The sequence below is a fragment of the Kryptolebias marmoratus genome, linkage group LG20 (genome assembly GCF_001649575.2).
Source record: "Kryptolebias marmoratus isolate JLee-2015 linkage group LG20, ASM164957v2, whole genome shotgun sequence".
In the NCBI taxonomy this organism is placed as follows: domain Eukaryota; kingdom Metazoa; phylum Chordata; class Actinopteri; order Cyprinodontiformes; family Rivulidae; genus Kryptolebias; species Kryptolebias marmoratus.
In genome coordinates this window covers 21,363,206-21,425,367 of record NC_051449.1, presented here as the reverse complement: position 1 = coordinate 21,425,367, position 62,162 = coordinate 21,363,206, and the positions used below count along the sequence as shown (strand labels likewise).

The 62,162-nt window shown below is 42.3% G+C and overlaps 3 protein-coding genes across 7 annotated transcripts in view; 2 read left to right on the top strand and 1 right to left on the bottom strand.

Annotated features, from left to right (window-relative positions):
* Nucleotides 1-2,495: 2,495 nt before the first annotated feature.
* On the bottom strand, nucleotides 2,496-32,192 carry tbl1xr1b (tbl1x receptor 1b). Of its 3 annotated transcripts, none has more exons than XM_017420305.3 (16): nucleotides 31,948-32,192; nucleotides 28,396-28,449; nucleotides 16,680-16,783; nucleotides 16,375-16,520; nucleotides 15,976-16,192; nucleotides 13,051-13,183; nucleotides 11,727-11,868; nucleotides 11,283-11,346; nucleotides 11,104-11,201; nucleotides 9,510-9,570; nucleotides 9,087-9,208; nucleotides 8,619-8,693; nucleotides 8,396-8,523; nucleotides 6,851-7,016; nucleotides 6,633-6,734; nucleotides 2,496-5,348 (listed from the first exon to the last, which is right to left on the bottom strand). In XM_017420305.3, the coding sequence occupies exons 3-16, from the start codon at nucleotides 16,735-16,737 to the stop codon at nucleotides 5,322-5,324; spliced, it is 1,539 nt and encodes a 512-aa protein (XP_017275794.1). In that variant the 5' UTR covers nucleotides 16,738-16,783; nucleotides 28,396-28,449; nucleotides 31,948-32,192; the 3' UTR covers nucleotides 2,496-5,321. The 3 variants fall into 3 exon arrangements, with proteins under 3 accessions (XP_017275794.1, XP_017275795.1, XP_017275793.1); XM_017420306.3 differs by lacking the exon at nucleotides 31,948-32,192 and adding an exon at nucleotides 31,535-31,736; XM_017420304.3 differs by lacking the exon at nucleotides 31,948-32,192 and adding an exon at nucleotides 31,539-31,736.
* Nucleotides 32,193-39,540: 7,348 nt separating this feature from the next.
* kcnmb2 (potassium large conductance calcium-activated channel, subfamily M, beta member 2) lies at nucleotides 39,541-50,544 on the top strand. 2 transcript variants are annotated; one of them, XM_017420179.3, is made up of 5 exons: nucleotides 39,541-39,666; nucleotides 43,812-43,934; nucleotides 44,978-45,148; nucleotides 47,196-47,382; nucleotides 47,606-50,544. In XM_017420179.3, the coding sequence occupies exons 2-5, from the start codon at nucleotides 43,876-43,878 to the stop codon at nucleotides 47,888-47,890; spliced, it is 702 nt and encodes a 233-aa protein (XP_017275668.1). In that variant the 5' UTR covers nucleotides 39,541-39,666; nucleotides 43,812-43,875; the 3' UTR covers nucleotides 47,891-50,544. The 2 variants fall into 2 exon arrangements, with proteins under 2 accessions (XP_017275668.1, XP_017275667.1); XM_017420178.3 differs by lacking the exon at nucleotides 39,541-39,666 and adding an exon at nucleotides 41,591-43,696.
* Nucleotides 50,545-51,238: 694 nt separating this feature from the next.
* Nucleotides 51,239-62,162, top strand: part of LOC108238323 (phosphatidylinositol 4,5-bisphosphate 3-kinase catalytic subunit alpha isoform) — a 21,833-nt gene continuing 10,909 nt past the window's right edge. Inside the window, exons 1-14 of one of the 2 annotated variants that reach the window (XM_017420326.3) lie at nucleotides 51,239-51,579; nucleotides 53,253-53,654; nucleotides 53,854-54,063; nucleotides 55,868-56,118; nucleotides 56,211-56,456; nucleotides 56,692-56,777; nucleotides 56,861-56,966; nucleotides 58,804-58,956; nucleotides 60,897-61,031; nucleotides 61,173-61,297; nucleotides 61,384-61,465; nucleotides 61,571-61,735; nucleotides 61,844-61,947; nucleotides 62,153-62,162. The exon at nucleotides 62,153-62,162 is cut by the window's right edge and continues 162 nt beyond it. In XM_017420326.3, coding sequence (XP_017275815.1) covers nucleotides 53,303-53,654; nucleotides 53,854-54,063; nucleotides 55,868-56,118; nucleotides 56,211-56,456; nucleotides 56,692-56,777; nucleotides 56,861-56,966; nucleotides 58,804-58,956; nucleotides 60,897-61,031; nucleotides 61,173-61,297; nucleotides 61,384-61,465; nucleotides 61,571-61,735; nucleotides 61,844-61,947; nucleotides 62,153-62,162 — 2,025 coding nt within the window. In that variant the 5' untranslated portion in view covers nucleotides 51,239-51,579; nucleotides 53,253-53,302. Of the gene's footprint in view, nucleotides 51,580-53,252; nucleotides 53,655-53,853; nucleotides 54,064-55,867; nucleotides 56,119-56,210; nucleotides 56,457-56,691; nucleotides 56,778-56,860; nucleotides 56,967-58,803; nucleotides 58,957-60,896; nucleotides 61,032-61,172; nucleotides 61,298-61,383; nucleotides 61,466-61,570; nucleotides 61,736-61,843; nucleotides 61,948-62,152 lie in introns of those variants that run through there. The other variant, XM_025006844.1, reaches the window with a different exon arrangement.

Sequence of the window (62,162 nt, the reverse complement as noted above, 5' to 3'; positions counted from 1 at the left end):
CTCGGCTGGCCTGGGAACGCCTTGGGATTCCCCCGGAGGAGCTGGCCCAAGTGGCTGGGGAGAGGGAAGTCTGGGTCTCCCTGCTTAGGCTGCTGCCCCCGCGACCCGACCCCGGATAAGAGGAAGAGAATGGATGGATGGATGGTAGACGTCTTAAATGAAGACAGGCGGTGTGGTTTTTAGTCAGAGCTCCTGCGAAGGTGTCAAAACACAGCGCTGGTGTTCTTGAGACACCCACAGTGTTTGTGACAGTTTCAGGAGAAAAGCTGCTGCACAGGTTCTTTGAACGTGTTCAAACCTCAAGCGAAGGAAGTTAAGAACCCTGCAGATGTTGCAAGACATTCAGGAGACCAAGCGGTGGTAGCCAGCTCAGATAGCACCTTTCTTCCATGTCAGAATGATGGCACCACTGAGCTCCTGGGAGCCTTCTGTGCAGCAGAAATGTTTTGTAGTCTTCCTCAGATCTGAGTCTCTGAGCTCTGAGGCAGTTCCTCTGACCTCAGGGTTTGGTTTCTGCTCTGACTGTCAGCTGGAGGCCTTCTACAGAGAGATGTTCACCTTTCCAAATCAGGTCCAATTGATTTATTTCACCACAGGTGGACTCCAGTCATGGTGTAGAAACTACTGATGGCAGAAATGAAAAAAAAAGAGCGATCGAGTCATTTGGAGCAATTGTTCTAGAAAAAGACTTGATCCTGTGGAACGTCCTGAACACGTCACTACAGCGACACCTGTCGCCAAATATTACTGCACTTTAAAAAAAAAAAAATAGACTTTAATGATTGTTTTTTATCATCCTTGTTTATTTTTGTCTCACCCCTGTGAGAGAGGTCTTGATCTCAGTGGGTTTTTATCTGGTTAAATAAAGGTTTAATAACAAATAATACTAATGAAAAGAAATAATAATGTCAGGATTCAAGGAGTTTATATGGAAGTAGAAAATTCTTTTTGATTTCCCCTCACATAACTAAACTAAATAAGGAAAATACTTAAATCTAAGCATCAAAAAGAAGTAAAACAAAAATAAAATAAGATCAAACATGTACTTGTTACAGACAAATAATCTCAGTTTAGTGAACATTTTATCTTCTGCGTTGGTTGATATTATTTGAACAGAAGGATATTTTATTTGAATCAGTCTGTATTTGTAGGAGGTGCTGCTGTACTTTAAAGTATTTATACTCAGAAAAACTATCTGTTCAACAAAGATAGGACTGAGACACTTTCCACCCTCCTCTACATCAGTAACAGTCCAGATTCTCAGGGTGCATTCACACCAGCCCTCTTTAATCCGCTTTAATTAAACTGGTTCCTTTGGGGAGGTGTGAACACTCAATCCAACTGCTCCGCCTAAAATCCTCGGTCTCAGTTCGGTTGAAGTGAACTCTGATGCGGTTTGAATGCATATGTGAACTCAAGCGGACAGGAGACCACTCCAAAAGCAGGAAGCAGACTTTAGCACAGGGCCTTCGGGGTAAATACAACCAAAACAAACTAGCAGGAGAAACGACTCGAAGTCAGACGTGGAGTGAGGAGGAGGTTAAATGTTTGTTTGGCACATGTACCACAGACAGAATAGAAATCCTAAAACCACTCAAATTTGACGCCGCTCCATTTGTTTCCTTTTCCAGAAGAAGGAAGTTGCGCTCAGTGTCTTCTTCAGAGGTTTTTGTGTCGTTTCCTTCAGTAGTTCTTGGTGCAGCGCCACCACAGGCGAGGGGGGGAACAGGTCGCTGACAGGGTTTGTCTCATTGACTCAGTGCAGCGTGAATGAGAACCACAGCAGCTGAAAATGGAACAAAGGTTGACATTTTGGTCCCCAATCGAGCCAAGTCTATCGGACTATCAGGTGTGAACTCAGCCTTTTAAAACCACGCTCGGGGAAATGTGGCGAGACTTTCCAAAACACTCTGCAGGTCAGAAGAGCTTTGAAATATTTTTTTAAATCTCGGGAGGAGAAATAATATGAAATAATCCTTCACATATATAAAGTACACACGTATTTTCATGTGTGATTGTAGTATTCCATTTGTATGAATAAGATGCATTGTTCTCGTTTGGGTTTCACTGAGTTCAGAACAGCTGGTGAGGCGATGCTCTACGCTCGGCTCTGAACAGTGGAGCGGCGTTTCAGGATGTCCCGAACCACCGCCTAGTTTTACCATCAGCAGCAGAAACATCTGAGCAGAGGTCAGGAGAAATAGGAGGAAGTGTTGTTGCAAAAGGTCTGAATATTTATGGAAATGTGATATTTTAGTTCTTCTTTGTCATTCTGAGGCGCTGAGCAAACAAGATTGTAGAAACTGAACCTTTCTCCCTCAGCCTTCACTGTAAATACACATCTGCTGCTGTTTTTCTTATCGAAATGACAGAAATTATTGCCGTTTTTCACAGAAACAGAACATTCGGACTGAACGACACATTTATTTGAGATTTATCGTAGTAGAAAGAGAAAGCTGGTGTGTAAATGAAGAGCGAAGCAGCAAACACGCTGGTATTATCAAAATAGATTTTATTTAGACCTTGAGATCTGAGTGATAATCCAACAGTCTGGTCTGGAGGCTGCAGACCGCAACCACGAGTGTGAGAGTACAACACAGGTCAGGCGGGGGGAGAAACACCAAAAAAAAAATCTGAAAATTGGTATTTACACGTTTTTGTATAATAATACACCAACAATTCAATTCATCCGATCATTTTTGTTCATTTAGAGTACGTGGCTACAAATGAGTCAAAATTACAAAAGTTTTGATAAGTACAAAACCTTCGAGGGCTTTCCAACGTAGCAAAGACAGAAGTGACGTTCGTTAGTACTTTTGGTTGGAACGAACCACCCCGCCCCGACCCCTCCCCCCTCAAAAAGAAGAAGAAGAAGAAGAAGAAGAAGAAGAAGAAGAAGAAGAAGAAGAAGAAAAAAGCTCATTTTCTAAAAACAAACTGATATAAAATACCATTCCACTGTCATAGACTTGTTTTTTTTTTTTTTGTTTTCTTTGTGGAGATCCAGTTGAAAGACGGCTGACGGAATTAATGCAAACTTTAAGCCGGTCCTCTTGGCTTCGGTACAAAAAAAAAAAAACGAGCGGCGTTTTTGAACAGAACGTGAAACGTGTCAGCCGGCGAGTGTGTCGCCGTGACATACCAAAGGAGTCGAGCGCTCTTCACCCCGTGTCCCCGCTGAAAACCTGCACACCTTCTGCTTCATCTTCATCCTCATCGTCAGACAGCTCGAGTCAACTCCAGGCTAAAAGGCCCAAATCCAAAACCTTTCACAAAGCTGTTCTTTTTTATTTGGCTATGACTGTTTAATGGTATTTTATAAAACCATTTCACACACCTCATATGTGAAACAGTGTAAAATATATATATATGTATGAATATATATAATAATACTGTATGCTTCTTATGTGGTGTTACATCGAATCCTATGTCTGACTCCTGAACACCTGCGCCTGCATGCAGCCCGCCTTCTCGTGTGTTTGTGTTAACGACGGCCCGATGACAGCCAACCTGAGCAGACTGTAGTGTGAAAAGTAGGTCAGCGGTGAAGAGGAAAGCTGCACACATTTACAGGAACTCCAGCCGCCGTTTCAGTCGAGCTGTGACGCAAAAAAAAGAAAAAGGTGGCAGAAGAGCGTTTGTCTGCAGGTCGACAGAATTTAGTCCGATTATCTCGGGGCTTTGCCTGTCAGCTCGCTGCACCGAGCCGATGCAAACAGTCTCGAGAGCCGCCTTCCATCTCGGCAAGCGGCAGCGCGTTACGGTACGTCTGAAACAAAAGCGCGGCCGCCTGGTTTATTCAGTTCGACACAGATGCACGGCGAAGTTCAGCACGTCAACAGCCTTAGAGCAGCTGCTCCATCAGAGTCCAGACTTCTGGAGAAGGATCGACCCTCAGACACACTTCCTCCCCACACATCAGCGTGTCTCATTACTCCTGGAGTTTTGGGCGCTCTCTCCGCTGAGCTCTGGTCTGTGACAGCAGTGGCTCCAGAAACACCAGCGGCTGATATCCAAAGAGCTAAAAATGTTTAGAAACGGCGCCGAAGCTAGCTGTGTTTAGGAATTCGGTTGAAGATGGAGCCCTGACCCGCCTTGTGTACCTGACCGGTGATTAAAAACACACAAACTGCAGGAAGATTAGAACAAACTCGTTATTTCGTATCATTTGACTCCCTATTCGGATCGAAGCTACGTCTTTTGTCTTGAATTATACAGAGAAGCTAAGTCTGAGGTTTTCAGAGATGATCGGCCTCCAGCTCCTTTTCTCTCTGGCACAGCTGTGGAGACAGAGAGCTGCCGAAAAGCAAGACCCGACTCCGGTTTAGCGCTGGAACCGCATTCGGTGGCAAAAAACCCTCCAGGTGGTCTCTCGCTGGGCTGCGACTGTTGGCAACTACTTGGCACTCGTGAGGGAGTCTCCAATCTGTCTCCAAACCTTCACCGAGGTTGTTGAACATGTCCAGAACAGCGTCCAGGTATCCTTTCACCTGTTTCCTTTCTGTGATCTGTGCTTAGACACCTCCTCTGACAGGTTCAAACCTGAAGGTTCAGGTGTAAAAACACCCAGAATTCAGTGAGACTGCTCCTGAAAGTTTTGAGTCTCCAACTAGTCTGTAAGCGTCGCGGCCCGGTCAGATACTGGTTTTAATGTTTCACCGTTCGCTCTGGTGCAGACGTCGGTCGCTGTGGGCACCTCCATTAATCGTTACTTAGAAAACAGTCACAATGGAACAAATTTATTAGATAAAAATAGAGCTGACAAAACTAAAATCACCTCATCTTCTAAGCTCTAAATCTGTCGTTTTGGCCTTGAAGAGAGCAGACAAGTATTTGAATAGATTGAACAAACAAGTTTGAATATCTGTTTTAAAAGAAAGAAAAAAAACAACCCTCTCTGTTCCCTCCCGTCCCACATGTAATAAAAATCCAACAGAGATTATTAAAATGTCCACAGGACACCGAACGCCGACATGTGCAATATGCACACGGCGGCTGAGAACAAAAAGAATCTTTACAAATCCGATGCGATGGCTGAGAAGAGGACAGCAAAGGGAATCCTGGAGTTTTGGTTTGCGTCTGACGGCGGTGGGAACGTGGGTTTCAGACGTCCACGCAGGCCCGTTGGGCGGCTGCTGCACATGAGTGTGTCGTGTGAACCGTGTGTGGTCTGGTGTTTACGTGAGGAAGCGAGCGTTCCAGTCGGCAGCGATGGCGGGCCCTGGACTCTGATAGGACGACAGCAGTGTGGCGGACAGGCAGCGACAGTCGTTTGGCTATGTACACATTCGCGGTCGGTCCATGGCTCCCCCACACAAGTGTCATTTCCTCAGGTCGAGTACGCAAACCTGCGGAAGAGGAAACCGCACGGGGTTATATGCTGACGCCAGCTACAACGAGACGCTTCATCTTCCTGCGTGTAGTTTGAACCGAAAACATTTGTGAAACTGATCTACCGGTTTGAAAGAAACAGGAAGTGCAAACAAGGAAAAAGATGGCATTTTATAGGTTTTATCTTTCTCTCTGAAGCACTTTTTACATGAATCCAAAATAAATAACACCTGCTGAAGCCCACGAGTCGTTGTTTTAGAAATGCTTCAATTCTTGCTATCATTTACCTGAATTTCCCCTAGCGGGAAACTAAAAGCTGTTTCTGTTTTTAAAACAAACAAACTAATATTTAAAAAAAAAAAAAAAGTGCACATAAACAGCTCCTTTTTGTTTCTGCTCAGACCGGAGCAACACATTTACTGACATTTGGCTGCAAACACATCCCCCACTTTGACTGGCGGTGAACACAACTCCTGTCGGATCCAAAATAAATAAAACAGCTTTAAATAAGACTGCAGTTCTGTTCTGAGGCTTGGAAGTGTCCAAATAAAATGACCAGTCAGGCAAACAGTTGTATAATATCACTGCTGCTCAATAATTAACAACGTTGGATAAGAAACTTTCATTAATATAGACTGAAGTTCATCAGATCGGACAAACAACGCCCCCCGGTGGCCTGACGCGTCATACGCTCACAGATAGTGAATACCCGGGGACAGTGGGTCTGATATCTGTCCCCTTCTCCTCCAATAATCTTTGTGTATTGACAGGTTCAGACTTTTATTGCCCAGTTACAATGTTTACTGCTAGCAGCAAAGGAAAATGATATTCAGGGTTTGTCCTGAGGGGTGGGTAGGGAGGAGTCAACGACACAAGGAGTTTGAGTTTGTTTTGCTTTTATTATCAGCAATTTGGAATTGCAGCTGCTACCTGTTTTACCTGCGTGTGTGTGTGTGTGTGTGTGTAACGTGTGGTCAGGAGGAGAGGCCCAGCTGCGATGCTTCTCCACTGATCTCGGGCTCAAGTTTAGAACTCATTTGGTGGAAAACAAAACCTTTCCTGGGTCTTTTTCAGATTTTCTACAGGCATTATTTTAGTATCAACCATTCTTGGCAAACAGTCTTAAATTCATAAAGTTAACAGGAAGTTCTTACTGTCCAGAAACTGCTGAATAACTTGCTGTATTTTCTGTCTGGTGTCACTTAGCAGCATCAGCATCAGCGTCAGGGCTACATTTAGTTGTTCATGCTGTGTTTACATAATAACACACGCAGAGCACAAACACTGGACTCTAAACTCACCGATCCATCCGACGCGCTGGCTCCTACTTTGTCTCCTGTGGCGTTCCAGCACACCTCAAAGATCCCTCCTGTCCCTCTGTAGCTGTGGACTAAAGCCCCCGTCTGAGAACACACACACACGAACACACACACACACACACTTAGGCTTGGCTGCTGGAAGAAACACCTTTATCCGAACTGTTCTCCACGTTTGACGTGTCCGGCCTCGTATCTCAGACCTGAGTGTTCCAGATGTGGACACACTTGTCAAAGGAGCCGCTGGCGAGGTGCTTGCCGTCGGGACTGAAGGCCACGCTGTAGACGGGCTCCTGGTGCCGGGTCAGAGTGTGAATACACACCCCGCGCTCCACGTCCCACAGACGCACAGTCGAGTCAAAGGATGCGCTGCGCAGAGGAGCACAGGCGTGTGAGTCAGGAGGCCGTGTGCGAGCTGAACATGTGACAACAAACTGCAGAACCTGCTGGCCGACAGGGACCGGGACCGGGGTCCTGGTCTTGTCACAAGGTTTTGAGCTGTGGAGTCACATTAGGCTCTGAATGTTTTCTTTGTTTTTAAACAGACATTTCTGTCTGCGAGTGAAGACTACTTACTGACAGGATACAACAGAAAACAGCACAAATGGTTGACTTTGCTTTGTTTGTTTCAGTGAGGAGCGGCCCCTCAGGTCTCTCCTCTAATGGACTCATATTTACACACCTTAAGACTTCAGACCTCTTTTTGCAGTCTGAGAATCGGAGCATTGGTTAGCTCTAGTTTTCTAGTTTATGTTTCTACATTTTGAGGAATGTCACTTCTTTAGTTGAAAAATGGTTCATTTAAGTCTTGAAACCAGACGGTTAAAAATGAAAAACCTAGAAAGGCAAGACGAGTTCAAGCATTCAGACCTTTTTTGATTAATAACTCTGTTAATTATGCCGATGTCCCCCGTCGCTGAGGGTCTTTAAGAGTGAACGCTTGTAGATTTTGAGATGAATGTTTCTGTAGACTGGAACTGAACAGGGAGTGCAGGTGTACTTTAAATGGTAAAATACAAACACGTGAAACTGACACTTGGGAGTAATGTGAGTTTTTTGGGGTCAAAGAAAAAAAGAGTAACCAGAGACATACTACTGCTACAATCTTGGGCACACAAATAAACATCCTTTAGCGTTTTTATCTACGGTTCGAGAACTAAAACATCAGGAGACACTCAAACGGGCTGCGACCTCCTGTGGCGCCTGACGGTGTTCACGGGAATCAACCACTGAAACTAAGTTTAGAGAAAGTTTTTCACAAGGGGTGGCCAATCACAGTTTCCTCAAATAAATACGGGTGGCCGGTTTACATATATATGGCGGTGGCCATCTTGGATTTTGACGTGGCAGCCCATTTTTCAAAAGCGACCTTACTTATGCCCGGACACATCCACACATCGAAACGGGAGTCGATACATTGCTTTTTTTTCAAGTTATCCAGCTCACAAGATGAACCGACTGGACGCACAGACGGAGGGTAATTTCAGGTCCCCTCTTCGTGTTGTAACAGCGGCTGCAGATGCCTGGTGGGGCAAATGTTTAATATAATGTAAAGCGCATTGCCCCACTTCACTTGAAAAAAGAAACGTTCACTGAAACAGAATACTTTTCATACTCTGTTCTCTTATTTCATACTCCTTCAGACCTGGGAAGGAGTATGGAACAGATTCCATACTTTTCCGTACATCGATCCTCCTGTTCTGACAGACGTCATGTCAAACCCTCGATGCGGGGGAACCAACTTTTACCTGGCCAGCATGAGGTTCGCACTGGGGTTGTTGGTCCCGGGGCCTGTTGGACTCCACTTGATGGTGTAGATTTCTTTACTGTGGGCCTGGAGGTCGTGGACACACGAGTCCTGCTTCATACTCCAGATCTACACCAGGAAGCACAGAGATAAGCATTTCATAAATGCTGCGAGTCTATTCGAAAACGTAAAAACGGACGGAAGAGCTCGTCGTGTGAACTGACCTTCAGCGTCATGTCATCAGAGCAGGAGGCCAACAAGCTGCCAGTTGGATCCCACTTTATGGCGTTCACCTCATTCTGGGATCAAAAACAAGACAGGAAGTTGGACAAATACATTTACAAACGTTTAAGGAATCTCAGAGAAGCAGACTTGTGTCTGACATGGATTGTAGGAGGGGAGCAGCTCACACTGTGAAAATACTGGAGACACTGAGCTGAATGAGTCTTTTAAAAAAGAAAGCCCAGGGACACTGGGACGTCCTGGTGCTGTTGCTGGAAAAACATCAAACATCTCAAAGCAGCCTAACAACCTGATTTAAAAAACTATTTTAAGCGGCGATGAAGCAGATGTTCAACAGATCAAAGAGGTTGGAGCCGTGACTGAGAGCAATTTAAGAGCACTAAAAGCGATGAGAGTTATTTATTGCCTCAGTTTATCTGGCAAACGGAGCACCTGATGAGCCGTCTTACCGTGTGTCCCTGGAAGGTCTTGACAGGTCTGTCCTGACCCAGCTTACACACGTGGATGCACATGTCTGTGCTGCAGGAGGCAAACGTGTTATTGCTCTGCCAGTCTACATCCAGAGCAGGTGCTGTGGGGAGGCAGGACAATGGTTATCTGAAGCTGGCGGATTTCATTATTCTGCATTCAATGCTACAAGTAGAAGTAGTTGTTTCTGATGTAAGAGCCGTGTTCCAACCCTCCAAACATGCTGAGCTGCCTGAGTAAGACGTGTGAACGTAAGCTTGGCTGTGTAACATCAAACACTGACAGTCACAGCAGCTCGATGACAGACAGAAACTGTATTTCTTATCAGTCGAGTGTTCTTGGCTAAAAACAGACCGCTGTGTGAAAAGTCAAATGCAACGAAGCAGCTGACTCCCGTCACTCACCTGAGTGGAAAGGAAACTGCTGCTTTGCTTCTCCTGTGTGTGCATCCCAAATAATCGTTGTCTGTGTGGGAAAAGAGGAATTATACTGTTTCATTTCATCAAACTTCAGAAAAAGGAATCTAATAAAAGGTTTTGTGTTATTTTTAAATATTTTTATTTTTAAAATATGCTGTGCAGAACTACAGGGCAGCTAACATTACCACACATAAAACAATGAACCTTGTGGTATCTGTACTCTGGTATTACTATGTACAGTATGTAGAGATGACACACCCCATGCTATTACACTTCAGTACACTAGATGGCAGTGTGGCTCTGTGTTAGAATTCTGACAGAACACGATCATGAATTCATGATTCTCAACAAGCTGTCAGAAACATTTGTAACGTCCAAGAAGCCCATGTGTAATTCTGCTTTGAAGGAAAACTATAGATTTGACAGTGACCTATAGTAAATAAAGCAATAATTCAGACATTTTGAAGTGAGACTGTGGGTGGCACAGTGGAGCAGTGGTTAGAGTTGTTGCCTCCCAGAAAGAAGGGTCGCCCGGCCTGGGGCCTTTCTGAGTGGAGTTTACTTGTTCTCCCTGTGCTCTCGTGGTACTCCGGGTACTCCAGTTTCCTCCCACAGACCAAAAACATGCACATTAGGTTCACTAGTAACTCTAAATTGTCCCTAGGTGGGAGTGAGAGTGAGGCTTTTGACCTTTTTTTTGGTGGATGTGGGGTTGAAGTTTATTGCTGCCATGATCCCAGTGAGAGCATTTAAAACACATTTCTGTTGTTGTTTTGAATTGGTTGCTGTCTCTCTGGTTGCATGCGTGTCAGACGTGTTTGTATGCTAATGATGACGCGCCGGATGTGTTAGCACGTGCGTACGCATCATGGAGCGTACCATCAGTATTTAATACAACTTTGTTCCCTCCAGCAAGGAGGTTAGGTTTTCAGTAGTGCTGGTTTGTTTGTATGTCCTCAGTCTGCTGGCAAGATTACTTAAAAACTACTGAACACATTTAGATGGAATTTTCAGGAAACTTTGGGGTTGTCACAAAAAACAGGTGATCAAATTTTGGTGATCCAGAATCTACAATTGTTTAACGGTTCCTATGACCGTGGCAAAGGTTTGTACTCTCCAAGTGCTTCTATGTAAACTTTAGATAAAGAAGTGGTGAGGGGTGGGTGAATGATGATGTATCAGCTTTGGTGTCTCCCCCCAGCCGTAGTGAATAGGTGGTGTGTGAACACATACAGACATTTATTAGTTTATTTTATGCCATGACCTACGTAGAGGGTCAGGGTTGTCACCCCCTGGATAATGCTAGGGGAAACCCTGTGAAGTGTAACAATTTTGGATTTTTCTAATATCTACATGTGGTGGCCGTCTTGAATTGGGTTGACTCCAAAAGTTAATTAGCAGTAGATGTAGATCTAATGATTAATTTCCTGAAAATTTCATTGAAATCCGTTCAGTGGATGATGAGATACTTTGCAAATTCGACAAAAGAACACACACACACACAAAAACATTATCACCCTTTCATCTTCAGGGACAGGTGACAACAAGACACGCAATGGGTGAAATCAACCTGCCTCACCTTGTCTACACCTGCACTGAGGATGAAGTTTCCTTTCTTATTCCACTTGAGTGCAAATATAGGTCCTTTATGTTGACCCAAAGTACTCGCCAGGTTACCTGAAAACACAATGTTACTTAAAACAGGCCAGAAGAGGGTTGTTTGGGCGACAAATATGGAGCAGAAGCGTTGAGTGTTACCATCTTTTGTCCATATTCTAGCAAAGCCATCATATGAGCCTGTTGCCAGCAGCGTGCCTTCACTCTGGAAGAAAGACAAGGGATTATAGTTTAGGTCAAATCTGCATTTACTGTAACTGCTAACGAATTCTCTTAATTGTGTCTTATTTCAGATGCAGAGGTCACTGCCACTGCATCAGAAGTGTAACAAATTAATAAAAGGCAGAAAAATTAGCAGAGGTCTGATGTTGTGCTACTCAGGGAAAAACAGTTTGTAGCCGAGCAACAGAGAAAGGTCATTTTCTTCGTAGGACAGAGAAAAATACTGAATCACAAGTAATGCCTTTAGCAGAAGAAGTGGTTTCAGGCATAAATACAAGCACGCATGGACACACACACACACACACACACAGTGGTAGATTAGATTTCCAAAAACTGGACTTATTGTAAGAACCACACGCTCACATTCCAGTCCAGTGAGGTGACGTCTTTGTTGCTGGGTACATCCTGGCCCCCCTCTCGTATGCAGTGCCTCAGAACCAGCTGGGTGGATCCTCCTGTGCTGTTTTCACTCAGGTTCCAGATCCGAGCCGTCGAGTCCCCGGACCTGGCGGAGTTACGACACGGCTAACGTTAAAAGCAGAGACGAAGCTTCTTGCTGAAATCTTTTTAAAAAACCCCACCATGTCAGATCCTGAGCCGGTTGGGACTGAAGGCATTTTATCGATACTGAACACTGTCTGTCAACCAAAATCTTTTCTTGTTATCTACTAAACAAAAGGGACATTTACCAAAACAGACGTGTTTGTCTCTTTAAGCAGACCCTCTTTACCTATAGGATTGTTCTAGATGGAATATTTTTCTCCATGTTTGTTTATTTTTGTGCCGTCTTTAAAGAACTCCAAAATTTCACCATGGATTAAACCTTTACAATGCTGTTAATTTAGCAAATCTAGTTTTTTTTCTGTGGTTATTTGTAAGCGCTTCCAGTGCAGCCATGAGGACTTTAAGCAGGATTTTCATATTTCTGCCAGAATAACCATGTATTATTGAAGTGAGAGCAGGGAAAAGCTTTTTAAAATAGTGGTTTTAATGACCTGTAGTTCAAATTTTTCCAATTAGCCGTTACAAAACGGCCAAAATATCCCATCCCAACATGAAACAAAGCTAATGAACATGCAGTCGAGACTATTGATGCTAAAACTGTTATTAAGTCCAAGGCTTGCCTTGTAGAATATTATACTGAACACCAGATTAAACATTTCTCCACTGATCTGTCACAGCATTAACCTATCCATCACTTTGCTGATGGTGAACAATCTGGTACATTTCCACAAACAGTAAACATTTTTAATATTTAACATTTAAAACAAAATCACTGTTAAGGTTCCTACGTTGAACTGAATTCACCTGGAGATGAATCAGGACACAGAAAATCTGTTTTAAAGTGATGACAACAACAGAACAAGACAAAAAAATGACTTTATAAACCTGAACCAGAAAGGTTTAATTACAGATAAAGTTAACTAGCTCATCAAAGATTTTGATTTAAAATCACCTGATCCAAACCACTTAGTTAATTTAAGATTTCATCATTTACTTTTCATCACAACTAAATGAAAAAAAGCAATTATGAGCTGCCAGTAAAAGAACATTTTCTATTACATATTACAAAACATATTTTTTATGGCAGTAATGATTAAGAAGTAATAAAGAAACTAATATGCTGGTACACGTAACCATTTCCTTGAAACACGAGCAAAGTCACAAATGTAAAAGAAATACTGACCCGGAGGCAAGGAGATCGTTCACTGGGTTCCAGGCACAGATAAACACTTCCGACTCGTGGCCCCTTAAGACCATCGCTTTACTCTGAGGGATCTCCACATCCCTGTCCACCTCCATCATCTCTGAGTGGTGATCTGAACAACAAACAGAGTCAATACCATTACTTCACTGTTTCTACAGCAATAATTCCTATTTTAAAACATCCTTCCTGTATTATCGTTGATTAAACGCCTAAAAATTCACCTTTGTTTGTATATTTCCTCAAAAAAAAAAAAAGCTTCATGTCTAATTTTTAGGAAAAAAAGATAACTCCCCCACATTTAAAACACAAGGTTTTCAGAGTAACCATCTGCCTCTCAAATAGCTGCAGATCTCAATTAGGGACGGGCAGGGATGTTTTGAAGAATGAAGGCCTAGTTAAAATGGGCGACTGTCATGGGCATTTTGTTTTGTTTTTATGTTTTCCACTGAATAGTTCAGGAAAAGTCAAATAATAACCAGACAAGTTTAAAAATGCACATCTGTACTCTGAATCTCACTGAATCAGATGTTCTTGGGTTTTAGCTTGGCTACTTTAATGAACAGCTAAAAACAAACTTTGTTTCAGTTCACCACTTCTGACAGACTGAAGGCATCAGTCGCTTCGTCTCATCACAGGTGTAATTCTGCCTCTTGTTGGTTCGCTCCTAATTAAACCTTTATTCTAGGACACATGTCAAACTCAAGGCCCCAAGCCAGATCCGGCCCTCTGTAACATTTCAAGATAACGTTTAGAATTCATTAGATCCGGCTCTGTAGTCTGGGACAGATCAAGTCTCTGATTCTTATTTTGCTTAAAAAAAAAAACTTGTCGAGTTTTCTCTCGACAGTGACTTAGAAGCCAACAATATATAGTTTTAGTTTCTGTATGATCAGGTTTTTCTGGATGGCTTTTTAAAAAAAAAAATCTGTTTTAATGTTAAAAAATCAATTTAAAAGCTGAGTGAGGCGTAAGAAATGACGGCTAATGATGAGCTTTTTGAAGTTTGATCTATTTGTCTGTGTTCATATAAGTCTGTTTGCTCTAAATTCTGTATAATCTGTAACTGGGAAAAGGTAATTGATATTTCTATATGAATGATTTGACATAATACATCTAAAACCAAGGTTAATTTATGTAATTTTTAATAAATATTGATTGTGATTGGCCCTTGGCTAAGACCAAATTTTTAATTTTGGCCCCCTTGTGTCACTGGGTTTGACACCCCTGCTCTAGGAGGTCTTTCAAATGTTCTACAAGTTGTCATTTTGAGGACAAAGAAAAACAATAAGGTTGAAATTGGTATTTCCAGGCAAAGAGAACCCCAGCAGACCTGACATGAATGACCAGTATTTACATCCATAACTATAGTAATTTACCAAACAGCCAAGAAACCTCCAGCTCTTTTAAAGGAATTACTGCCTTTCATCTATAACTACAAAGGATTATCTAAATGTCTAATAATGGATCAGATTTTACCATTTCAAAGACAAATCTCCCGGAAACGTTAAGAGATTTACAGATTATGATTTGAAAAAAAAAAGCTACATGTTTACACAGTGCTGCTGTGCTCGTTAAACCTGCTGTAGTCTCCATGCCCGGCCACTAGATGGCGCCAACATGAGCATGCGCGCAGACACCAGTCTCTGAGCATTGAAACAGTCTCATCTAAAATGGTGAATACACGAACATTTGTTTGGTTTTACAAAGGGGTTGGGTTGCTGCTTCATGTGGAAAAGAGTGAGAACATAAATGACACTGTTGTCGGCCATTACTGCTGTTGCTCCTGCGTGTGCAGAACAGCTACTGACTGCAGCCGTCCGTGGTGCACGTGTGCCATTCCACACGTTGGGGAATCCTTTGAAATGCAAATGGGAGAGGGTCTGAGAGCCGGGTTCAAAATGAATCTGATTGCTGTGGCCGTGTAAACAAACTGCAACAGAAATGTTCCAGTTTCACTGAAAAACAGCTTTGTGTAAACAGCCCTTTAATCCCAAACTGGATTGGTTCATGGCTGTTCTACCAATGTAGTCCCATTCCTGAACCAGTTAATATTCACATCCGTAGTTCATTAGTCTCCGCTGCTCTCGCTCATCAGCCCATCATACTATTTCTGGTCTTAAAATGGCCAGAATATCCCTTTAACCCTCCTGATGCCCTCGTAACTGAAGAGAGGAGGAGAAGCCCTTGTAACTTTGGGTTCATTTGACCAGAAGGTTAAGAACAGAGGCTCATATTAACAACCGGACATCATATAATTTGATGAAAACCACACGTCTTAAAGCAGCAAATTCAGCCTTTATTTGTAGATCCTAATTCAGGGAGCCAACACTTTACAAGGGTGTACGCCATGATGTACTGAGTGGTTCAGACTAACCAGCAGAGGAGGAGCAAGCTGTGCAGACAAATGTCTAACACCACTGGGTTCACACAGATGAGCTGCAGCTCTGTGTGGAGGCGTTCAACCACTGGACTGATTCCTGTTTTTAAAGCACTTGTAAGTCTTTAAAGCAATCACTTCAAAAACCTTCATTAATAAAACTGTGACAGGAAAACTAAACTATCGGTTTGCTCCATTTGCAGCAAACCAGATATTATCTGTAAGAAGGCACAGATACAAACACAGCTGTACGTCACAGACATGAAGCGGGAGCTGATGAGACGAAGAAAATCTCTGCCTCGGAAATTAAATAGTTTAAACACATGAACTCATTTGAAATGACTTGGCAGGTGTGTGTAAACTTTTAAACTTCTGTTATTGTATTCGTAAGCAAGTGTGAGCACATTATGGAGGTAGTGAAACAAAATCCTGCTGAAAATGGTTTTGTTTTCACCAGTAATCAACAATACACAGCTGTTTGTTAGAAGGCTGATTCAAAGCGTGTTTACAACCACAAGCTTGCTCACTGGCTAAGGCGTGTGATCCATTTTCCTCTCCGTTGGCAGCTCCCTCTCCATTCTTGGTGCCACCCTGGGGTCCTGTGCTGCTGCCGCTGCCTGCTGCCGCTTCCTGCTGAGCCAGCTTGTCTCTGTAGGCCTGCTGCCTGGTCTGGACTACATCTGGCATGACTGCATCGATCAGAGACAGCGACTCGATGGGCCGTCCGTCGAACAAGGTCCCGTCCTGCGCAGGGAAAAGACCAAACTGAGAAACCCAAACTTTGTTCTGGGCGAAGACAGAAATTTATAATTGGCGACCGTGAAAACAAAAGCTCGAAAGCAAAACACACAAAATGTAAGGGTGCAGCTTTTCTAACCAGCAGTTTCCCCTCATTAATTCCTGACAATGTAAATATGGGAGCTGACCTCATTGATGCTGACTTCAGCCTCCACATACTGCAGGCCCTTCTGGATGATGGAGATGAGAGCAGCAGGGGGCACCAGGGCACCGTTGATGTTGGATTGGCTGATGTGGCTCTCTATGCCAAAGGTGAAAGCCGAGTGAGAAAAACCTGGAGGAGGAACGGAATAATTGGAGAGCGGGATGGAGTCAGAGCTCATTTGCAAAGCGCCCAGAGCGACTGGGTATGAAAGTCCATTTGTAATCATTTTTAAGCAATGAAGACTCCTGAAAGTTACTGAAACTTACAGCTGCATTCTTTTAGCCTTACCTGACTCTTGCAGGTATCTGTAAACCAGAAAATTGACCTCATCGCTGCTTATGCTCATTTTTGGTCCTGCTGATTAAACCATTGGGTCAGCACAGGATAGGAGCCTGCAAAAGCAAAGCAAAAAAGAGGAAGAAGTGGTTTTTAGGTTCCTTTTGTTTCTTCAGCACATGTCAGAGCAACAAAACTAGTTTAAAAATAAGCGTTGTCGCACGGGTTTAGCATGGCTATTACAGACGAGCTGAGAACTGGCACGCAGTCAAATCTAAGAAAAGGAACAGGTTCAAGAGAAACTCAGCTTGCAGGGCCTAGATCTTGCAACTTCAAAAAAGAAAAAAAAGAGGAAATGGTAAATGTGAATGCCACTGTCTTAAATAATTACAGGTCTAGTTCTCTTGAAGAAGTGCACATCGCCCACAGTTTTAGAATATGATCATCTTATGTTGAGGATGACTATCAGCTACTACCACACAAACTCTGGCTCAAAATCTGACTTCAGCTCAATGACTGATATATAGCCTTTTCTGTCTCGGCTAAAGACAATTAGCTGTGGCGGCCATCTCCGTAGTTAAGCAGCTGCAGATGTACATTCGGTGATTACTTTCTGCGAACAGACAGATAAACGTGAACACGCACTCATTACATTATCCCCCGCCTTTTGCCTTTTGGCAGTGAGCAATAATAAGATTTGGTTCTGCTCTACTTTCACTACATGCAGAAACCTCCTCTCTGTCGGAGAGTCTCTCCAGTTTCCATTCATTAACCCACATCTGGAAATGATTCCTACAGTCCTTGATATTTGCTCATGCAGAACCCACAATGTTTAATTGAAAATGTGGAAATAAACAAGGGGCTGGGAAAAGAGACAGAACCTCTACTGTTTGCTCTCTGCCAGCCCGCTGAATGAGTCAACACTTCTTCCACTGCAGCCCAGGAGCTGAGATCCAAGACCAACAGAAGCGGGAGCGCCAGAGTCTAGTAAAAGTCCTCCAACGATCCCTGACAACACGGTCAGAAAGTAATGCTTACTTTTTCAAAGCACTGTTTTCCAGCAAAACCAGAGTATCCCATCCAAACTTTGTTAAACACAAAACCAGTCTTTTATAAATGTCTTTTCATCTAAGTAACATGACATAACTTTAACAACATAGATCAAGTGTCATCTTGCACCATTTATTGTTTTATTTTGATGGACATTCTTAAAACCTTTATAGAGTAGTTGTATTTGTTTTTTATTTCTTTGTCTGGTGATTTGACAATTCAGAAGCATATAGCCAGTTGCAGCAAATAGAAGAACAAGAAAACACCAATGAATAAAACGGAACAAATAAAATGGTGGAGAGGCTTACTTGACAACCAGATACCTTGGTACAAACCCACCGCAGCTTCAAAAAATCAGTGGTGGGTGGGAAGGTAGATGGGTAGATGGTAGGAAGATGACGTTTGACATGAAATCTGACTTTACAGGCTTTACATACATTATATGACGTAGTTTTAGTTAGAAAATCACTATTTATTTACTGCCAGTTCCCTTAAAATCAGTTAAATACGATATGTTCATAGTTCCCACCTACTCGTAGCAAGGGGGACCTTAATTAGTGATGCACAAAAGACCCATGAATAACTGAGCTGCTATTTGTTTGTGCTGGCCTCCCTCAGGGCTAAGCCGACAATATTAAAGGGAATGTCCAGTTAACTTTGGAGTGATTTTCTGTCAAATAGTTATCTTTTTGAGTCTGGAGGCAAACGTATGCATACAGCCCAAGACCAATGGCTGGCCAAACAACAGCTTGATTTAATTTTTTCACTTTCCAAGCTTATAAAAAAATTATTTTAAAAGTGTGTAAAAGTGTAAAAGAAAGCTACAACATCCATTTATCGTCTTTACCCACTTTTCTGTTCGGGGTTGTGGGGTTTGGGGGGGATCTGCTGCCCATCTCAGGTAGTCATTGGACTGACAACCTGTCCAGGACGTACACCAGCTCCTGCACAACCCTACATTCGCTAATATTAAACCTCTACACTTGTTGCATGACACCATTTTTTCAGTTTGTTGCCGTTTTCATAACCAAACAACATCGGTGTTGTATGTACTGGAAGCATAAATAAACTATATGTTGGTGGGGCTGAGGCTGCTAAATGTATCAGTCCGCTTGATCAGTACTTGCGTCTCGTTAGCCAAAGGTTTAGTCGACTCCTGTCAGACTGATGCATTCAGCAGCATTACCAGTTTATACGCGCAATGTATCTATGAGCCAACACAGATGTTGTTCAAGTTCAAAAACATTGATAAACTACACAAATAGTGTCTGTATAAATGTTTAATATTAGCTAATGTAGCGATCTTTCACACCAGTATGCTGTTTTTGAAAAACTGTTGTTTTGTAAGCCTGAAAAATGACATATATATAAATATTTTACCATTCTAACTACTTAAAGATGTGATTATAGGTTATTTTTATTTTGTTTGTGAGTGCTGTAATGGGTTTTGGTCGACAAAACTGAATGTTATTTTTGTTCAATCTGTGTACATGTGATTTACCTGTGCTCTGCTGCAGACACAGCCAGCATGGCACTGCTGTGAACTAACTGTGTCCTTTGCTACAGTTTTTAGAATAAAGGCGCAGAACCTGACTCCTGGTGGGATCATTCAAACTTGTCTTCGACCGCTCAGCAACACTTATGCTTGCAGAAGCACCAGTTTCAAACAACTCTGTTATTTTATTTCAGCTTCAACATTACTATATCATAACTGTAATCTCTGAAACAAATATCTAAAGATTATTGAACTAGGGCAGAGCATTTTAGTCCTACTTTATGGCTCCTGAGCAACACCAGTGACACTTTTTCCACAACTTGAGAACCATTCTAGAGAGACATTTTGATGATGTTTGCTGAGAGCTGAATACAGATCCCTACTGCTGCAGCAAAAGGAGAAACTTCTTTAACACCTCGAATCGCTCAGTTGTGGTGCAGTGTCCTTCTGGTCTACCGGAGGTTTCTGTCCTCCTTAGGTCACCTGTGTTACTGTTCCACAGGTGTACCGCCTCAGTCCAACTCCTCACCTGCCACTCCACCGGTGGCGGGTCTCACCCAGCACGAGACAGACGAGTAGTAGTATTACACCAGCAGCAGGTTGATCAATAACAGGTGTTTGATGTCCTTCATGTCTGAGGATACATGTTGACCCATACTGCTTGTGTTTTTAGGCAAACATTTAAAATTGTCATCGTTTTAGTGTATTCTAGTAAATGAAATCATCAATATTTGGGGCAGCTGTCACATTGGGTACGAAGCGACTATAGGTGGGGTACGAAGAGACCCATGGCAGACGGCTGCTTTTCATTCCCAAGAAGTATGGGTATAAAATAACCAAAGCGGCAAAAACACAATTTAAACTGACTTGAAGACGTGTACTTGTAAATAACCGACTCCGTACACGTGACAACGCACTAGAGAAGCACCAGACAACTGGATTGGGATTGGTACTGGCCAATTTTTAGCTGGACCGTCCTTGATCGGCCACTCAAACATCAGATGTTTTTCTGCTCAGTTACATACCGCTGCAGCGCTCTATGGGAAAGTTTCTACTAAACCTGAAGTTAGCTGTTTGTACTATATATAGGGTGGAGGAAGAACATGAGGTGGACGGACTGTTAAAGGAAAGGTATATCAGGTGTTCATCATGTAAACTGAGGGCTGACCTTCATATACTGGCTGAAGCTCAGCAGCAACAAAAGAATGAATTGCATTTCTGATTTATCCTTCTGAGTTTGAATTGTTACGAAGCGGGATGGGTTGTGTCCCCTTTGTGTTGGACCAAGCTGCAAATTATGTTTAACGAATCAAATCAGGGTTTCCCACAGTGTAATAGAAGCCTGGCGGGCCGCCAGGTAACCGCACGTTGATCACAGTGTGATGGTGTGCGCGCCAACAGTGACACAATCATGCTGTCCCTGCCCCTGCGTGTTGTGTGATCGTGCACGCCCTAATGTTTTTAAGCTCGCGCGCTCCATTCAAAATGGAGGATTTTGGTGCTCAAACGGAGCTGGTTCCTCTATGAGAGAACACAAAGATAATCAAACGGATCATAACTACTGCTGCAGCCGATAAAAAGGAGTGTTTATAGACCACAATGGTTAGTTGAGCTGAAATTCAGCGTGTGGCTTTACAAGACTGAATATGGTCAGCATGTTTTGTAGTGAAAATATTAATATGACTCATGCTAATTTATCCTTGTTTACCAGTAAAATGATGCTATAAAATTCAGCATTATATGCTTTGTTTTGTTGGTACATGTAGTGATCCAACATGCAGCCTGTGCCACAAAAAGCACAGTACAGAACAGCATCTGTCTGTTTTTCAGAGTTCTCTGTTGTTATTCATTGGCCTTCATGTGAGACGTGTGTTGGTAATTTGTTTGCACTTTTACATTTATGTTAATTTAATTTATTTGTAAATGTGACTTAAATTAGGATTCAAATTAGATGCAATCAATAAGTATTTATTTTATCTGTATTTTTGTTTAAAAAAGTATTTCGATAGTGCCATTTTGTAAAACTGTAGTTGTGTAAATATTTGACACAAATATCTTACAATATTACATAATAAATAGCCATATTTTCAACTTTCCCGTCAACTTTAATCGTTTTTTTTACTAAATCGTGATCGGCTGGCGAACAGCCGGTGAACGGCCACCTACCACCGGCCTTAGCCTCTTTTCTTGGGGAAACCCTGCAAATAAACTAATATTTTTCAGTTGGCTTTTATTTGTTTGTGATGTTTTTTACTATAAATATTATTTTTTATTCTGCTTCCATTTTCAGTTTAACCAGAAATGAGAAAACATATCAAGGATAAATCACAGAGGCTCCAAGTAATACCTTCAGATTATCCTCCGAAATTCTAACATGGATTGATTTTTCTACACAGCATTCATATCCATTTCACTAAACACCAGCTGCCAGCAGAGAGAACCCAACTGGATTTCATTACTCTGTCTGACTACATTCTGCTCTTGCTTTTTAACTTTAATGGCCACCACCTACTTTGCAGGTTCATTTTTCATGTTTCTGCAGTCAAAAGGTCGTTAGCGTTGTGTTGAGCCGCAGTGATGGCTGAAAGCTTTCTGTCAGTCCCGCTCTCAGCAATTTCATCCATCTTTAAAACTGGACACTTTAAGGCTCCTCCTCCACAATTTAACCCCAGGGATGAGACTGCACTGATTGATTAAACTAAGTAGCAGCTTCTCATTTAATCAGAAATTCAGGGACTAAATTTTGTATTCTGCTAAATATAGCTGTTAAAGAGAAATTGGTATTTGCAGGTCAGAGATGTACGAGGATCAGAGATTGGTGCATCTCTATGAGACTCATCAACATGTCTGTCTTTCATGACAGTTTAAGGTGTAAGTGTGCGGCTGAAGCCAGGACTTCACTGGGATGATGGAGACCAGTTTGTGAACAGCATCTGCAAAATGTCTCAAAATGTTTGATTCTCAATTTCCTTTCCTGAGTCGCAGAAATTTTGAATTTTGAAGCTGTTTCCACACCTGCACTGGAGCTTTACTTTGACAGGAAACATCCGAGGCACACAGGTCCAAAAACCTGACCAGAGATAAATAATATTTACTTTTAAAAGAACTGGTCCGTATCTGCCCACCTTCATTTCAAAAGTGTACTGCAGTAGATGAAATCATAAAGATGGGGGCGATTGCACAGGTGAAGGCAGGTATGATGTGGGCAACAAAATTAATGTGCATGGCCAAGGATTCAGTTTTCCCAAACTGGCAGCAGAAAACGTAGTTGCGTGGCTTACTGGTGTCAAACACTAAGAGTTCAGTGAGACTACAGCTTGGGTCAATTTGGGAGGCTTAAAGCACACTGAAAGCAAAAGGCAGGCAGATTCCCATCCTGGTCTGTATGATCAGACTGGTTTTTAAAAGATTTTGAGGAAACGTCATGGTCATAATGATGCAGAAGCTGCAAGCAGGGTCCAACCTCGGTTACACAGAGCTGCTTCATTATGGGAAAAAGTACGAGTCTTTTTGGTCAATGTTGTAATCAAAAATATTAAGAAAGTGGGTTTAAAGGTTTAAATATTGAGTTTGAAGCATTTTTTGGCATTTAAAGAACAAAGAATTGCCTCAAACATAAAATTTTCTTTGATTTAAAAAAATAAACACAAATACATAAAATCAGGAATATAGTGAACTTTGATTAGCTCGAGCAAACACTCAGCCCCAATTTTCATTTCTATTTTTCCAAAACTCCTGCTTTATGATTTGACCACATTTCTTCACTTAAAGCCACAGTAGGGAGTGGACTTACGCTGCGTTCAATTTACATCGGCTCTCAGAACTGGGAAATCGGAGTGATGTAATTTCCCAGTTCACCACGTTCCAGTTCTTCCGCTTGGTGAGAGTCGGAAACAAGATGGACGCCCGCAGCAAAGCCTTTATTTTCCTCACAGTTTCTGAATATGAAATCTTACTAAATAGATTCACGCTCCACTCGTGGAACAAGACTGGTTTAAAAAGTACCAGCTGTACAAGTGATTAAATGTGAAAAACAACTTAAAGAACAAATATTAACAGTAAAAGTAACAGAGTTTACTTTCTAAAGGGGGTAGTCGGAGTTGCTCCCACTTTCTGAGTGGGAAATTTACAACTAAGATGACAAAGAACTGAGAAATTCCCATTTCCCAGTAATACTGGAACGCACCATTATCCTCCCCCTTGCTGGCTGCTGCGCTACAGCCCTCCTTTCACAGCTCCGCCCACAGGCCAGTAAGCAGCGCCACTGATGACATCGCGGGTCTCCTTCTGTTTACCTGTCTCTGTTTTCAGAGCAGGTGTCAGTTTTCTTGTAACGTTGGGTTGTTTCTCCGCCGTTAGCACGGCTGCAGCACACCGGCTGTCTCGATCTTAAACAACAGCATGGGGAAGGGTGTGAGCGTGCACCAGCGTGATCGGCACTGCTAAGACCCGCCTCCTGGCTCCGATTGGTTGTTTCTGACCGGGAGCGGTGTATTTCTGCAAATGGCAGCAGGAACACTGGGAGGAGCCAGAGGAGTCTCATATTCTACTGTCAGAACATAGCGACCGTTTTAACATATGTAAAAATACATTTTTATAAAAGTTACCTACTTCAAATTTAAGAAGTGTGTAATTATTTGATGGATTATTATAACTTCATTAATAAAATAGGAAAATGTCTTAAACTTCATAAACGTTGACAAATTTAAACAAAAAGCCTGCAAAAAGTTTCAGTTCAACACAACCTCCTATGATCAGTGAAGGGACTTAACATTCCCTCTAAAGTTTAGAATGATTCCAGTAAATATAGAGTAATGCCACTGGATTTTAACCCTGTCCTATGGGACTTGATAATGATGCTTGATGCGTCAGTCTAGTGTTTGTTGTTTGGTTGACAACTTATTGTCCTGTAAAGTTCAGCTCCTTTCACTGAGGTATAACTGTGTTTTGGGAACCACACCTAAATGTGCAGTTTATTGTTTTCTTAGCAGAAGATCTGATTCCACACATTCTGCTGCAAGGCCGTTAATAAAACCACTTCTCCTTTGGTGTTTTCGTGAGGAAGAGTTTGCAGCGATTGCTTGTTTGAATCTGCCTTCTCAGTCATTACGTATCGACAGAACTTACAGGAAACGTGTCCTCCCAAAGCACACATATTGTTTGGACATTTATTGAACTGGTATTTTTATTTGTTTAACCGGGCAAATCCCACTGAGCTCACAGATCTGTTTTTCAAGGGCCTGAAGGCAGACGAAACATGCATGTTTTCGGACTGTGGGAGGAAACCAGCGTACCCGGGGAAAACCCACACAAACAGGAGGGGAACATAGAATATGTCAAAGTATTTTAATTAATAGTTTTTTTGTCAATTATAGTGTTTTATGATCATTTGGAGCAAAAGGAAACCCTACAAGTCTGAATAATTGCACAGCCCTAGCGACACTGAAGCTAAAAATTCTCCAATTCTGAGTCGCCAACTAGTGACAGAATGATGAAGACTCTGCTGTACGAGACACAAGACTGGTTTTGAAAAGGTGTTGACAAAATGTCAGCACCTTAATGATGCAGGAGCAGTGAGTAATGTCCAACCTCAGTTAGAAAATGATGACAACATTAATACAAAGAACGTATCTGGTTGGTCATGTTTTAAATCCAAACCAACACCTGCCACTGCGCAGCAACGACACATTGCTGTTTCCATTTTTACTGAATTTAAGTGCTTTGTTTCGTCGAGGAAGATGCCACTGAAAAGAAGACATCTTCACCTGGTTCAATTATATTGCAGTGCAAGATTTTCAAATTGAGAAATGCTCAGAAAGCATCAAACAGCCTAATTAGAACAAAGCTCGGTGGCTGTCAGACATCAACTGTAAGCAATAAATAACAATATTTGATAATGAGCAAAGCTAAAAAGGTCTTTGAGAAACAAATACTCTAAACTTCCTAACAAATCATCACTCCTAATCATTACAATAAAGTCTTATTAAATGTCAAAGTTTATAGATTAGAATAAATATGAATAATAATATGGTTGAAACCAGATGTTTCCATACGCCGTATAAAAAGACAGAATCATTTTTTTGTCATAGTCTGACATTAAACCAGACTAAACCTTTCCTGTTTTGGGTCACTAAGGTTTTTAAAAATTATTTGTATTGCCTAAATGCCCAAAACATGAAAACGAAATAGAAAAACTAAACTTATTACTTTCCTCAAGGTCACAATTCGGCCTGTCGCGATAAGCAATAAATCGATTAATCGCACGATAAATTAAAATTAGTTCGATAAGTTTCATTTATCAGCCTTATCGTTCCTTCGTGTCTCTCTCTCTCTTTCTACTGAAGACACTGGAGGACAAACGGCTCCCTTTCTCTTAGCGTTAGGGGGCGTGGCCTATCGCGTCAGGTAGCCAGCCGAGGCGCCTTGGCTTGTAGCTTGTTAGCATTAGCCCCCGCTAGTAGTTAGCAAGCTAAAGAAACAGTGTTTGATATTGGGGGAAAAAACAAAATGGAATTGGTTTGAAGCTGGAAGTAACAGCAGCGGTGTGGGAGCACTTCGGAGGAGAACCGCTGAACCTTTGAGAGCTGGTGTGTCGCATTTCTGCTTCTGTTAGTTTGCACTTTGTTTATAAAACTGTCGGTTTTGTCCGTCTTCTCTATATAAGACTCATGATTATTACTTTTTGAAGGGCAGTTTAGTTTACAGACTTAATAATTCGTACTGTTTTGGTTAAATGTAGGTTTTATTTCCGTTTTTTTTTGTTTTGTTTTGTTTTTTATTTAAGTGCATTCTTTGTTAACGGAGACTGAGAGTCCATTTTATTTTTATTTTTGGTTGTTTTGTTTGTTTTGTGTTCCAGTTCCAGTGTTAAGTGTTCTTTTGAAAGTAAAGTTTATTAATCTTTGAGAGGATGTACTTACACTATTATATTATTATCATTACATTAGTTCAAAACAGCCTCCAAACGATATTATTGTTTTTCGCAACAATTTCTGAGACAATTAATTGTCCAGCAACATTTGTTATCGTGACAGGCCTACTCACAAGTTTCCATCCACGTTCTAATAATTAGTAGTATTACCTTTAAATTGTATGACTTGGATCTTCTTCCACAATCTTCTCACAATAATTAGCTGTAATTTAGTCCCGTTCCTCCTGACAGAACTGGTGGAACTGAGTCAGGTTTGTTGTCTCTGTGGGACTGAGATCAGGACTTTGTGATGGTCGCTCTGAAACACTGACTTTGTTGTCCTGAAGCCTGTTTGTAACTAATTCAACAGTCTTCTGAGGGACATTGTCCATGTGTGGTGTATGCAAATATCTGGTCTCAACTGTAAGTACTGCAGTGTCTACACAACTCGCTGCTAAAAATGGATCTGGATCTGATCTGATAACTCACGTAACTCACCTACATCTGCTAAAAAGCAGGTTGTTTAAATCCCCCGTGTGTCTCTGTCCAGCTCGTCTCTGAGCAGAACGATTGGGAAATTCAATGCATCACTAAATACACCCACACTGTAGTGGCAAATGAATCTGCAACTGCCTAAAGCTGCCACTTGAAAACAGTACCCAATGTTTTGTAAGCATACTAATGTAGTTTTGTATGTTTTTACTAATTTACTTTTATAAATGCCCGGTATTATTCATCTTTTAAAGGCGAGCTTCACTGTCCCGCACAGCTTTCTGTCACAGCGTCTTTTTAATGACAACACCGCAACAATAAACACTTTGATTGTCCTCTATTGCAGAGGACAATCAGCTGTGTAAAAATAGCAATCACATGCAGTAGTACAGTATCAGCTGAAGGTAGATCATTTTACAAACAAAAGCTGAACATTATTGATAGGCTAGAATCGTACCAGGAGACAAAAAAGCAAATTTAGTTCAAATTTTGACTGTTTCCAGATCCCCCCCCCCCCCCCCCCCCNCCAATAACATCCACGTTAGGTTCATTAGTAACTCTAAAATTGTCTTTAGGTGTGAGTGAGAGCGTGAATGGTTGTTTGTCTCTATGTGTCCCTGTTACAGACCGGAGACCTGTCCAGGGTGTCCCCTGCCTCTCACACAGTGACTGCTGGAGATAGACACCAGCAACCCGGAAAGGAGAAGCAGGTAAAGAAAATGGATAAATTAAAAAAATGCTACAAAACAAGTTATGCAAATTCAAATTTGAAAATGTACGTTTATCTATAGCTTACACTGCAGCAGGCCACAGGCTACAACTGTTACACTGCAAATCAAGACCCCACTGTTGGCTATAAAACAACAAGAGGTCTTCAGATAATCTTTACACAGTTAAAATTAATTTACACATACAGCTAAGAGCATATATTTATTGTAACTGTTATGATTTCAAAACAATGTGGTTGGTCAGGCTGTTTTGTTGACATTACGCCCTTATTTAAGAGGGTTATTTGCAGTTCAGCGGTCAGCGCTGCGGTCTTATAGTCTGCTGTGGGTTCGAGACCAGGTTGCGTCAGGAAGGGCATCCGGTGTAAAACAGTTGCCAAATCGTTTTGTGTGCCGTTCGCTCGCTGTGGTGACCCCAGCAGAGGGGAGCAGCCAAGAGGACAACGTTTGGAAAGTTTGTATGCTTAGACAGGTGACAGTCAGGCTCTGTTACTACCACTGTGTGGGTCGGAAGCTGCTAAGTTTGTGACGTTTCTAAACATTATTTACTGTATGGAGCCATACATCACTGATCTGATGTCACAACACACAACTTTTTAAACCGATAATGCGAGCTAGCTTGTCTCCACCAAGAAATTGAACAATGCCAGAAACTAATCACAATATGAAGTCATTGAAACGTGTTGAATCACAAGGTTAGCTGTGACAACAATAAACATTACCTTCGTCTCGATAATTCCCGTTTTCTTGCCCTGGTTTCTGATAATGGCCGATAAATGATCAAAGCTCTTCTAATCTCTTTGTCCCCAATTTCCACAGCTTACAATAGCACAAAATTTAGCATTGTGCGACAATAAAAGAACTGAAGTGTTGTACGGGCAACATGTGGAGGACAAAGTAACAAATGGAATGAAAGGACTCTTTTACGAAACCTAAAACAGCCCTCCTTTTCCCGGCTGGTAACAGAAATGGGTCGTCTAAACAAAAAAATATGCTGGAGCTACTAGACAGACACAAAAACTAGCCAAAAAAAAAAGGAAGAAAAGGAATTACCCGTGTGATCAAGATGTCTTTAGCAGCACATGATGATCCTGTTGTCTTCGGCTCCTGGAAAACAAGGACAGAAACTGAATGCACCCCAACCAAATTCATTCATCAGCCAACATTTCAGACGACACACAAGATTAGGATAGCATTAGAAACTGATAAATAATCCAACTTGTAACACGATTGCTATTCCAAGGGGCTCCAATCCCACTGCTGTTAACAGAAGAGCAAGACGTGTCTTTAAAGAGCAGGCTGCGGTCAGAACGTCTCGAAACCCAAATAAGTGATTCGGCCATTAAAGGCTTCCTCTTGAAGCCTCATGACCACAGAGGACATCATTAAATGCACCTATAGGCTTTAATGCACAGTTTTCCCTCTGTGTGAGATCTTTCAGACGACGCAATCGCTAACCTGATCATAACTAAAACCCACCACATGTTAGGAGTTGGCTATTTACTCAGCGTTTTCGATGAATGTGTTGATATGAAAGCTTCCAGCGTGATCAGTGCCAACTACTGCTCCAGACCAAGCCGTCACTCATGTCTGGCACTTTATTACGTCCACAACACGAACGCTAACCATGCTGCAGACGTTTTCAAATTATCAGAGCAGAAGAATGACACAAAAATACCAAAAACCTGGTTAGATTATCCAGAAATACTGGCAATGTGTTTTTTTTTTTTTTTACAAGTGGTAAAACTCCAGTGATTTTAAAGTGGGTTTTTTTCATTGAAAAGCTGTAAACAACAAATATCTTACCTGTTGCAGATAGCTCTTTGAATAACCTCAATTTGGATAGTCAAGAGTTTAATCTGACCGGATTTACGGGCTAACAGCTGGTTGAAACCAACCTTAAGACCAAAGTGGATCGCTGCCGTCTTAAAGCAACTCCAGTCTCAAAAGATTCATGGGAACGCTAGTTCACCTATCTTCACACCGCCATCAGTTTCTCCTACACCAGGGGTGTCAAACTCCATTCCTCGGGGGCCGCTCTCCTGCACGTTTTAGATGTGTTCTTACTTTAAAACACCTGGTTTAAATGGATGACTTGTTGCCATATTTCTGGAGAACTTGATGATTTGGTGAGGAGGTGATTAAACTATTTGAATCAGCTGTGTCGGAGCAGAAAAACCTAAAACTCCCAGGAGAGCGGCCCTCGAGGCCTGGAGTCTGACACTCCTGTCTTACACTGTTATTTATTTTACACTGAAATTCTGTATTCACTCGCAAATGCAAACAGCGGCAGCAGCAGCTGGCTGTAGCACTTTCAGTGCAGCCTGAACAACTTTAGACTTCTGAAGACTGAAATAGTTTCAAAATGCCATTAGTCTGTTTTGAAAGTGGTTGTTGGGGCAGAAATGTTAAAAAGAAATCATGCCAGAAGCGACCCAGGCTATACCAGAAGTGCCACCACAAGCGTCTGCTGCCATTATTTGCTCTTGAAAATATCCACAGAAATCGATGTAAATAACTGCGTAACGTAAAAACGATGGCAATGAAAAAGTTTATAAAATAGAGTCTGCGTGAAACACAAGATTTTTTTTTTATATTGAAGCTATCCACTTCAATATCAAAATTGATATTGATGGCAGCAATCCACTTTAGACCTAGGTGCATTCAGACTAGGCATTATCCTGTTGGACTTTTAACTCTTTTCCACCAAACGAAGCTCGTTCAAAGATCTATGAGAGAATAATTGTTCATAGCTATTCTACAGAAGCCCATTTTAAAGTGCCCAAAACCTGGTGTGTTCATAAGATATTCAACCAAACAAACTAAGAAAATAAATACACTTCTTCTATTTGAGATTTTATAACTTTTAACTACTTATTTATCTCCTTGATTATAGCCATTGTAAACATCGGCAAATTAAACCAACGGCGACATTAAAGCGAGCTTAAAAAACAACGTGAACAAGCTGATTTTAGTGCATTTCCACCAGTTTCTGAAACTTTTTTGAGAGAGGTGAAATGACATTTACGATAAATGATTGATGTAAGTTCAAATCATTAACTTAATCACTTAGGCAGTTCCAGACCAGCTGAAGCTAACTCTGTAATAACATGTCCTCATCCTACAACAGAAAGGAGACCCATGATTATTAGGTTTTTGTTTTTTTTTAAGTAGTGCTGTGGAGAGTAGTTATAAGCAACTTCTCTGGATTCTCATATTTCAATAGCTGGTGACGCTGATACGAACCCAATCTTAGGTGAAAAAAGGGGGAAAATATTCATTTTAACCTGTTTGCTTCATCCAGCTGTTGTATTACAAACAAACTGGAATACTTACGTAAGAGCTGTGGCACATTTTGGCACGACTAACCCTGTAAGGATTGTAAATAACATGTGTATGCCCGTTATAGGTCTTAAGTACGTGTCGACATCTCGTTGCATAAAGTTCACCACAATAATTACATATTAGTGGTGATATAAGGGGACCTAAATGAGCACCAGCCTCCTCCCCACCCACATATTTACATCCACACGCCACAGTGTGCACATTAACTGGGCAAATACTTACCAGCCCATCTCGTGACTGGCTGATTAGATTAGTTTCACCATAAATACCCTATCTAACTATTAACCCTGAGAGTACTGCATCCAATATTCCCTCAGACGCATATAAATCCGTACTATTGTCATGGTGTGCGGACACCTGTCATAGGTCACAGCGTGGGTACCGGCCTCGGTTCTCCTCAGATTCATTACCAACACGTACAATGTGCGGCTCTGTTCTGTGTAGCTAGCTAGCTAATGAAATAGACGACCTGATGCATACAGTTTTTTGACTCTGAACGCCTGAGAAGCTTAGCTTAGCGGCTACCATGCGCGTTGAATTAGTTCGGCATGGCGGTGGTTGTATCCGTCACCACACATGCCACTTGGGCAAGGCGGGGTGCGATTTTTGGTGCAGCCGCTACCCAGCTCAACAACGATATTAGCAGCAATTGAAACTCCCCATAGTTGATTCCTGTAGGCGTTTATTACAGCAATGTAGGTTTGGCTTCTTCCCAAAGACATTTATATCGAGAACCGTAAGGTCGTCAGCCCGCTACCACTGTGGATTTACCGACAAGCTAACTTAGCTTGCTAGCTGGCTAAACCTAGCATGCTATGCTAATGGCAGTGTAGCTACAATGTCATACCTACTTGGATAAAACCATTCAATAGATGATATCTTCCGCACGCGCTCGCGTTCAAGTCAGACCATATTGTCGCTCTGCTCGATTGCAAGACTAGTCGTTTTCGCACACAGATTAACTATTTTAAGGTTAAAACATTAAAGCTAAAGCCCGGCGGTAAGAAGCCAGCAACGGCTTCAGACACACAGTGGCGTGACCAGGCAGGCGAAAATGAGCTGCTTGTAACTACTGTTATTTCAAAGCGCCACTCAGTAAACGTTAATGCAAAGATTATTAACCCGTGACGACTAGGACGCGATGTGTATTTGGGTCGGCTTAACACGACAGAGCGCGTCGGGTAACATGAGGAATGGTTAATTCTTACTAAACGCAAGACATAATGGCAATCAGGACACAATGCTATAATGGTAACTAACCTATTTTCAAAAAAGGCATCAAACACCCCCACGTGCTTAGCAGAAGCTGGCAAGTCGTTCTCCAGCGTTGATTAAATGTGAGCGCCTGTTCCCTTAGAATCGTTTACACCCCCCAAAAAAGGAAGCCGCGTTTGCCTGTTAAAACCAAGTGACGAGTTGGAGGAAAAGCATTAGGAAAAAATAGCGAGGCCTCGAGAAGTTTGTCCCGCAGCCATGAATCAGTCATAACAGCGTCCTCGCGCCCATCCCCCACTACGGCTCGTTTTTGCTTGGCGAGTCACCACTCTCTGTGGCTTAATGACACCCCGCCCCCCACCCTTTGCTCAGTCATTCAGACTGGGAAAGTCAACAACAAGCTTACATCATCATTGCAATCTGTAGTTTACACTGATTTTTTTTTTTTTTAATATCTGCACACACCATCCAGAATCAGATCCGTTTTCACAGTGTTGATTACGGACATCATACTCCAACCATTTTAAAGCTAAAATACATCAGGCAGTCCCTCTTGTGAAAAGAGAAAATGAAATGTTTCACTCAAAATTTAAACTCTTCATAGTGTATTTCAGTGTAAATTAAAGGCCGAGCGTGACTTGAAGAAATGCATATTTGCCGTCTTTCTGTTTGTATGTGTTGTGCATGACTATCAGCTACTACTACACCAAATTTTAGCTCAGCATCTGTAAAAATCATTGTGTTACAGCCATTTACACGTCGGCTAAAGTCAATTAGCTGTGCCATCTTGAATTAGGTTGACTCCAAAATATAATCAGATATAGATGTATGTCCAGTGATTACTTTGTGAAAGTTTTAATAAAATCTGCCCAGTGCTTCATGAGATATTTTGCTAACAGACGAACGGGGTAAACGGCAACAGGTAACGCCATGGTTTTGAGCAAAGATCCAGCACAATGTGTTGCGCTGGAAGTATGTGTTTGGGACAGTGCTCGGCTACTACCACATCAAAAGCTAGCTCAATATCTGTAAAACCGGCTATGGTGTAGTCATTTATGTCATTGGGTGCACATCTCAGACCGATTCACATTTGGATTCACGTTTGAGCCACAGCTAAATGACTTTAGCTAATAAAAAATGGCTATAGCTCAGTCATTTTCACGAATACTGCCTTTGCTACTTTCCTGCCGCCAACCTCTTTGGTCCTCACACTCAATAGTGTCAAAGATTTTCAGACATTTTGTTTGTAGTCCTTTCATACTGTATGTGCACGGCAGCACTAATGTTAGGGTGATTAAATGTCTGGAGGATTCCAGAGAATGTGTGGTTTCAGCATGGGGTGGTGTGTGTGTGTGTGTGTGTGTGTATGTGCAGTATCGTGCATAACCTGTTTAAATTTGTCTCCATTTGTACATTTCCGGGCCGTTTCCCACATTCTGCCTGCTTGTCTCGAAGCCAGCAGAAACAGGAATACGTGCTCCATCACTCCCACTGTGTGAGGGTGTTTTGGCTGCCAGAGAAGAAATCTGAAGCACATTCCTCCTGCCCAATGCCAGACTTTACGCAACATAATAACCACTCTTCAGACGAATGTAGTGAACTGACTCTCCTCTTCTCCGTGACGGTAAATCTCACTCATCCATCTTCAGCCGTACTGTAGAGCGGAACTATACGTCTCCAGAGACGGTAAAAAAAAAAAAAAAAAAAGACACGTGAGCATACTTTAGTGAAAAAAAAAAAGTTTAAATGAAAGACCTGGCATCCTTGAAGGAATACATATCACCCATCCTTTTCACAGAGCTTTAGTTTAAGATGGCTGCCGCAGCCATTCGAGCATTACCACATTCTGCAAGATGATCCAAGGACTTTTTGAGGGTTGTAGGAAATTGTGAACATCCCAAAAAAACAAAATACTTAAAAAGGGCTTTTTCCTCTCCTTATATTTTGCTCTATAAGAAAGCTGAGGTTCTGACTAAGGGCAACCTTGGTGTAGTTTAAACCCCACTGTAGACAAGTCTGACTTCTTACCAGAAACTAACCAATTAACCAGACTTTCAGTTTGGTTGTACAGAGGCAGAATAACCTTCGTCTGTTGTCATACTCCATGAGAAATCAAGAAGTCGGCTCTCAGTCACATGGTTTCGTGACAATAATTGTGTCGTTCTGTTCTCGTAGCAGCTTCGACCTCCTCTTCTGGACATGCTGGCTGAACTGTTTCTCACAGGGGTTTGTGCCAAGTATCGTGTGATTGGTCAGAAGTTGTCGTGGGCGTGTTTATGTGGAAAAGCCGGTGAGCTTTGATGGAGACATTTTGCTTCTGCTGCTCCTCTGAGAAGCAGCTGTCAGAAAATACAGCCGTCTTTACGACTGATCTAGCAAAACTTAGAAACTTAAAAAGATGGCGGAGACACAGGCGGCTGTGGTGGCCGGGAGGAAGTAAACCTCGGCCGGGTAGAGTCGGGACGCGTTCCCTTTGTTTGCTCATCAATGTGCACCGTCAAATTTGCACATGCCAAATGGCGTGTACTGTCTCAGTCGGTTTAATAAACACGTCTGGTCAGGGTGAGGGAAGCAAAAATCTGTACAAGGACAGGAGAGTTGAGAAGCCGGCGGGAAAAAACGCTTCCTGGGAGTTCTGATCAGAGTGTCTCGTGGACGATGAAAGGTGTGTGTGAAAGCAAACATCTTGCAACCACGTGACCACGAACCAACTTCTTGACCTCTTATGGAGTACGCTGGAGGTACTACTAACGAAGTACGTCACCACAGGACACAATGAGGGACACAACTATAAGCCTTTTGTAAGTCAACTAAACACATTAAAATAGGTTGCGTAAACTTCCACGCACCCTCAAATATCCTTGCAGTAGTGAAGAGCTGGTTGAGTGTTTCACAACCATTTCACCGCATTTTATGGACAGAATTTCAAGATATGGCCAAGGAGCGGAGGATCTCCAGATTCTATTGCTGCTGTTGGAGGATGATGAGGTCCTGCGGGGTCCATCAAGCCAGGACCTCCAGCAGACACTGGAGTGGTTTGCAGCAGGATAAAGATCAGCATTTCTAAGCCTGAGGCTATAGTCCTCAACTGGGAAAGGGTGGTTGCCAATCCTCGGTTGGGAATGAGAAACTGCCCCTAGTGAAGGAGTTTAAGTCTAAAATCTTAGGGTCTTAGGTCACAGGTGGAAGCAGAACAGAGCAGGAGATTGGCTGACAGGATGTGGTGATGCAGATATTGTCCTGAGTTGTTGTAAAGAGAGCGTCGAGTCGAAAGGCATAGCTGTCAGTTAATCAATCAAATAATGTTCCAACCCTTACCTATGATCCTGAGCTAATTATAGAAACTGGATGACTGAGATCACAGACACGTGGCTGAAATGAGCTTCCTCTGCAGTGGCTGGACTCACCCCCTCGGGACAGGGTGAAGAGTTCAGCTAGTTAGGAGGAGCTCAGAGTAAACTTACTGCTCCTCCATACTGAAAGAATCCAGTTGAGGTTGTTTGGACATCTAGTGAGGATGCCTTCTGGATGCCTTCCAGAGAAGATATTTCAGAACTGTCAGACTAGTAAGAGACCTCTGTGACTTTTGTCTCACAGCAAGCCTGGGAACAACAGAGGAGGGCTGAAGATCTCTTTGGAAGCTGTTGTCCTCACAGCCTGATCTTAGATAAGCAGCAGATGGATGGATGGATGGATGGATGGATGGATGGATGGATGGATGGATGGATGGATGGATGGATGGATGGACTGGTGAGCTAATGTCACAGCAATCAGGCATGTTGTAGATGTTTGAAAATGACATAATTTCTCTACTAAATACAGGTTTAGCCACAGCAGCTAACTAGTAAAGCCAAAAATATGCAGACTAATTGACTAGTTGACTAGTCAGCATTTTAATGTTGGACTAGTTATATTTGTAACATTGCACAAGTCAACTATTGCACACATTTGACAGTAACTGCAGAAGTTGTGTTTGCTAGTTAAAATGTAGGTTTTTAATGCTTACTAGCTAAGTTGTACGAAACAGTTGTCAACTAGTGCATCCAAAGGTCAACTAGTTGAGACTTCTGGGCTACTAGTCCAGCAAAATAGCTGACTAGTATGACTTTGGCTTCATTTAGCTAGGCAAAAGTGGGACTAGTTCACAATCAAGCGTTACTAGTAAGAGTGTTAAACTAGTGTGACCAAATGTGCAACTAGTGCAGCTGTATCAACTGTTTCTGCTCTGTCACTACCTCCCTTTGAGGCTCAGAGGCATAAAGGCAGCGGGTGCACTTTAATCCCCCCTCAGTACTTGCATGAATCCCATCTAGACGGAAAGTAAACATCATGGCTTGAAAAACTCTGTGAAAGGGAATGCAGATTGTTATAGGAACTAAAAGTTCCTCCGATCGAGACTGCAGGACAGCAACTTTGGATTCTATCTCTCTACAGTCACCTTTTGGTTTTTTACATCACCCCATGTCAAAGGCGACGAGCAGGCGGCCATCTTATTGCCTCTGCATGTGTGTTCATGTCCCTTTCTGTGAGCAGAATCGATCAGGAACCACCGGATGGATTTTGACACAATCTGTCAGGAAGGAATCAGTGGCCACACATCGACACACATCTAATGAAAGCCAACCGAATTCAAGATGGCTTGAACCTCAGAAACACTGAAACGGCTGTAACTCGGGTTCATTCGGCAGATGTTGAGGTGAAATTGGACATGCTGGCAGCTGGGAGACGTCCCCAACACGGAGTCCAATGTTAATCGAGATCCTGTGTTCAAGCTTTGACCAGATCAACTCCGAACTCTGCCGTTTCTCATCAGAAGATGGCGATCTTTGCTTCGAACTCTTGCATTCCTTTAAGGACTTTAAATCTAATCTGAATAATAAAACCTTCTGTTCAAACTCGTGTGCAGCAGCATTACACAGCCCTTCAGACGTGAGAAGGGCTACAACAGTTTGATATCTGCGTGGGGGCGGGCGGCTAATCTGCAGGACAATAAAAAAATAAATAAAATAAATAAAAAAATCCGGTCTTATCAACAGCCTTAGCAACAGCAGCGCTGCCTTTTCATCCGTGTGCTTTTGTGCCGGTGAGCGCCCAGAACAGATGCGGTCAGGTGACGCAGGCGCTCCAATCAGCAGCGGAGGACACATTCATCTGTTTCGACGCTTGACCCACGAGTCCAGTCTTGGACTTTGTGTGCGTGTGAGACAGAAAAGGAGGGAAACGAGAGGGAGAGAGGAGAAAAAAAAAAACAAAAACTGCAGCTCTGCCTGGCTGCCTGCTCAGCAAGAGCTATTTTTAGAGCCGGAGAAACAAAGACGCAGCATCCCCTTCTTTCAACCCCCCCCCCCAACGTAAGTGTGGGGTTTTACCGCCATGTGGGGTGCGCCAAGATGGCCTGCACCGTTCGGCTGGGTTTACGCTTCACCTCAAATGGTGACAAAAGGTCCAGGAGGGCTGTTTTTATTCTCTGAAGTGGAGTTAAATAGCAAAAAAATTAAATAACAATAATAATGATGAAAAAACTGCATTTTCTGAGTGCTGAATGACTTTGATGCAAATCTGCCGGAGAAGCTGACACTGAGCGATGAAAGCTAATAGCCAAAAGCTAAAAGCTTGCTGCTGAAAGTAGCTAAATAATAGCTAAAATATCCGCCGAATGGTAGCTGATTGCAGCTCGGGAAGAAGCAGAGAGAACAAGCTAGCTGGAGCAGATTTCGAAGAGGGCACAGCCCGTTTTCTGACAGAATCGGAGAGATCTGAGCGTGTTTTATTTATTTATTTTTTTTATTTTTTTTTTATGGGGAGAACGTCTGGAAATAAACTTGAATGTTCAGGAAAGTGTAAAAGTTCCAAAAACCCGATAAAAAGGCGCAGCACCCAGCTCCCGAACGAGCCGAACGCTTCGACGTAGCTAAAACAGCACAAGGTTCGCAGAAGCAGATTGGGAAAATACAAAAGGTGGGAAAACGAGGGTGAATGAGTTGATTTATTTATTTGTTTAGGGAAACCGTATTGTTTGGCGAGCAGGAACCCCGATGGGGTCGGATTTGCTGCTGCTGCTGCTGCTGCTCTGAAAGCATGGACGAACCAAACAGGATGTGGGAAGACTGCAGCCAAGACCGGCTCAGGTCAGCCAGGAATAACCCCCCCCATCTGGTCCGACTGCTGAGGAAGTGACTGAAGACAGGGAACATGTTGGAATGCAAATAGGGTTTAAACGTGGCAAAGAATAAAGAAACAAAAGCTTGTTTCTGTTCAGGGATGAAAACCATCTATGCTCTGCAGAAGAAGCCAAAATGTGTCACTTTTTCTTTTGTTTTACTTTTTACCAGTTTGTGGGCGGAACAAACAGAAAAGCAGCTGGAGTTACAAGCTTAGATTATTTTAGATTAAAAGTCAGATATTTTTAATCCCGTGGTTTGCTCCTGGATCATTTGCCGTTTTCCACACATAATATTAACAGTTTAATATTTTTTTCATTTTACCACAATTAAAGCAGCATCGGTCAAAGGAAGACTTATTTGCCAAAAGGCGGTGGATGATGTTTTTGCCCATGTCTGCGTGTGTGCATTTGTGTGTTCGTCTGTTAGCAAAATATCTCATGAACCACTGGATAGATTTTAAGGAAACCGTCAGTAAATAATCATTAGATGTACAACGACAAATGATTACCTTCTGGAGACAAGTTGATTTAAGATGGCCTCCACAGCCAGCTTACCTTAGAAATCACAAAAATGGCTATAATTCAGTTAGTTTTACAGATTGTGAGCTAAAATTTGGGGGTTTTGTAGCTGAGAGTCGTTCACAACACATACGCCAAGCACGACTCATCGCGCGAGAGCTTTGCTTAAAACTTTAGCGTTAACTGTTGCAATCAACCCTGCTTGTCTGTTAGCGAAATAGCTCACGAGCCAGTGGACGAATTTTAATAAAACTTTCAGAAAGTAATCACCGGATGTACGTCTACAGCTCAATAACTTTGAGAGTCAATTCAATTCAAGATGGCCACCGCACCTAATTGACATTAGCCAGCACACAAATGGCTATAACTCAGTCAGTTCCACAGATGTTAAGCTAAAACCTGATGTGGTAGTAGCTGATAGTCATCCCCAGCACATAGTCTGCTCCTCATCTTGCAATACTGTCGAGGTTTGACCAAAATGGCAACAACTTCATCATGGCTCAACGTAAGATGATCTTCATCTAAAACTCTGGCTTGAACGAATGATATACATTCCTTTAAGAAATACAAGCTATTTCATTTTTAAATTAATTATTGTTGGGAATAAAGAAGGTAACCCCCCTCCAACACACGCACACACAAATTGGCCTGTTTTTTTTTTCAGGCTGCAGTGACACCTGGTGGTCAGATGTCGCCACAGCAGGCGCCTCCTCTTGTCACAGTGACTGAAGTTGAAACATGTGGAGGCAGCAGAGACAGTTCAAACCTTGAATTCTAGCTGTGCGGCAGGGCCTCCAGCCGATGTGGCGGCGGGCTCGCAGCCAGGGCCACTTATTGGGAGGGCGCGGGTCATTGTGCGGGGCCCGCTCATTTTCAGCGTGCCTGCGTTGCACAGGGAACTCATGTTACCAAGCCAGGTATGGCAGGCATCCTGTTCACTGGGGCTGAGGGTTTAAACGAGGGGGGAAAGCCAGCTGCTGTCCCCCTGAGCTCAGACCTCGTTGGAAAGCCACCGCTGACTATTGTGGCCCGGATACCGGATTATCTCAGCAGCCCGGCGACGGGGGAGGCAGGAACAAACTGTAGGTATTACGACGGGCTCTTCCACTTCCAGGAGCTCTGAGTGAGCCTGTGATCAGAGATAACACGGGCCATGAGCTGCAGGCTCAACCAGGAGGGCTGGAGATTTCCAACTTCTCACTTCTCTCATGTGAGACTGATTAGGAGGTGCTTACGATGTTACCACATGCTTCTAAAGCATGATAGGGAAATATCAAAGCTGCTGCTGGTGGCTCAGGATCACCATGGTAACCACACACTTGTGTCTGTCACTCCCTGACAGCCCTAATGAAAAGGCGGGCAGACTGAAACGCAGACCAGAATAGCGGCTCCCAAACTTTTTCTGCTTTTGACCGACAGATTTGACGGGCGGTCGTCACACGTGTCAGTTTTTAACGTGTCTGCGGCGTTTTTATGTGGGAGATATGACAGGTTAAAAATAAACTCCCAGCTCTGAACAGAGACGTCTCAGCTCAGATACAGAGGAATGTGAGAGTTTGGATGTCAGCGACCTGAAAACTGTAGGTCCTACAGCAGAGGGACACAAAAATGACAGTGTTTATAAGTAGAAACTGCATCAGAGGTATGAAGTTTATTTAAACACAAAAGTAGGTATTTTATCAGCTTCCATTGTTCCAAAAGTTAGACCCAAACAAGAGAAGCTGCGTTTTCTGTGAAGATTCTGTGTGAATGCTGAGAGCTGAATGATTTGGCTGAAATTTGTTGAAAAATACATTTTTAACTGAATTGCCCAAGTTAAAACAAGCAGAACAGAAGCTAAAGTCGGCACAAACAACTAGAGCAAAAATGAGCAAAATTGTGGCTAAAAGCTAAAATTAACAAAACTTTAGCCAAAATCTAATTGTATCAAAATTGTAGCTAAAACCTAAAGTTAGCGAAACAGTAGCTATCATAATTTGTTTTTCACCTAAAAGCTAAATGTAGCAAAATACTTGCTAAAAACTACATTTTGCAATCTTGTCGCTAAAAGCTACAACTAGCAAATCTGTTGCCAAAAGCTAAATGTACCCAAACTGTAGCTAAAAGCTAAAATTGGCACCACATAAACTATAAGATAAAATCATTATAACTGTAGCTAAAAGATGCAATTAGCACAACAGCAACTATCATAGTCTTTTTAAATATAAAAGCTAAATGTAGCAAAATCGTAACTAAAAGTTACAATTAGCAAAACTGTAGTTAAAGCTAAATGTAGCAAAGCTATAACTAAAAGCTAAAATTGCCAGAACTGTAGCTAGTAGCTAAATGCAGCAAAACTGTAGCTAAAGCTAAATGTAGCAAAACTGTAGCTAAACGCTAAATGTAGTAAAACTGTAGCTAAAAGCTAAATCTAGCAAAGCCGTAACTAAAAGCTAAAATTGTCAGAACTGTATGTAGTTAGTAGCTAAATGCAGCAAAATTCTAGCTAAAAGATATGATTAGCAAAAGTGTAGCTAAAAGCTAAATGTAGCAAACAACATGATATCTGTAAAATGTACTGAGGTAAAAGCATTTCTGTCTTGGCTACAGTTGATTAGCTGTGGTGGCCATCTTGAGCGAAGTCCAAAAGCTAATAATTATTTGTAGATGAACATCCACTGATTAGACTTTCATTAAAATCCATCTAGTGGTTCATGAGATATTTTGCTAACAGGCAGACAAAAAAACATACACACACACACACAAGACAAGGGCAACAACATTATCACCCACCGTCTTTTATGGATAAACTGTGTTCTATGAGGAACGCTGGTGGCTGAGCTCTGTGATGTCAGCTCAAAGCAGGACTGAAGCTTTTAATACGGAACGTCTTCAAGAACAGTTCCATCTAATAACACACACACACGCCCACTCACACACACACACACACACTGTAGGTCCTCTCTACACAGATAATTAGATGGTAGCTCTCACTTGGTAAAAATCTTCAGCTGAAGTGGCTCCTCTTAGTGTGTGTGTGTGTGTGTGTCCATGTTTAGCTGAAATCAATCCAGTTATGTGTGGAACTCGAGGCCCTCCTCAGGCCATGGTCAGTGAGGATGAGCTTGTTAGCAGTAACACAGAGCAGAAAACTGATGTGAGCGGGACTCTTTGTTGTGAGATTTCATGCGAAGTGTGTTTTGGAGCAACCATTTCTGCCTTCCTTCCGTGTCACACGGCTGGGCTGGTCTCTCCCCGCAGCTTTTCCCTCCGGCAGCTAGAGTTGTGATCGAATGAGGAAATTACTCATCAAACAGGAACTCGTTGGCCTGTTTTCCAGCCATTGTTCTTGCAGCACTTCGTCAATGTTTTCCACCCAAAAAAGAAACAAGAGCAGTCTGCTTATTCTCTTCATGTAGGCTTGAATGTGTGAGTCAGCAGAAAATTTAAAGGAATGACTCAGCTATTTTAAAGTGGGTTTCGATGTAAAAGTTATATAAGAAAAGTTGTAGCTAACTCTGTAAACAGCCTTGCTTTAGATAAGAGTTTTATTCTGACGGGACTGACAAGCTAATGGCTAGTCTGACTGCAGCAGAACCAAGTGGATAGCTGCCATCTTGAAACAACTCCAAAATGTCATAGTGGTTCAAATAAATACTGTTATTTAAACCTTAACACTGCTGTTCATTTTGTATTACACAATTACTTACATACACACTAAATACTATGGGTTAAAAACAACCAAATTTATAACTGAGCTAGCACTAGCTCAGTTTTGGACCTAGCCAACCCCGGGTAGTTTTAACTCAGCAGGGTTGGTTTATCAGTTTAACCCGGCGTACTGGGTTAAGTTTTCTACTAACTTGTTGAGTTAGAGCCTAATAAAAGCTGAGATAAAAAAAAACCAACAACAAAACAACCCAAAATCTGCCTTACTTGATTGGAATTAGGTTGGTGCTAGCTAGCTGGCGCTAACCGTTATTAGTGTCAGATAGCTAGCACCTATTTTTGTTTTATATGAAGAAGCTAAACTCCCTGTCTAGTGCAAACTGAAAGCCAACCATCTTTTTACAAGTTGTCTCGACCGTCTTACATTTATTTATTACATCCTAAAGCAGCGTCCCAGTCAGTGGGTCAGTTTTTTAGCCTGAAAAGCCGGCTGACAGGAAACATGTCCCCAACAAAAGAGCTGTCAAGTGAAACAATGGAAAGGATTCCCAGAGAGAAAGAAGCTTCCAGTGGGCTGAAGAGAACCAGTCACACACCGAGGATGACTGAATAAAAGTGAAACTCAGTGAGGAATCACCAGTCCGCTTTGGACAAGGAGGCGATGCTGAAACTATAGTTCGATGCAGGTTCAACAAAAAAACATGGCTGTGTGAAGAGAAGCCATTTTGGTTCGACCTTGATAACCCCATGCGATACTGCAATATCTCACGTGATATAAGTTAGTGCTTGGAGCATGCGTTGTGAATGACTGTCAGCTTCTACCACATCAGGTTGGAGCTACAACTCCATAGGGTATAGCTCTGTTTGTGTAGGCTAGCATTGATAAGCTGTGGGAGCCATCTTGATTTGGGTTGGATTGACAATATCTGTAAAGGAGGCTGGGTCATAACCATGTTTGTGTTTTCTAAAGTCAGTCGGCTGTGGCAGCCATCTTAAATCAAATTGACTTCAACAAGAGCAGCCACTAAATTTCAGTTGTTCATTCATCTAATGTAAACTTATAAATGTTACTGACAATAATATTAATAAAATACCAGGCTTTCTGCTGTCAGGAGCTGCAGACTGAGACCAGGACCCGCACAAGGTGTCACTGGAGAGGACCCAATAACTTTGTGTTTACAGAACAAGTGTTCAGAACCTTCAGCAGGAAGGTTTTTCACACGGCGCAGTCAGCATTAACACCTCTCATCTGTAGCTGTTTGCCCTTCAGACCATTTATTTGTCTTCAAAATGAGATGTTTACTTGGAGCCCCCGGTGTGAGAGGCACTTCCTATTCCACTTCCTGTACCAGGCAGCGCACCATTCGGAAGAATGGTTTACAGGATCATCAGGAAAAGCTGCACTCTGAGCTTAACTGGAGATTTCTAGGAATAAATAGTGTTTGAAGCAAACATGCACCAAAGGTAAAGGGTTATATGCCATTCTCTTGGCTTGTTCGCTCCGTAACTGGCATCTAAGGGGTAAATGTGCAGTTCGTCGCAGCGGCTGAACATAAAACTGGGTGTATTCTTTTCACAGGACTTTTCAGCGGTCTTACCGTTCTGCTTCAGCGGCAAGAAGAGGACCTAGGTCATCAGGACATATGTTTTTTTTGGCAGGAGCCAAAAGTACTTCAGGATCAGGCAGAGAAAATGACAGGAGGTAACAGATTTTTGTTTATTTATTTATTTTGTATCTAAAAGTACAGACTGTAAATAGAAAAGGGTAAATGAATTATGGGTTGCTACTCTTAGAGGAATATTTTGTAGGGTTCTGTGAAAAGGTCACGGACAATTAATATCTTACCTGTTGTAGATAGCTCTTTGAATGGCCTCAGTTTATTTCTGACAGGACAGACAAGCTAATGGCTCGTCTGAACACAGCTAACTGTGCAGCCTGAGGTCACTTTGGGCAGGCAGGAATTTTAATTTCTGCCCAGAAAATTGTGTAATGCAAAACTGACGATGATGCAAAGGCTTACATAATAGTGTTTGCGTAAACCACTATTAAGTTTTTCAAGATTAAATCTGTTTTACGGTGGAAACATTTGCTTCAGAAGACCGTACTGATGACCTGATACAAGGTAGCAGGTAGATAGGAGCCACTTCTGGATTGGATTTTGATGTCCTAAAACAAGATCCATCTTCAAAACTTTCCTTTTGCTACTTTTAGCTTCTAGTTAGCATTTTGTTACTTTTAGCTAGAATTTTGCTACTTGTAGCTATTCAAAACCCTTTTGCAACCTTAGCTTTTCACTAGCCTTTTGCTAACCTCTTGCTGCCTTTAGCTAGTTTTTTTTTGACATTTTAACTAGTGTTTCACTGCTTCTAGCTAGCTTTTTGCTACTTTAAGTGTCTACCTAGTGACACTACTTTTACTGAAGGCAAACTTTTGCAACGTTTAACATTTATGCAGCCTTTTGTTATATTTAGCTTTCAGCTTGCCTTTTAACTGCATGTAGCACTCAGCATTCACACTCCAATTTGCAGAAAATTCAATTTGCATTCCAGAACTGTGAAGACTCCGACCAGAAATGACCCCAGGCTGCACCAGAATGGCTACAACTTGCCACTGCAACTCTTTGTGCTTGCAAATAATTGCATAATTCTATCTAAAAAAAATGTGGCTTTTAATCATGGACTTTTGTCTTTTTTGCTTCTGAAAACTAATGAACGTTCATACAATGTCTCATTTTCTGTCGTCAGTGCACTCTACCAGAAATTTCGGGAGGTGGATTTATTGGACAAGAAGAAGACGGTGACAGCTCTGAAGCCTGGGGAAGATCGGGCCATTCTTCTTGGACTCGGAATGATTCTGGCCTCATTTATGGTGTATTTTGTCCTGGGGATCACTATATTACGCTCCTACGCCGACAGGTACTGACCTGTTATTGCTTTTGTTTCTGTAGGAAGAGAAACTTCCTTTAGGGTATTAAAAGGTGCTTTTGGATCAAACCAACTTATGGGCTGTTTAAAGGTCATAGAACTGAAGATGATCTCTAAAGGACAGCATACTTTTAAAGTTTTTTTTCTCCCTGCTTTTACACCATTGTGGGAACACTGACGTAATGACAGATATAATGGTCTTTTTTTTCTTCATAAACTCTAGTTTTCACTGTTGCTGTATATCTCTGTATGTTGCTTAGCTTTTCAGAAGTTAATATTAAGAACTGTGGCCAACTTTTAAAGCTTTTTCGTGACAAAGATAGACTCTTTCTGTGAACCAATCACTGTTACGTAAGGTCAGTTGGACCAGTGGTTTTCCAGCTGTGTCCCAGATGTTTCCACTTACATCCCCTTCACACAGAATGACAAGCCTGCTGCGCTCTCCACGACCCAGTAGATCGCAGCAAGTTTGGAAAACCTCCTTTAGTGTGAATGCATTCACAACACCGCTCCACTTTTGGTTCTCACTAAAAAGGTCATTCCTGCTGTGTTTTGGGTCCCTGAGACGCTCTTTAAGACACCCTTGGCAGGACTCTTTAGGAGAAAGCAGCCACTCGTATCAATTCCACATTGTTTCCAGGACCTTGTCACGATCATAGTCGTAACCTAGACGTGATGCCAACGTGGCCAGTCCTGCTTCAAATTCTCAATAACCAGTGGTGCGTTCAGGGTGACGGGGAGTGTTAGTTTTAGCACACGTAGCATTTTATTTTTAGGCCATCAAGTTCGGTTTTGGTCTGAACTGGGCAGAGCAGCTTCCTTCACATGTTCCCACATGGCTTGTGGCGAACTGCAAACAAGGCTTCTCATGACTTTCCTTCAACAACAGCTTTCTTCTTCCGACTCTTCCATAAAGGACAGATTTGTGGAGCATGACTAATAGTTGTCCTGTGGACAGATTGTCCCCCCCCTTGAGCCGTGGATCTCTGCAGCTCCTCCAGAGTTACCGTGGACTTCTTGGCTGCTTCTCAGATTAATGCTCTCCTTGTCCCATTGGTGTTTTTTAGGCGGACGGCCATGTCCTGGTAGGTTTAATTGTACCGTACTCTTTTTATTTTCAGGTGATGGATTGAACAGAGCTCCGTGAGATGTTCAAAGCTCAGGATATTGTTTTGTATTCTGACCCCGCTTTAAACTTCTCACCAACTTTCTCCTTGACCTGTCTGGTGTGTTCCTTGATCTTCATGATGCTGTTTGGTCACTAATGTTGTGTAGCAAACCTCTGAGGCTCATAGAGCAGCTGGATTTAGATTGAGATGAAATTACACTCAGGTAGACTTTATTTACTAATTAGATGACTTCTGAGGGTAGTTGGTTGGTCTGGATTAAAGCGGGGCCGAATACAAACGCACGTCACACTTTTCAGATTTTTATTTGCAAAGAATTTAGATAAAAAAAACAAACATTTCACTCTCACTTCACAATTATGGAAAATCCCAGTAAAACACTTTGACGTCTGTGGTTGTAACGTCACAAAGTGTGGAAGGGGCATGAAGATCGTTTCAAGGAACTGGATATGGATTTTCCATATGGTATTCCAGCTTCCGCCGCATTCCAAAAACATATGTGATTTCTTAAAAGCTGATTGAAAATTAACCATAGATTTGAGTAAGCATGGTTGTGTCCAAGAAATGCATTTTTGTGGCAGAGCGTGAAGGTACACCTGTGTCAGTAAGGGTGCAGAAATACACTCTGCATACAATTGGAGCAATAAAACATATTTGGGAGCATTTCTTTTTGATTTTGTTGTGAGCAGAGCGAGAAGAAATTCTTGGTTAAAGAATAAATGTTAATATTTCTGTTGGAAACATGTTTTATTCATCAGATGGGCCTGCCGACAAACTCTTTCAATGCTCTTTCAACCTGAAAATTGCTAAGTACTTACCCCGGGCCAAAATTTGCCAGAACAAATCGTGCCCTAAGCTGAGCTCGGTTTTTATCTCGAATGAAAGTGGCTCTTCATGTGATGTCAACGCAGCGTGTGGATGGAGGAGGGCCTGTGTGTCGTTCTCAACTCCACGGTCACAGGCGAAGTGAACTGCTCCTACAGCTGCGGGGCAGATTGCTGGAGAGCATCCAGGTACCCCTGTCTGCAGGTCTACGTGAGCGTCAACAACACGGGCCGCTTAGCTCACAACGAAGAGACGCAGGACGCCAGCTCGGAGGTGAGTTCGGAGCCAGCGTGAAAACACTGGAAATCACTGAACCGTTTCTTTTTTTTTTTTTTTTTTTTTGACAGCAGCAGTTAGATGCTGGCCTGACTTTCACCACTCACAGCTCAGAGAACTTCTGTTAGGACTCACTGTTGCGGAATAAAAGAAACTTGGCAACAATCAGCAGCAACAAATAGTGATTGCCCTGTGTAACCTCCCCTCCTCTTTTTGCCAGTGTGTCTATGTTCCTCGGTGCCAAAAGGACAGCGCGGCCATGCTCTCCGTGGTCATGGACATTTCCGAGCGTCTGAAGGTGAACCAGCAGGTTCCCTGCTACTACGACCCCGACGAGCACCAGGGGACCGTCCTCCTGACCCGGGTCTACGACCACAGCGTGGTCTTCCACTCGCTGCTCTGGCCCTCGTGCATGCTCACGGGAGGGGCCCTCATCATCGTGATGGTGAAGCTCACGCAGTACCTGTCCAGGCTTTGTGAAGAAATAGGGAAGATCAAGAGGTGAATTACGTGCAGCGGCTCTGAAAGCCCGGCGAGCGGCGGTCAGGTTGTTGACATCTGAGATGAAAGGGTTTTTTTTTTTCTTTTTTAAACCAGCTGAACTCTTGCTGACCTTCTCGCAGACTTTCCTTCTTGGCTGAGACGCGCAGAACCTCCACGGCGCGGCGGGGATGTAGTTGTTTATAAAAGCGGACAGAATGTTCCGAGGTGGAAAATGTCAAACATGTAGCTGGCGGTTCCTGACAAAACCGTGACTGCGTTTTGCATGGTGTTAAAACGTGGAGCATCTCGGGGCTCCTAATAACAGGTGTTTGTTATACCATAATGTGGTTTATTATCCTCATGTCAGATGTGCTGCAGCTGACAGAAACGACTCTGCTGTCTGCTCAGAACTGTCCAGCGTGTGGCTGAGAATACTGAGTGGTGTTACAGGTGTGGGAGATTTCCAGGGTTCTAATAATCACATGTGTGACGTGTAAAAACATGTTATTTTAATACTCACAATGCCAACAACCGGGTGAAATCTAGCCTTTGGGTGAATGAATTTTACAAACCCTGTTATGACTTTATTTTAGGTGAAACTGTCCTCAAAATGAAATCCAATTAAAAGCTTATGTTATGGCCGTTTTGATCAAATCCTGTAAATGGCATTATAGGAAGTCTCATGTGAGATCTCATAAGATGTGTTAGGTCTCAGAGTATGTGTTGAAGATGACTCTCAGCTACTACCACACTGAAATTTAAACCCAAATCTGTAAAGCTCACTGAGTTGGAGCCATCTGAAATCAGGCTGACTCCAAAAGTTCACCAGTTGTAAATGTACACCCGACGATTACTTTCCGAGAGTTTAATTTAAAAAAGTGCTTCATGAGAAATGTTGGTAACACGGCAGACAAACAAACACACCCAGACACGGGCGAAAACATTGTCGCCCTTTCCCCTTTGGCAACGATAACCATTAAAGGCTCAACATTAAACCTATGCTTCTGCCGCACTTCATTCCTTTTTACAGATCTGCATCAAAAATCCCATTATGACTCACTGAGCAAACATCCTGATTCTCCAGGGTGTGACTCAGTCAAAGGGTGGATGTTCAGTTTGAACTGTAAACATAACTGGTATGAAATCAACATTTTAAAATGTTGAAACTGGCGTTCAACAAGGTATCGTTTTAGGACCGCTTGTATGATGTTCAAACGTATGCAGATGATGTCAATATATATGTAACTGTCAAGTCTCCACAACAGACTGCAGCTTTACTAAACAGACAAATGGTGCTCAAGTGGTTTAAAAATCATCTGAACTGAACCAAAAACTGTCTCAGTTTGTTGTCCAATCAGAGACGGATGTTAAGCTTTTAAACAAAGATCCTGTGTGACCTGTTACAGCTCAGAGTATGTGTTAGCGAGGACTCTCAGCTACTACCACATCAACCGTTACCACAATGTCTGTAAAACCTGTTTTACAGACATTTCTAAGGTTGATTAGCTGAGGCAGCCATCTTGAATCAGAATTGACTCCAAATGTTAATCAGCGGACGATTAGGGACATTTCGAGTGGGTTAGGAGATATTTTGCTGACAGGCAAACAGGATTGAGACTAGCACTTAATGCTAAAGTTTTAAACAAAGATCTCACAGTTTGTTAGCACTCAGAGTGTGTGTTGGAAGATGACTCAGCTACTCACACGTTAAATTTTAGCCCATTAGCTGCTAAATTGACTGATTTACAGCCAAAGTTATGTTACTTTGGTTTCAAGCTGGTCCAATTTGGAACATTTTACTTACAGCAATAAAACTATTAACTAATTTTAAAGTTTTTGTCTCCGCTGAATAAAAACTAATCTGGGAACACTTCTACAGCTGAAACGAGGCAATGTTTTCCTCTTTTACATGTTTTCCAGTTCATTTCCTGTCCTTATTTGTAATAATTTCATGTATGTATGAAATGTCTTGTTTTATTGCTGCATTCAAATGTGTATTTTTCTTCATGTATTGGCAGTTTTAAAGAATTTAAGTTTTACATTTTATTGTTATTATTATTGTTAGTCAAAAAACCCACTGTATGACTAGGTTTGCTATTGAACAACAGTGTCATTGTAACGTTAGGCATTTTTTTTTTTTTGTTGTGTCCTTGATTCAAATAAAGTTAACCCTTGTGCCTTCCTCCAGTTTACTTCCCTCTGGATACCTTCATGGCAAAATGTACACACACACACACACGAATAGCTAATAAATCATCATTCATCAATAATTTTTTCAACTTTTTTTTATAAAACTAGTAAACATCTGGTTAACAGGTTGAAATATTTAATTTTTATTACAAAAACACCCAACAAAAGCTTAATTATTTTTTATATAATTCATACTGGAATTACAGTTTTAGATATGTCAAAGATTAGCAAAACAAATTATTTGATTGCATCAGTAAAACACTTATTTCCACTGTCAAATATCTGTCAAAATGCTGACTTCATAGGCTGACTAAATGCTGGTTTTATACTGTAAAGGCAATGAAATAAAAAAGTGGTTTTAATGGAAGTCAGTGAGGTTTTTTTTACCATGAAGGATTCCAGAGGGAAAGTACTACAGAAAAAACACTAATGTAATTCAAACTATTTTACTGCTAATCTTTGCCTTTAGTCACCAGCAGAACCCCATCCCCCCTAATATGTATTAAATAAAAAAATAGGATTGTTTTTTTTCTAATAAAGAATAAAATACTTCATATAAATAAACTGGCATTTCAAGTGGTAAAATCCTGAAGCTGACTGAATGTTTGGTAGTTTTCAGCCAGTTTGGAGACATTTATGAAAAACAGCAGAAAAGGATGATTTAATGTTTTCTGACAATATCTTTGCCATAGAGATGTCCAGAGGGTGCAAAACCCATCAGCAGTGGAGAAAATAAGTAAAAGAAAATTTGCAACACAGCCAAAATGATCCCCAAATAAACAGGTTAAACTAAACTAAACTGGAGGGGATTTTATCATTATATTTATAATTCTTTATCTCTTTGCGAACTGAATTTATGCTGTAGTGGTGTTACATATGCTTCAGAACAGGGTGTTTTTTTGTCTTCTGTGAAAGTAGCAAAACAAAATGAAAGAATTGTTATTTTTCCTGCAGCACCCATTAAGCTGAGGAGCTGAGGGAAAAAAAGTGAATTTGCATTGACTGCAGCATACATGACATGTTGAGCAGTCTCTGTGGCGGCTCTAAAAGCCGTTTATTTTTATTTCTTTCTAAAAGCCGTGTTTCTCCTTCCTCCTGAAAGCAGAGGAGCGAAGCAGCGCTCCGTGCAGCCCGCCTCAGCCTCCCCTCCTCCTGACGGAGCGCCTCTCCTGCTCTCCAGCTGCTCGCTGGAGGCGGTCCCACGCCACGAGCCCGCTAGCTGCTAGCTGCTAGCTGCGCTCGGGCTAGCCTGCTAACAAACACTGCAGTTTCTTCCCAGGACAGCACAGCGACGAACAAAATGAAGTGTTTTAAACTTGAGCCGCCGCGACGCTTTGACAACATCGCCGGGAGCTAGGGGTGTCTCCCCCCCTCTCTGTGATAAACGCTTACATGGACTTCACCATAAAGCTAAGGCGGCAGTTTGAGAGTTCCCGAGCGGATGGGATTAACTCAGCTAGCCGCGGCTAATGTCGGCGCTAGCTTCGCGGCTAACCGGTTGGCGTTAGCTCTCTAACTCAGGTAGTGCTGTGCATTTCTTTATTTTGTTCTACTCGTTCGCATTTAATGCTCATTTGAAACACCTACGTGGCTGCTCACACGACACTCTGCTGCTCCGTGTCAACATAATCACGTCAGGCTGGAATTAGCTCATGTTTGAGGCGAACGCTTTTGTATCGCAAATGACATTGTTCAGCTAGCATAATGGACATTTGGCTCGCCGAGGAACAACACCGAAGTTGAGCAACGGAGAAATGAAATAAACAAACCTAACAGCAGCTGAACTCAAACGAGCTCACCCGACTGTCAAGCCCAGAGTTACTTTCTCCGGAGTTGGCCACTTTAAAAGCCATGTGTGGTTTGGGTTTTGTCAGCTAGCGGGGTTGTTTACATGATGTTTGAAGGGCTGATTTCACTGGAAAAAGTTATCAGATCATCGCCGCACTTCATGACTCAACCTCACATACTTTCAGCCAGTCTCAGGGACTGATTATTTTCGTTCACACGTCTCCTAAGATAGGATGGGGTTTGACATCGATGGGTTGGTTCGTTTAATGATTGACAAGTGTCCATTAAGTCCTGTCAAACTGGACGAAATGATCAAACGCTCTCTTCTCTTTTAAAATAAAGCTCTTTTCATACATTGGAGTGTAACTCAAAGTGCTTTACAGCAAGTCAAAACATGTAAAAAAGTTTATAAAAGCTGTATAAAAGGATGAAACAGTGGTGCCTGTAAATAAAGAGGCTAAAGAAATATGAAGCATAGGTAAGATAAAATCAACTTTAGGCCACAAGCTACAGCTTTGCACAATGTATTCGTGGCAATAATAAGCACAAGCATGCTAAAATACTTCAAAATGAGAATACACTTACTTAAACCTTTGTTTTTTAATTATCTTGATAGCAGAAGGAATGATTGACTTATTGTAAAGGGTCTAATTTGCAAACTGACACCTTGAATCTCCTCCACGATGGCAGCAAATGAAAGCGTGCGTCGTACCGTCCGCAACCTTCTGCGCTTCCCTAAACGCAGGTTAAATTGCGTTGACGTCATGAAAACGTGAAATCTAAAATCTTAAGGTTGGTAGAATCAAGACACTAACAAAAGAAGAGAGAGAAGAAAACATGGAATAATAAAGTTACTATTTTTTACCTTAAAAATGAATCCGACAGCATTTAAGACTGAGGAAAATAACTGATTAAATTGATTACAGTAAATTATAGCCAATTAAGAGTGAAACTTAGAAGTATGACAGCTAAAATGAACATAATGATAATAGTTGGGCTCGAAGCCAGGCTGAACAGGTGAGTTGTGATTTTTCTTTTGAAAACAGCCGTCCTCAGGAAGGCTGTCCTGCAGGCGAGAATCAGAAGAAGATCATGATAAGAAAACTATCCCTCAGCTCGGGTTGTGGTTCTGACTTTAGGTAAAATCAGAAGACCTTTTCCAGAGTAACCTCCTACTGTTATGTTTGATGGTTTGCTCTAAAATCTCCAAAGCTGTGTTTCCTTTCCAGTTCTTTTTAATTGGCTTCCTTCCAGACATTTTGTGACAAATGTTGACTATGTGTACGTCAAAGGTAGCGTACCGATTACGGCCTGTCAGTTTGCAGAACTTACTGTCGCGAGCGTTTTCCGTCATTCCACACAAGACGGAAATAATTATATCATTTTTGCTTCCTTCTTTCTCGCAGTTGGCTGACGTCGCTCCGCTAATTACCAGGCTAGATTTGCTGGCACGACCATGCCTCCCAGACCCTCCTCGGGAGAGCTATGGGGGATGCACTTGATGCCCCCCAGCATCCTCGTGGACTGCCTGCTGCCAAATGGCATGATTCTCACGTTGGAGTGCCTCCGAGAGGCCACGCTCATCACGGTCAAGCATGAGCTTTTCAAAGAAGCCAGGAAGTACCCTCTCTACCATCTGCTGCAGGAGGAGAGCTCGTACATCTTTGTCAGCGTCACCCAGGAGGCCGAGCGGGAGGAGTTTTACGACGAGACCAGGAGGCTGTGCGATCTCAGGCTGTTTCAGGCCTTCCTCAAAGTTATTGAGCCAGTGGGCAACAGAGAAGAGAAAATTCTTAACAGAGAGATAGGTATGCTTCTGCGCCGCCTCCTCGCTGCTTCAACCCAAACCACTGCTTTCCACAGTAATGTAACAGCTGCTACCTTTATCTCAGCGGATCACATACTGTTCAATATATTAATGTGCGCTATTTCATTGAAATGCACATGTAAAGTGTGTAGAATTTTAAAAAAACCCTCACATTTACCTTTTTTTATTCCCTTTTGTAGGTTTTGCGATTGGAATGCCCATATGCGAGTTTGATTTGGTGAAGGACTCAGAAGTGCAGGACTTCAGAAGGAATATTTTAAATGTTTGCAAAGAAGCCGTGGACCTCAGAGACAGTAACGGATCCCACAGCAGAGCGTTGTACGTCTATCCTCCTAATGTAGAATCCTCAGCAGAACTTCCCAGGCACATCTATAACAAGCTAGATAAAGGTAAGACGTCTCACTCTTTGTGTTTATTGCACTACCTGCATTTTAGACAGTTCCACGCTGGTGACACAAATGTCTACTGAGTTAAAGTTTGCAGTTGATGACATTTTATATTTAAAAAATGACCGCTAAATTACACACTTTTGCAAAAGAAAAAGTAGTAAAGCGACTGAACAGGAGATGGTTTAAGCATTAAAATTCCTGACAACATCCAGTCATGGGAAAAAGAAAGTCCACCATCTTTCAGTTTTAGGGTTTCATGTATCAGGACACAATAAAAGGGATCTGGTCTTTATCAGGTTATAAAATTATTCAAATTTAACCGCAGAGGTACAAGAACACAACAGATTCCACTGTTTCATTATTTTTTAATTAAAAATAAATTTAAAATGGAAAAAAAAAACTGAAGTCCACCCTTGGTGCTTCCATAGGATTTAGGAGGGAAAGTATGAGTCAGGCTTTGCTAATCACATACATGTGATTAACCATGGATCATCAGTGTGATCACCTCTATAAAAGCTTGAGTTTAATCAGTTTGTTGCACTTGAGCAGACAGGCTTGTGTTAACACAACGCCAAGGAGGAAAGTCATCAGCAATGACCTTCGAGAAGTAGCTGTTGCTGCCTATCGTTCTGGAAAAGGTTAAAGGTCATCTCCAAACTATTTAGAGTCTGTCGTTCTACAGAGAGGAAGGTTATTCGCAAGTGGATAATATTTAGGACAGCTGCCAATCTTCCCAGGAATGGACGTCTCATCAAATTCACCCCAAGGTCAGACTGTACAATCCTTAGATAATTTGCAAAAAAAAGAACCAAGCGTTCCATCTCAGACTCTGGAGGCCTCAGTTAGCAGGTTAAAGGTTAAAGTTCTTCACAGGATAATTAGAAAAAGTCTAAACATGCATGGCTTATTTGGAAGTGTTGAAGGAGAAATTGTTTCCTCTCTAAAAACAAGATGACAGCTGGACTTCTGTTGGCAAAGTTTCATCTGAAGGAACCACAAGACTTCTGGATCTGTGTTCTTTGGACGGATGAAACCAAAATACAGATGTTTACCCACAATGCAAAGCAGATCATTTTTTGGTGAAAACCAAACCCTGCATATCAACATAAACACCTCATATCAGCTGTCAGCATGGGAATGGAGTGGTGATGATCTGGGCTTGTTTTGTTGCCACAAGTATTCGGGAGTCAAATGTGACCCCATCTGTCCGACAGCTGAAGTTTGGACCAAACTGGGTCATGATGCAACAGAACAATGATCCCAAACACAGCAGCTGATCTACAACAGAACGGCTCAAAAAAACAAAAGATTGAAGGTGCTGTAATGGTCCAGTTAAAGTCCAGACCTCAGCCTATTGAAAAGCTGTGATGTGATCTTCGACCTCAATGAACTGAAGCAACGTTATAAAGAAGAGTGGGCCAAAGTTCCTCCACAGTGAGGCTGATAAAGTCCTATAGAAAACCACGACTGAGTGTAAATACTGATATAAGAGGTTCTACAAACTGGTGGATCAGGGGCTGGACTTAGATTTTCTCACTTAGCTTCTCTAGTTTGGCCTCGTTTTTCTGTTTATAAATAATGACGAGGTGGAACCTTGTGTGTTTTTGTACACATAAAGTTAAATTTATAATTTTATTATTTTTTCCATCCTGTTCCCTGGAATTGTAAGAGAGTGGGCATTTTTCTGTGACTAGCCCAGGCAGAAGTGCCCGGTGGAGACTTACGCCACGGGTGCAGTAGTTCAACTCGCGGCTTCTCCGCATGTAAGAAAGAAAACAACGTCTCGTCGTTTCCCTTCCCTCAGGTCAAATCATCGTGGTCATCTGGGTCATTGTTTCACCCAGCAACGACAAGCAAAAGTACACCCTGAAGATCAACCACGACTGTGTGCCGGAGCAGGTGATCGCTGAGGCCATCCGGAAAAAAACCCGCAGCATGCTGCTCACCCAGGAGCAGCTGAAGATGTGCGTCCAAGAGTATCAGGGGAAGTACATCCTCAAAGTCTGCGGCTGTGACGAGTATCTTCTGGAGAAATATCCCATCAGTCAGTACAAGGTACTCTATTATTTGCGGTTGATAAGCCCCTAAAGTCTACTTCAAAATGTCGCAGTGCGAGCCATCTGGAAATGTTGATTTGTCCTCAACAGTACGTCCGCAGCTGCATCATGCTGGGAAGAATGCCCAACCTGATGTTGATGTCAAAGGACAGCCTGTACTCCCAGCTGCCCACCGACAACTTCACCATGCCGTCGTACGCGAGGCGGATATCCACAGCGACGCCCTACATGAACGGCGAAACGGCCACCAAGTGTCTTTGGACCATCAACGGAACTCTGAGGATCAAGATACTCTGCGCGACTTACGTCAATGTAAACATCAGAGACATCGACAAGGTACAGCTGCAGAATCTGCTGACTCAGCTGGGACTAACCCAGCTTGTTTAAGACTTTGTTCTTCGGCTTTGGAATGACAGAAACAATTTCTTACTGTTTTTTCCCATCTGTGTACCTTTTAAGTCAAACAGCAGGTGTTGTGCGATGCCTCTTTGTCTGGCCTAGTGCCTAAAATGAAAACGTTTTCATCACCTCGGTGGAGTTGTGTGTAAATTCTTTGTTGTTGTGGCTGTAGATCTACGTCCGGACTGGGATTTACCATGGTGGAGAGCAGCTGTGTGACAATGTCAACACCCAACGCGTGCCCTGCTCAAATCCCAGGTAGGGATGGATGGATGGATGGATGGATCTGCTGGGGTGTCACTCACCTGTTTTAATGATTAATCACTTCCTGTTGATTGCAGGTGGAACGAGTGGCTTAACTACGACATGTACATTCCAGAAATCCCCAGAGCTGCCCGACTCTGCCTCTCCATCTGCTCTGTGAAAGGAAGGAAAGGAGCTAAAGAGGTTAGCCCGTGACATCAAAACTATAATGTTTAAAATGTTATAGTTGTGGACGACATAACGCTGTTCCGTCAGAATTTAATTTGATCTTTTTACGATTCTGTGGGCTGTAAGCTGACAGCCAGTTTAAAACCCCAAATTAGGAAAAGTTGGGCCAGTTTGGAGCATTAGGATAAAAATCCATAAAAACAGGGATTCTTCCTTTTATTTTTTATTTCGTTGACAACATCATGAGCCCTTAGATGTTTTGCATCATGTTTTGTCCACTTCATGTCTTTAGCTCATAAACTGCAGTCCTGTTCTACTTTTCCCACTTAGGTTGTATCAAAAGCCAAGAAGCTACAATCAGTGCAGGTATTTTATAAACTCGACCTGCTTATTTGGGGTTATTTTGTATTCCACACTACACAAACCCACAAAGAAGACACTAGACCGCAGAAACGGTGGCAAATCACTTTAGAAACAATAAATATTGGGTTAAAGTTGCGGGAAAGTTGCTGTGTTTTGGGAAAAGTTGCAAAAAGTTGCGATTTCCCGGGGTTTGCTTGATTTTGCGTTAATAGTTGCGATCGCAACATCGCAAAATCCTGGAGGGTCTGCGTTGTGCATCAGTGCAATTCCAGCTTTAAGGTGGACAGACAGAGTCGGGTTGCTGTGTTTAGCGTTTAATTCGAACCTCTCTGTACTTCCTGTGTTTGAGGCAGATCAGCCCAGTGCCCACCCCTGCTGCTGCTTTGGGCTTTCTAATAAAGATCAACGAGTCATTTTCTCCTCTATGGGAAAAAAGTTGGGAATTACCGTTCCAAATCACTTTTACAATCACTTGTTGACATAATCTGTATGGTAAAAAAACAAGTATTTATGTTTACTTTATTAATATCCCTAAATTCCCCTTTCTGCCTTTTTTTGGGGGGGTAAAAGTGTTACATGCTAGAAATTTGGTAAAGGATGTCTATTAACAAATGAAATGAACTGGTTTTGGTTCATGATAGGATTGGATGATATTGATTTTAGATACAGCTGAATGTTGTTTTTGTATCCTGGTATAGAATATTACAATCTGTGTAGAATTAATTGTCATGTTGTCTTAAAGCAGTCTGTAACTTTAAGGTATTTGAAGAGATTCTAATAGGTTTTTCAAGATTAGAAATGCAATTTTTAGTGTTTCTATCACATCATATAAAGCAAACTGTTGTATCAATAAGTAAATAATGGTTTGAACATAAGGTTTATAACATTACAGAACATATCTAATATATTATAACGTATCTAAAGGTTTTGTTTTGGCTTGTATTTGTTAGAAATAAGCCTGGCAGCATATTGGCTTTATCAGGTGTGAACAGGGGCTGCAACAGGCTACAGTTTCCACTTTTGTTTTTCATGAACTGGGATTGTAGCTGTTTTTGTTTTTAATGAAGAGCTCAAGCACATCGATTTTGTCGGAGCAAATTAAACGGGCCTTCATGTTGCGAGCGGCTTGTAATTTTGCACACAAAGAGCAGGGTGGAGTGAAAGGAGGCGGCCATGCGCTGCCAGTCATCTGCAGCCCTTCATTTTCCCTGCCGTTTGTTTCGCTTCTCCCCGCAGTAATTAAAACCGCTGCGATGCCCAGGGAACGCTGATTTCCTCTGAGAAACGTGGTCTGACAAATGTAACATACACTTTACCTTGGTTTTAGCTCAAACTTGTTTCTGTTTGTGTTTAAACGAAAGTAGATAAGATTTGGATGTTTGAACAGGGATGTCCTTTGTTCTGAGCCACTCCTGTCTGTTTTATATCCCTGAGCTGTCAGCCTCCTAATGATTTTCATATTCATCACGTCACCGGTGTTTTCCTGTAGGAGCACTGTCCCCTCGCCTGGGGCAACGTCAACCTGTTTGACTACACTCACACATTAGTGGCGGGAAAGATGGCTCTCAACCTGTGGCCGGTTCCACATGGCCTGGAGGACCTGCTCAACCCCATCGGCGTCACAGGCTCCAACCCGAACAAGGTAAACGATTGTTAGCATAACGCTCACTTATTTTGCTTCCAGGGCTTTTGGATTTCATGCGGATGTGGGGATTCGATGGTAAACATTTTTGTCCTTATTTTCTGTTAGGAAACAGTTTTTTCTACTGAATACAGTGGCTTCAGAAACTATTCAGAGCATGAGCGATTTTGTTATGTTTGGATTTCTTTCTTTATTTGTTCTCATTAATCTACCCTCAATGGCGGCTCAGCGGAGCAGCGATTAGAGCAGTGGCCCCACAGCAAGAAGGTCACAGGTTCCCCTCCTGCTTGGGGCCTTTCTGTGTGGAGTTTACATGTTCTCCCCGTGCCCGTGTGGATTTACTCCGGGTACTCTGGTTTCCTCCCACTGATCAAACAACAACGTGGTTAACTGATAACTCTAAATTGTCTCTAGGTTTGAGTGAGAGTGTGGTTGTCTGTCTTGTTCATCTCTGTGTGTCCCTGCGATAAACTTGCGATCCATCACAGGTGAGACACGTGGGAAATCCTGAAGATATTAACCAGCTCCCCCTTGAGCTTGCACGAAAAAGTGGGTTAAGAAAATGGATGTATGAATAAGGTATACTTAATAATCCCATAACAACAACAACATCAACAAAAACAAACATTAATAAAAATGAAAAACAAAATATCACATTTCCATAATTATTTAGATGTTTTTGTAACAACGTTACAATACTTCAAATTTAGCTCATGTAATTCTAATTTCTCTTGATCTCTGAAGATGTTTCTGGATTTTCCACCTGTGGTAAATTAAATTAACTGGACCTGATTTGGAAGGGCACACATCTCTCTGTAGAAGGCCTCCAGATGACAATCAGAGCAGAAACCAAACCCTGAGGTCAGAGGAACTGCCTCAGAGCTCAGAGACAGGATTGTTTCAAGGCTCATATGAGGGGAGGGCGACAGAAAATCTCTACTGAAGGTTCCCAAGAGCTCAGTGGCTTCCACGATTCTCAAAATAGAAGGAGTTTGGCACAACCAGGACTTATCCAGGAGCTGCTTACCACACTGAGCAAATAAGAGAGAAGGACTTTATGAGAGAGAAGTCCAAGAACCTGATGGTCCCTCTGACTGAGCTTCCTGTGCGGAGATGGGGCTGTTCCAGAAGGACAACCAGAACTGAAGGCTTCTGTAGACCTGAGCTTTATAACAGAGTGAATGGAGGTCTCTCCTCAGAAGGACTCTCAGCCTGTGAGGAACAGGATTTTCTGGTCTGATAAAACCATTATTAACCTGTTTGGTCTCAGTTCTAAATGTTATATTTGGAGTAAACCAGGCACAGCTCATCACCTGCCCAACACCATCCTTACAGTGAAGCATGGTGGTGGCAGTGTCATGCTGTGGTGTTTTTCACCTGCAGGAAGTGGGAGACTGGTCAGGGTTGAAGCAAAGCCGAATGGAACTGAATAAAAGAAAATGCGATAGTTCAGGTCTTTAAAAAATAAAATGACAAGATTGTATCCACTTTTTTTGACTTTGACATTATGGGGTACTGGGTGTAGACCAATGAGCGGGAAAAAAGGGAACAATTGTAGCATTAAGCTGCAAGAGAACAAACCTGGAAGAAATGATGAAGGCCTGAATAGTTTCTGAAGCCACTGTAGATACAGTATTTATCCAGAAATGGACAGTTAGTACAGCCTGCTAATCTGTCACGTGTGTGAATCATGTTTGTGGAATTCAAACAGAAGAATTATTTTAAAACAAATAATCTTGTCTCATATTGACATGAGTTGCATCAGCTACTTACATCTAAGACTTACAGCTGGATTTCAACCTTCAGCATTTCAGAGCTGGCCTTAAGCCGCCTCGATTTAAACCCCCCCAAGCTTCTTATTCCATTTAATTAATCCCACGTTGACATGGACACCTTTCTGTGACGACTGTAAACACCTTCATCCACCACTTTCCTCACAGGAAACCCCCTGCCTGGAGCTGGAGTTTGACCACTTCAGCTGCCCTGTCAAGTTCCCCGATATGAGCATCGTTGAGGAGCACGCAAACTGGAACATATCCAGAGAGCTGGGCAGTAATTACGGCCACACCGGTTTGGTAAGACATGGACGTCACATTCAGACGAACAGCAACTTGTCATTTCACGTTTCGTTGACGCGTTGAGCTTTATAGACGCCACGTGCCGATGAAACCGATCTCCTGTTTGTCACCGAAGCATTTGGAATGTGACTTTTACAGAGCAACAGACTGGCCCGAGACAACCCCCTGACCGAGAGCGACAATGAGCAGCTGCGACAAGTGTGCAACAAAGACCCGCTGTCTGAAATCACTGAGCAGGAGAAAGACCTCCTGTGGAGTCACAGGTACTTTATCCGCCTGCTGTAGTAATGCTGAGAGGCAATAATAAATGTACACGAGGCTGATCACATTTCTTTCCTCCCTGTTTTAGATACCACTGCGTCAACATGCCAGAGATCCTCCCCAAGATCCTCCTGGCGGTGAAATGGAACTCCAGAGATGAGGTCGCACAGGTGAGCTCAGGTTGCCGCGTCGGACACGCCCTCCTTTATTTCCAGCGCAGAGACCTACGCCGTGGTGCAAAGAGGTTTGTGTGAAACGTTTGCTTTCTGTTCCAGATGTATTGCCTTCTCAAAGACTGGCCCGCCATTAAGCCAGAACAAGCCATGGAGCTGCTGGATTGCAACTTCCCCGACCCCATGATGAGAGAGTTTGCCGTGAAGTGCCTCGAGAAATACCTGACCGATGACAAACTCTCGCAGTATCTCATTCAGCTGGTTCAGGTGCGTTTCCTGCCCCCCCACAAGGAATCGAGCTGCGAACCCTTCCGACTGTGTCGCGTCGTTCCGACGACGGAGCTGATGCTTTAAGTAACTTTCCATATTTTCCAGGTTCTAAAGTATGAGCAGTACCTCGATAACCCACTTGCACGCTTCCTGCTGAAAAAGGCATTAACCAATCAGAGGATAGGACATTTCTTCTTCTGGCATTTAAAGTGAGTTCATTTAAAAAAAGGTCTTCTTTCAGCATGTGAAAGGTTAAACCGTTTGAATGTCACACAACTGTCTGCGTCCAAGCAATGATGAATTTAAACGTCTGCTCAACTTTTAAGACTGCTTAAATGAAGATCGGACACATTTTACGATCCGTTCACAGCATCTCATTGTTGTTTGTTTCCTCGCCTGTATGCCCACCTGAAGATCCGAGATG

Coding starts and splice junctions, on each gene's coding strand:
- kcnmb2 (XM_017420178.3), top strand. Junction 43,935..44,977: donor GGCAGAGAAAATGACAGGAG/GTAACAGATTTT, acceptor TTCTGTCGTCAG/TGCACTCTACCAGAAATTTC. Junction 47,383..47,605: donor CGCAGGACGCCAGCTCGGAG/GTGAGTTCGGAG, acceptor TCTTTTTGCCAG/TGTGTCTATGTTCCTCGGTG.
- tbl1xr1b (XM_017420305.3), bottom strand. CDS start 16,737: ATGAGCATAAGCAGCGATGAGGTCAATTTTCTGGTTTACAGATACCTG. Junction 11,347..11,726: donor TCACCTCACTGGACTGGAAT/GTGAGCGTGTGG, acceptor TCTTTCTTCCAG/AGTGAAGGCACGCTGCTGGC. Junction 5,349..6,632: donor CCAGCGCGTCGGATGGATCG/GTGAGTTTAGAG, acceptor CCTCTTCCGCAG/GTTTGCGTACTCGACCTGAG.